The sequence below is a fragment of the Chenopodium quinoa genome, unplaced genomic scaffold (assembly GCF_001683475.1).
Source record: "Chenopodium quinoa cultivar QQ74 unplaced genomic scaffold, ASM168347v1, whole genome shotgun sequence".
Classification (NCBI taxonomy): Eukaryota; Viridiplantae; Streptophyta; class Magnoliopsida; order Caryophyllales; family Amaranthaceae; genus Chenopodium; species Chenopodium quinoa.
In genome coordinates this window covers 10089801-10161889 of record NW_018743292.1, presented here as the reverse complement: position 1 = coordinate 10161889, position 72089 = coordinate 10089801, and the positions used below count along the sequence as shown (strand labels likewise).

At 36.2% G+C, this 72089-nt stretch overlaps 5 protein-coding genes across 6 annotated transcripts; 2 read left to right on the top strand and 3 right to left on the bottom strand.

Moving 5' to 3' along the window:
• Positions 1–6317: 6317 nt before the first annotated feature.
• LOC110735932 (RING-H2 finger protein ATL11-like) lies at positions 6318–6869 on the top strand. Its single transcript, XM_021916106.1, has one exon. The coding sequence runs from the start codon at positions 6318–6320 to the stop codon at positions 6867–6869; it is 552 nt and encodes a 183-aa protein (XP_021771798.1).
• A 2715-nt stretch (positions 6870–9584) lies between these two features.
• On the top strand, positions 9585–12079 carry LOC110736061 (omega-amidase, chloroplastic-like). Of its 2 annotated transcripts, none has more exons than XM_021916210.1 (3): positions 9585–9659; positions 11596–11670; positions 11761–12079. In XM_021916210.1, exons 1-3 carry the CDS (start codon positions 9587–9589, stop codon positions 11853–11855), a joined length of 243 nt encoding a protein of 80 aa, XP_021771902.1. In that variant the 5' UTR covers positions 9585–9586; the 3' UTR covers positions 11856–12079. The 2 variants fall into 2 exon arrangements, 1 of the variants encoding a protein (XP_021771902.1); XR_002514193.1 differs by lacking the exon at positions 9585–9659 and adding an exon at positions 11120–11158.
• Positions 12080–46292: 34213 nt separating this feature from the next.
• LOC110736060 (E3 ubiquitin-protein ligase ATL6-like) lies at positions 46293–47705 on the bottom strand. The gene has a single exon (XM_021916209.1). It carries the CDS (start codon positions 47539–47541, stop codon positions 46468–46470), a length of 1074 nt encoding a protein of 357 aa, XP_021771901.1. The 5' UTR covers positions 47542–47705; the 3' UTR covers positions 46293–46467.
• A 19055-nt stretch (positions 47706–66760) lies between these two features.
• Positions 66761–67138, bottom strand: LOC110735931. The gene has a single exon (XM_021916104.1). The coding sequence runs from the start codon at positions 67136–67138 to the stop codon at positions 66761–66763; it is 378 nt and encodes a 125-aa protein (XP_021771796.1).
• A 3-nt stretch (positions 67139–67141) lies between these two features.
• Positions 67142–69911, bottom strand: LOC110735930. Its single transcript, XM_021916103.1, has 5 exons — positions 69288–69911; positions 68022–68721; positions 67774–67921; positions 67606–67688; positions 67142–67311 (listed from the first exon to the last, which is right to left on the bottom strand). Exons 1-5 carry the CDS (start codon positions 69909–69911, stop codon positions 67142–67144), a joined length of 1725 nt encoding a protein of 574 aa, XP_021771795.1.
• Between the last annotated feature and the right edge of the window lie 2178 nt (positions 69912–72089).

Genomic DNA, 72089 nt, shown 5'->3' with positions numbered 1-72089 from the left:
AATGGGCAGCATAGAAGTCACTTAGGCCATACTTGGTGCGTTTTTCATCAATATGGCTCACAAAACTTAATGTGTTGTTTTTTTGTTTTTTTTGTCATTTCAAGCCCTAGACACCTAAAACTATGTACATTTGACATGTTTGGATGAGAAATGAGAACATTAGCTAAGAAATAGAGAAAATGGGCAACATAGAAGTCACTTAGGCCATACTTGGTGCGTTTTGCATCAATATGGCTCCCAAAACTTAATGTGTTGTTTTTTTTTTTGTTTTTTTTGGCATTTCAAGCCCTAGAAACATAAAACTAAGTACATTTGACATGTGTGGATGAGAAATGAGAACATTAGCTAAGAAATAGAGAAAATGGGCAACATAGAAGTCACTTAGGCCATACTTAGTGCGTTTTTCATCAATATTATACGTAAAACTTTGTTATTTTGTTTTTTTTTTTTGGCATTTCAAGCACTTTAGACCTAACACTATGTTTAATTGATATGAAATGAGAAAAAAAGAGCTCATTTCCTAAGAAATGAAGTAACTGGGCTAAGTAGAAGTCACCTATGTCATGTTACTTGGTTTATTTTTTCATGAATATGGTACCCAAAGCTTATTTATATAACTTACTAACTCGTTTGTTCCTTTTCATATGTTTATCTTGTAGGAGGCCTACCGAAAGAGGGTTGAGGAGGCTAGCACTCAAAGGACTCAAAAGAGTCCGAATGAGCTGTACTGGGAGACAGTAGGTGGTCGAAACAAAAAAGGACGTGTGAAGGGACTTGGCGGAAGTGCTGACCTTTACTATGGAAGCCACATGGGTCGACTTTCCACATCTTCCATGCAATACACGCCCTCCCTTGTTTCTCAGATGCAAGATCAAATGGAAACCAGGGTGCAGGCTCTTCGGGAAGAAATGGAACTCGAGATACAAGCCCGAGTTCAAGCCTCAGTAAGAGCCCAAATGGAAGAAATGGAGAAGAGGTTGGAAGAGAGGATGATGAGTCGTTACCACAATGACCCTTGTTCCACCGTGCAACCTCCATTTCGAGATCCCAGGGACGATGACCCGGGTAGTGGTGGAGCAGGCCTGGGCACTCCCGCAGTTGCTTAGCTTTAATTAACGTAGTGTTTATTAGTACTAATTTTAGATTACATTACTTGGTTGTACAGATTGGAATTAGTATATATAAATAAATAAATATATATATATATATATGTATATATATATATAATTATTTTTGCACAAAAATCATTAATTTTATTCTGTCGTTAATATAAGAAGCAGGAAGTACAAGTATCAAAGGGTAGCAATGTGCCGTAGGAAAATAGTCAAACTCGAAATAGTTCCGTCGTTATTTCCGTCGCAAAGTTCCGACGGAATTAAAATCCATCGCAATGGGTATAAGTTTCCGACGGACTTTTCCGTCAGTAGTTTGCGACGGAAATATGTCCATAGGAAGGTTGCGACGGAAATTTTCGTAGGAAAGTTGCCTTCTTCCTACGGAAATATCCGTCGGAAAGAGCTTAGCTTCCGACGGAATATATTCCGTCGGAAGGTTGGACGGTTCTGACGGAATATTCCGTCGGAACTTGAGAAACTTTCTGACGGAATATGTTCCGTCGAAAGCTTACGACGGACTTCCAATTTTGGTCAAACATAGGCTCGACAATTTAAAATCCGTCGGAAATTCCGTCGGTATGGTAATTTTCGACGGAAAATCCCTCGGTATTAGCCAAAATTCCTACGAAGTGAATTCCGACAACGTGTTCCGACGGATTTAGAAGGTTTTCCGACGGATATTTTTTGTCGCAAATGGTGTTTTCTAGTAGTGTTAAAAGACAAGTGGTGCAATATTTAAAAAATGGAGGAAGTATACATATATGAGAAGGTATTGGGTGCGGACTGCCGCACGAAAATTTGCGTGCTGCAGGCTTGGCTGATATATTTCAGTTGTTGGCAGATATGTTTCATGTGTTGGCTGATATGTTTCATTAATTGGCTGATATGATTTTTGTGTTAGCTAATATTCACCTTTTATTGGCTGATATGTTTTGTTTTTTTTTTTTTTTAATTTTTCATTTGTTTCTTTTGTTGGCTGCTATTAGACATCAGTTGGCTGATATGTTTCTTTGGTTGGCTTATATCTTTATTTTGTTGGTTGATATGTATATTTTAATTGTTGGCCTATATATTTCATTTTGATGATACTTGTTGCTTTTGTTTGATGATTTCATCCTTTTGTTGGCTGATATGCTTCATTTGTTGGCTCATATGTTTTTTCTGTTGGCTTATTTGCACCTTTTGTTGGCTGATATATTCCTCTTGTTGGTTGATATGTATCTTTTGTTGGCTGATATATTCCTTTTGTTGGCTTATGCGTTTTTATTAATGTATGATATGTCCCTAATGTTGACTGATAGATACATCAATTGGCTAATATATTATTTTTATTGGCTGATATGCATCATTTATTGTCTTGTATGATTAACAACATACAAAGTATATAATAAATATTTCCTTCTCTCTCCTCTTTTTCTTTCTCTCTCCTTCAAATGAGAATGGGAACAAACAAATAAAATCCTCACCACAAATCCCACGCATCCTCACCACAAATCACGGTATAATATAAACAACTTCATTCATATGGATGGAGATAAAGTGCTTCAAGTAGCACCAGGATTATTCAGAATCTGTTAATGAATTCTTTAGTTCCTCACTTCCCCTCCTTTTAAGGGCGGAACCAAAATTTTTTTATTAGAAGGGCCAAACTAATATATGTCCTTGTATCTTGTACACAATTATAATGTTGAAATGTGGAAAAAATAATAAGATCAAGTATTATTAAAAAAAAAATGGAGAGATATGGGAAAGGAATTTAATGTCAAGAGTTGTGCACTTGTGCTATAACCTTATTATACAAAATACTAAAAAGTAAACTTAGTATATATACTTAACTTTTGCGAAAAAAAAAAAAAAAAAGCCTAAAAAAAATGCAAGGGACAAGCTTTGAACTTAGGACCTCTAAAACAAATTCAATACTTTAATACCAACCCAGCCATTGTGCATTTGATATAAGCTTGTACAACATATAATAAATAAACAAAACCAAGGGGGAGGCCATGGCCCACGCCAGCCCCCCTTGGTTCTGCCACTGCCTCCTTCGTTCCAAATCGCCACCACCGTTCCACCTTCAGCCCGCAATTGAGCCACCAAGCGACATAAAATCGCCACCAAAGCCGTGCAAAACTACCCATGTTAACCCACACACACCAAATTGCCACCAATCGCATCAAATCGCCACCATTATTCCAACTTCAACCCGCAATTGAGCCACGAATCGCCACCAAATCGCCACCACTTAATTGCCACCAATTCGCACCAAATTGCCACAAAGCCAACCAAATCGCCACCACCAAATCTAGACCACGAGGTGAGAGAAGATTGTTGCGATGATTGCTCCTGCCGTTGTTGATTTGATGAAGAAGATTAAGAAATTGAAGATTGAGGAATACATCTTGTGATGGTGTTGTTAGATAGGTTAGAGTCTAGAGGAATATTGGGCTTCTTTTTGGACTGCCGCACAAACTATTGGGTGTGGATTGCTGCACCCAATAATTTGTATATATACATATACATATATTTGGAACATGGATCTTTTAGTTGGTCATCATGACATATGTTGCATTCTAATTAACCTTTTAAACTTTAATTAATCACATTTTTACTCATCTGTTAATGTTATTAAACATATGGAGTATTATTATTTCATCAAAACAATGCAAGTAATACTCCATTCTTTTATGTTTTATCCATTTACTATAGACATGCAATTTAAGAAAATAACTAATTGCTCATTTGCTCTTGCCTTGGGATTCGAACCCGCTTTCTTAGTTCCAGTGGCGGTTCCAGGAATTTTCCCTTATGGGTTCAGATTCTCGGAGTTTATAAAATAATCTAGTTGATTGATGTATTTCGATAAATATAATACAATACTTGTACAAAATAAAAGTATGATTGTGTAAAATAAAATACTTCACATGCTTTGACTTTAATGAAAAGGAAAAAATATTAAGTAAAACAACGAAATAAAGCAAAACTAATTATTGAAATTTATAGGGCAGTATATAACATGTCATGTTAACAAAATAAAATAGATTAGATGATCAAAAAGTACGATTATGTAAATATAAACATAAATACTTTTTAATAAAAAGTAAAGACAATATAATGAAAATCAAATAAAGCAGCAAACCAATCATAGAAATTAATAGGCTACGGAGTAGTATATAAAATGTGCAGTTTTTTTTAACAAAAAATAAAAGCAAAATGGGTTTGGCATGGGGTTCGAACCCGCTTTCTTAGTTCCAGTGGCGGTTTCAGGAATTTTTCCTTATGGGTTCGGATTCTCGAAGTTTATAAAATAATCTAGTTGATCGATGTATGACAATAAATATAATACAATACTTGTACAAAATAAGAGTATGATTGTGTAAAATAAAATACTTCACATGCTTTGACTTTAATGAAAAGGAAAAAATATTTAGTAAAACGCGAAATGAAGCAAAAATAATTATTGAAATTTACAGGGCAGTACATAACATGTCAAGTTAACAAAATAAAATAGATCAGATAATCAAAAAGTACGATTGTGTAAAAATAAACATAAATATTTTTTAATTTTTAATAAAAAGTAAAAACAATATGATGAAAATCAAATAAAGCAACAAACCAATCATAGAAATTTATAGAAATTAATAGGCTATTTATCTTATAAAGCAACAAACCAAAACCACGGACAATGCATACTATCATATGATAGTTGTATTTCTATTTATCTTAAATTTGTTTTATTTCTAAATTATGTATTTTCCCCAAATTCAGTATGAGTTCAGTTGAACCCACTAAATCCATACTGGAACCGCCACTGCTTAGTTCATCATATATGAGAAATATCTATCTCTAATATATAACTGAAGTCTTTTGTTAGTATTAATAGAATCATTTACTTATTTATATTAAAATGATAACATTTAAATACAAATTAACACCAATGAGTATTATTAGAGTCATTAATAACTCAAGTTATTTAAGGTTAAGGATTAGTCGTCTAGTATATTGGATCCACAATGTTAACTTCAGGATTATTCATCTGGTATATTGGATCCACAACAATGTGGGCTAAGTGGCTGCTGTTGCCAATATTAAAGCGGTACAAAATTGATCATCATGCTTAACACCATTGGTGGGACATCGGCTGCGGTAGACACGTGCACTAATTGCGCTGCCATTGCATAGCTTAAGCGAATAAACAAAGCTCAAATAAATCTAACCATCAATTTAGACTGGTCAAAGCAAATAATTAATCATTCAAAGTTTAGTTAATTTTCTATTGCCAACAGTTGAATTTATTTAATAATATAGGCTATGTTAAATTCATTTGATCTAATCATTTCATTGATTGGATTTTGAAATTTAACTAACTTTTAAATTTATACGTATACATATTAGTAGACGTAATCACGACTCACGAGCCATGTCCAAACCTGTCATTTTGGATCAAAAATGGCGGGATTTTCGGGGCAAAATAATATTTTGCCTAATGTTAAACTATGAATGTTTGGGCTGTCTAAAACCAAAAATGAATTAAGAAAATTAGGGCGGAGGTCAAAATTCGGGCCCAAAAATCTTCCCCAGCTCTACATATTTCAAGTCGGGCCAACATTGATCAAGTCTACATACTACTATACAGCTATACAAGGATACCCCGTTATATAATATCACATGAGTTATTTATTTTTTTTTTTTTTGACAAGACCACATGAGAATATGAGATATTTTTTTGAAAGGCAGTTATTAGATAATAGATACACAATATTTTGTATTTTTCAAATATGAATTAAATCAAAGATATATAATAATTAGTAAGTGCAAATTAAAAGTACAAGTGCAATTATGAATTCTCTTCAAAATCTCCTGAATTTAATTCTATCAGCCATAATTATATTACAATCTTATACAAGTACAATTACGAATTCTCTTCGAAATCTCCTGGATTTGATTCTTATATTCCACTCATCAAGTTTATTATTACGTTCCCACTTGACATTATTAATTGTACTATACGTAAATTATTTTAATCAGTCAATGGTCAACATTTTTGTGTATATTTACGTGTTAAAACATAGCAAACTATATATAACCCTTCAATCTTCATTCATCTTGTGGATTACTTCAAACCCACTTCAACAGAAAATTAACGACCTTTATTTTAAGTAGCAACTTTTAATTTTCTTTAGCTTCCTCTAGCTTTATCCATTAAGCATGCAATTCTTAGCTTTGGTTCTTGTTGCTGTAGAAATCATTATCTGCTTCTTAATCTATTTTGGTTGTGTCTACATTCGCCAGAGTCGGGAACAATGTAAGCGACGAGCAAACACCGGTGATCCGAATAATGTCGGGTCCGACGGTCACACATGCGGCACCAAGAACATTTTGGTGTTTGTCCCTTACTCTGCCGTGAAAACCTTCCTAGGGAAATCGACCGTGATGAATTTGACATGTACAAATTGTCTTAGAGTAATCAAGGACGAAGATGAAACGCTGCGTTTGATTCCCACGTGCGGTCACGTGTACCACACCATGTGTTTGGTGGATCCTTGCTCACCTTCGTGCCCACACTGTCAGGCCCAACCCAAGTCGGATGGGCCTGACTCGAAACTCGAGGGTGGTGAAGGCGAGGAGGTGTTGGAAATAAAGGTGGTAGAGGAGAAAATGATAAGGTTGTCGGAAGAAGTAACCAAGAAAATGATACTTCATGCAAAGTTGGTATTACCAACAGGAAAACTTTGTTCACCGGCTCAATTCTTAAGCTAAAAACACAATTATTTGTACATATTCTGAGGTGTGCTTGCAAAATGCATGTAAATTATCACCCGAAAATTCATTAGTTAATGTTACTAATAATCCTTTTTCTTATTCTTCATAGAGTAGCTATGCATGCTTATGCTTATAATAATTAAAAATATTTATACACGCACCAGTGAACTAATTTTTACCATTTTGAAATTTAATTTCTGCCCCGTTATTTATTAATTACATTTAAATTGACTTATTAGATAATTATTATTTGGTACTCCATAAGTCACTAGTAATTTCATGCTATACGAAGTATATATGTGGGATAAATAATAATATTAGCATATCAATTAATTAATGATCAGCTTAATATAAGGATCATGTAAATTATACAATTAGTTATAGCTATTTCTCAGAAACTACATATCAAGCTCAACATGCTTTTATGATTGTTTTGCGCCATATAACTAGAAAAAAGTACACAACTATGGCACATGAAAGATCAGTTAGGAACTATATTGCGAATACAAGGAATGACTCACAATGACTTTATAATGGTAGTCTATTAAGTGATTGCACCTCTTCTTAAATTCATGAAATGCACAATGCGTTTTTAATTTTTTGATAGGAAAATGTTAGATACAATTATAGACCAGAGCGCGCAATTCTTCGCAAACAATATATATGTACCGTGCATTAGCGTTGAACTAATAGTTAGCACAAGTGCACTACTATGGCACAAGCTTCATGTAGCAACTACGTACACTACAAAGCAAAAAGATCGAATAACGCATTGTGGTTAATCTATCTAACCTCTTATTGAATTACTAAATTTTTTAGAACTAAAGTCCACATAATTAATAATGTTGAACATTTCCTACTAGGGTGCTAGATGACCATTTCAAGCCGTTTAATTCGAATTAGTTTGCTGCATTACATATACTTGAACTCTTCAAAACCATCAATATTTATTCTAAGCATCTACTTCAATACTTATTATTAATGTTGGTGTGCTATTTTGCATCACAACATATCAATATGGAGGCATTCCATATTTTTAATTGTAGTTCTGTATCTTTAATTTGGTATAGATTTGCAAAAGTCAAAGTGAACTATACTTCGTATAGTTTAAGTATAAGTATATATATATATATATATATATATATATATATATATATATATATATATATATATATATATATGAAATTTTTTGTCACGTACTAGCTTGTAACTAGCAATAAGGCAAACAAGTGTAATTAATATATATTAATTCACTTTGAAAAATCCCATTTTACGGCACGAAGTATCACATCACGAACAGGACCAAGAGAGTTTTCATTTCCATTAGACCATTAGTTATCATATTTCATTTGATCTGATGACTACCTTGCATATGTATGTTTATCACCTTCTTAGCTACTCATTTATTTTATTTTTTCATCTCCATTTTTTTTTTCTTTGACAATGAAAAGCAGCACGTACAACAGCTATAGCTTTGGTTTTTTTTTTTTTTTTTTTTTTTTTTTTTTTTTTTTTTTTTGGTAGGAAACAGAACATAGATTAATAATAATAAAGTTGCTGGCCTAGGCCATAATTACAAATGCACCTTCCATACTCAAGGTGGCTGATGGCTTAGTGGGCATCCAGCCCCTACCATTAACTATTGATTACCAGATACATTTCCATGAACTAAGTTTGTACCAAAATAGAAGTTAGAGCTATTCCAGACCAAAGTTTGAGCCACACTCGGCTTTAAAATAATTACAAAATGTTCCAAGATGGATCATTCACTATTCAGCTGACTAGAAGCATGATGTAGAACCACTAGTAGAAAAACTTAAATGAGCATCGCCAAATGCGCACCGGTTTTTAAAAACCGGTGTGAAAAAAACGGGAAAGATTTTCGCACCGGTTCTAACCAAACCAGTGCGAAAAATGAGTTAATCGCATCGGTTCGGTTCGAACCGGTGCGAAAGCTATTACTAAATAAAAAATAAAAAAAACTCGATCATACTTTTTTTTCTCTTTCATCCTCGATCTTTCCTCCTCTCTCATCTGCCTCTCTCTCCCCTCCATTGAAGCGTACTCGAAATTCTCCGTCAATTTTTCCTTCTTTTTATTTCCCCTCTTCGTTCTTTTTGTTTCCCCTCTTCCGTCTTATCTCTCTCTTCTCTCAAAAAAACCCTAATCTACTGAAGAAATCGGCCTTAAACAACCTTCTGCCCTCCTTCGAAAATCGGCGTCAATTCGAACCAAGGACAACCATCATCGCCGCCGCCGTCTATTTCTAGAATCTATGATATTGGAGGTTAGGGTTTTTGGGTGCATCTACTTTGAATCAATTCGATGTGCGTGCATCTTCAACAACAACAAATTCGAATCAATTTCGAACCAAGAATCAAAAATTCGAGGTTAGGGTTTCTGGGTTATTTAGCTTTGCGTTATATTTTGGTCTTTTGGTCCAATTATTCATGTTAAATGCTTTGAAATTTTGGGTTTAATTGATGTAACATTGTTTGAAATGCCGTCGCGCGATGTTGGTTGCTCGTAGCAGAATTCGTGGTGTCAAGATGTCTGAGGTTATTGAGATCTCTGATGATGAGTCCCATGTTGCACCTGATGTGGGGGGGTTAATCCTCCACAAGGTGCTAGTGTTGAGGCCCAGCTTGTGGGTGGAGGTATTGCCCTGCCTATGGTTGGTCTTGAGGCTTAAGGTGGAGACTTTGTAGACGTAGATGGAGGAGGCCTTGTTGAGGACTCAGAAGATGAGTTGGGAGTTGTTCTTTCCCCAACTAAATGAAAGCTTCAGTAATAATCTCTAACCCTACCTTTTTTTCATTTAATCTATGGGTTTTGTTTGAGTCCCTGTACAGGTGTTGCCTGATGTTGTTTATTGTTGAAAGTGTTGATTTTAATGAGTTTTGGTGATGGTGTTGCCTCTTGAGTTCCTTTGGTTTGTGATGGTTGTTTGAGTTCATTAATTATTTGTTGTTGATCTCATTGTTGATCTGATTGTTGGTGCATCTGTTGTTGATTGTTGCTGGTATTCTAGGGGTTGATTGTTGCTGGTGTTGTTGTTGTCATGGTTGTTCTGGTTCTGTGCTTGGTGACAGATGAGACCCTGCTGTTGTGTGGTAAGCTAGGAAATGTGATTAATGAATGATGAGAATTTGTATTGATTTTCTATGATTTGTTCTCAATGACATGTTTGCATGAGAGAACGTTTGGGTGAAAAAACAAAAATTTGATTTCAATCCCCTTGGCCCTGTATGATTTGAGTCCCCCTGTTGTGAAAATGAGTCCTTTTTTTTTTGGGTTTTCATGTGTGGTTTTGATTTCCATGTGATGAAGGGATTCATTTGATCCATTGTTGTTAAGTGTGTTTAGCTCAAACATATTCTTGTCAAAGATATGTTGTTGAGGAAATCACTTGAAAATTATGTGTTGATAAAAAATAAACCTTCTGAAAGAATGGTTTGAGTGATATGTTTAGCTTGGGTAAAGGAACAAATTAATGACACAATAACATGAGTGTCATTGCTTGATCGAAAGCATGAATTTCTACTTTAGTTCCATTACAAAAAGTGATTCCTTTCATTGTAGCAATAAATTTTGTCTTTAAACATGACTGTCCTAGACTACTTTCTCTTCCTAATAAGCAAAATACACATACCAACATTTTAAAAAAAAAACATAACTTACATCATATTATACTCAAACGTTTATGGTTATGTGTGGCAGTCCATGTGTTGCTCTTCAATTGTTCTTCCTGGTCAATCTAATCTGCATCTACCTCAATTTGTGTGTCTTCCTCTAATTGTTGGTCCACATGCCTGAATATTGTGTTGAGGTAGTCCACTGCATGATTAACAATATCCTTGCTGACCTCTAGTAGTTGTAGAAGCATTCCTCTATTTTGTTGTCACTTGTGAGCAGCTTTTGATGCAACTTTAGAATATATTTTTGAGTTCCCCATGCTGATTTAGGTGAGTATATTTGTAAAAACACTTGTATAGATTTCTGGAGCTCGTGTTTCTTTGCATCATATGGACTGTCTTCAGTGATTTCACGAGCACCTATTTGCTATTGAACTTTAAGTGATTGTGCCACTTAAACCTCTTTGCACAGTTCTTTATCCAAACCTGACAGAATTTTCTAGTCATACTCAGATTTTTGCATCATATAGACTATCTTCAGTGATTTCACGAGCACCTAGTTTCACTTGTTCGATTATTACGAACTTGGAGCTTCATTTATGGAGTTGGATTCATTCACTGCTGGAGACACACCTACAATTGTGGACACAGGTATTGTAGTGTTGATCAGCTACGTTACTTGAATGAAGGCTTAGATATAACTCCTGACATTGAACAGAATTTCCAGTATATATCCAAAATTTACAATAACATTGTAGTAGTATTATCTGTTCTGTATGTTAATTGTTTACCCTCTCAGATAACAAATGCTTATTCTTGTAGGATTCCATGTGTTGCTACTGATATATTCTGTATACATTTCACTTTGTTCTTTAGGGGGTGATTAATTTATGCTATTTGTCATCAATGTTGTCTGAGATAGCCCAGCAAGTAACTTATGTTTAATGATTGGTTGTATCCATGAAATTCCTTTAACACATACTGCTAAAAATTCAGACTGTGTCAAAGAAAAGCACATATACTTCTTCAAGACTCATGATTCTGGTGCATTTTAAGCTGAATAGCATGTATTGTATATATGTTTGCAGATGTAGGCCGCATTGGGATCGGTATCTATCATGACATACGCTTCCCAGAGCTTGCTATGTTGTACAGAGCAAAAGGTTCTTATATTATATCTCATTTTGAATGTGGCACTACTGAGCTTGAAATATACATAATCCCGAAATGAGCTACTATGTATGCAATGCCAGGTGCTGACTTGATTATTTATCCTGGTGCATTCAACATGAGCACTAGAAAAATGCTCTGGGAACTAGAAACAAAAGCCAGGCAAGTACTTAGCTAACAGATCAAAGTTCCGCCTTAGAAAATGTGTTTGATATTTGACCTTGAAAAAGCTTTTCTATATGGCATCAATTAAAAGGACGATAATGAGATTCAGCTGGATCTTACACAATTTGGGGTCATTCCATGATTTGTTATGCCTAAGTTTCATTGCATATGCAGTTGTTGTTAGTTTTTTATTTTATTTTTTTGGACGAAAATTGTAATATTACAGCCTTTTTTAATGAAAATATGTAACTTTATATATATGTTAGTGTTTCTATATCAATTTTAATGAAAAAAATGCAAAAAAAAAAAAAAAAAAAAAAAAAATTATTTTTTGGGACATTTTTGGCACCGGTTTTGTTTTTTTTTTTTTGTTTTTGGGCCATTTTTTGCACCGGTGCTAAAAGTTCAAAACCGATGCTAAATGAGGGTTTTGAACCGGTGCCCATTTGTATTTTTCGCCTAGTGAACCAACACAGCTTCCGCCCCTAGCCTGGCCGCCACATTTGCTTCCCTTACTGCTACCCTTGTGGCCTTGGACAACTTTACCCTTCCTACGGTTGAGATCAGGTCCCTGCATTAAGAGTAGTAATTCTCCATTTCATCAGAACCAATCACAGATTTGTTACTTCCAGGCACAACCCTTAAACAGTCAGAGTGGAAGTGAACATCATCCCATTTCTCCTTAATAGCCCAAGCTACAACTGCTAATATAGCCAAGGTTTCAGCCATGAGGGCTGAAGTTGAGCTTGTATGAACAACAATGCCTTTCATCCAGCTCCCCTGCTTTTTCTTACAAATACAAGAAATCCCAGCCTCCATAGTATGGGGTTGAAAAGAAGTATGCACAAAAATGTTAAAGTTGTGATCCAAAGGTTGGTTGTGGTGATTGGTAGGTCTCTGATGGTGGGAAATTGTTGGTCCAAGTAAACTGAATTCACTTGCCAAATGTTTCAAAGAAGTTGTCCATTTTTCAGGGGTGAGAGATTTTTTGTTGAACACCCATTCATTCCTTCTTAACCAAAGTCTCCATGTAATGATAGCAAAGGATTCATTCCAGGGTAGGTTTAGAAAAGGGTGCATAGAAGCATTGCTTAAGTTTTCATTCCACCACTCTTTGATGGTCAAGTTTGGGTTAACAATGGGGGGTTTGACAATGTTCCAAACTCCAGTAGCTCTATGGTAGTCCCTAAAGATGTGCAGGGTAGTTTCCTTCATGCCTGGACAGAAACAGCAGGAGCCTGAGGTTATAATGTGCCTGTAGTTGAGATGATTAATTCTAGGAAGCCTATCCCAAAGGCATAGCCATGGGAAAAATTTAGCGGAAGGCCGGGGGGATGTTGAGGTTCAAGAAGGAGGGATTGAAGCTGCTATCAGAAGCAGCAGGGTGAGTGGTATCCCAAAGGTGGTTATAAGTTGTTTAACCATCAAAATAGCCACCTTTCCCTAAAGCTGAGAAAATGAAATCATTTCCATGGCAAGGCAGGGTCATTTTGGAGAGAAATATAAAGATATTGGTGGGAAGAAAGTGGGAAATGGAATTTTGGGATAGATCCACTTTTCCATTCCTAAGAATGGATTGGACTAATCTCCCATCTTCACCCATGGGCAGGGGACCAGCGCAGCTATGTGAGATCTGAGACTACCTAACCCAGTCAATTATCATGCCCGAATGTGCATTGGTCTCCTTTTCTTATCCCCCATTGAGAGAAGTGAGTAAGAATTTCCCACCCTTTCCCAGCATCTTGTCATATATGTGAACCCCTATTGAAGGGAGTGACAGAGGCCTTAAGGCAGTACTTCTCTCTAATGATGGTTGCTTAAAAATTATCAGAATTTTGAAGCTTCCAGCAAATTAAAGCTTGGCCATTGAGACCCTATTTTGCAGATGAGAGACTCTAAAGTTTAGTCCTCCTTTGTCTTTGGGATAGCATAGCTTGTCCCAAACAATCAAGGGACTTTCTTAGAGTCCGAAGAAGCCCCCAAGAAAAACTGGGCACACATTTGATCAATTTGAGAAGCAATCTTTTTGGGAATACAAATTGCTTGCATGGTATAGGCAGGAATAGAGAAGAGGGTGGATTTGATCAGAACTGCTCTGCCTGCTTTGGACAGGTGTTTAGCTTTTTAGCTATTGAGGTTGTTTCCGATCTTCTGGATGATATGGTTTAGTTGGGATTTTGTTAGTCTTTTATCAGAGAGGGGAAAACCCAAATAAGTACCTAAGTCCTTACTTACAGGTACCCCTAGACTTGAGCTAAACAGATCAATAGAGAAGGGGGGCATTCTTAGAAAAATAAAGCTTGCTCTTAGATGGATTAATGCAATGTCCAGATATAGCCCAGAAAGCATCAAGAGTATCCTGAAGGCCAATAAGGGTTTCAGGGGTTGCCTCACCAAACAGAAGCAAGTCATCAGCAAACAGCTGGTGAGAAATGGTAGTGCTATTATTCCTGAATCTAAAAGGTTTCCAAGTTCCCTATTGACAGGCAGATTCAATAAGAAAGGAGAGGAAATTCATGCAGATTACAAAGATATACGGGGACAGAGGATCCCTGTCTGATGCCCCTAGAAGCGGGAAAAGGGTTTGAAGGTTTGCCATTGACTAGGATTTGGAAAGAAAGATTATAGATACAATTCATAATCAGAGAGATTGAGTTGTTATCAAACCCATATCTAGTTAGGTAAAACTTTATGAAAGGCCATTCCAACATATCATAAGCCTTTTCTAGATCAATCTTGAGGCAAAACCAAGCTTTGAGGCCTGATTTTTTCCTCATTGAATGAAGAATCTGGTAGGCGTGTCGCGTACCTATCAAAAATAACCTAACAGACCAATACTAATGTAGACTGGCAAGTAAGGGTCGGATCCAAAGAGACTAAGGTTCAAAAATAATTAAATAAACTCGAATTTCTACTAAGCAAGAATCAATTATAATCAATTATCTACGGAACTAAGTATGAGAAGAATTCGAAAATAAGCTAAATAAGATGATTAAATCAAGTACTTAAAACATCCAAGATCTAGTTTCACCACAATTATTATCGATGCAATTGTAATTCTACCCTTAACATATGATTTCAATCGAACGGGGAAAAGTAAACCCTAATAAATACCAAGGATCTCTCTCGAGTATCAATGGCTTCCCTAACATACAATCAATCATATTCTCATGGTATCATGCATATTAGAGACATTAAACACGTTACTCTCACTTCCCAATTATTAAACATAACTACTCTCGTGTTATGAATCAAACCCTAAATTAATTTACTCAAATCCGTTTATACCCAACTCTCACTGTGATAAAAACAATGGAATAATCGCAATACTATAGTTACGTCTAACCTAGCATTGGCATAATCACAATCAATTTAGCAATTCAATTGTTAAAGTTGTTAAAGAATTTAAAGATTTAATTCATGCATCAATAATATTTGGGCTACACTAGATCTTGAATTAAAGAATCTACTCACACATGATTATAGAAACAAAAACAATAATAAATAATGAAAACATAATTTAATAACAAAGGATGAAAAACAAATACCGAATTTTGAATAAAATTGAAGGTAAAAACCTTGAATCTTGAATCTTGAATTACAAAACTTAGAAAATAGATGGAGAACTAGTTCTTAAGGAGAAAATAAAAAATAAAATAAAACAATGCTTAATTAACTAATGAATGAATTAAAACAAAGCCTAAAAGAGTATATAAATAAACCTAAAAAGATAAGATTTCACTCCAAGCTTTGGCGCATTAGGATTCCAGGAGGCACAGACGTGCCTAGTGTGAGGCACGGACGTGCCTCTCTAAAAATAAAAACGCTGCTGAGTCTGTCTTCCAGGCACGGACGTGCCTGATGCTGGGCACGGACGTGCCTGATGCTGGGCACGGACGTGCCTGCTCTGCTGCGCGTATCACTCATCTTAAATCAGTCATAACTTCATATCCGAGCTTTGTTTGAGGCGTGTAATATATCGTTGGAAAGGTCTTCAAGTCTAATTTCCAATGAAATTTGAATCACTCCATTATCATTTGTATAACAAAAGTTATGAGCATAATAGTGAACAGATGTCATATTCGTCAAGTATTTCATCAACGTTTTGCTTCATTTTCACTCAATTAGCTCCGTTAATCCTGAAATACATCAAAAACAACGAAACTACCCATAAAAGCATCGAATCATCGAAACTAAACCAAATTACACCAAAATGGACTAAAACACTCGACTAACCTAATAAAACTAACCAAAAATAAGCTAATAAATACGCACAAAACACGACTTATCAAACTCCCCCAAGCTAGACTAATGCTTGTCCTCAAGCATTTAACCATGAATCACAAGGGAGGAGAATGAAAACTCCTCAAACAATCACAATGTGCCATCAAGTTCAAAACCACGATAAAAACGAAATCAAGAGTCAACTTGCACAAAAACCACCATTCATCTCATATACTTGGACTTGACAACCAATCTTACCACACATCTCCCCATACCTACTCACACAAACATGAATAGTTCTCACTTTAGTTGTGAAAAATAAAAACAATAACGTTCATGTGTTTTCGGGGTGAAAAATGAAGCCACTCAACCTAAGCATAGCATGCATATCAACTTCACACAACCGGCCTCTTTAGGCTAGCAATGCAACTTTCTCCACTCTTAGTGATTGATGCAAACACGAAAATCATGAAATCCATATTAGGTAAGCTCGATAAATAAGGGTTAGACGACGTATTTTGGGAATGTGGTGCTCAAAATAAACAAATCCTAATCCCACTACACATTCAAATGTCGGTTCAATCCAACCTTATTTCCTCCAATCTCCATACAATTATGAACATAGCCCTTTATTCTTTCTTTGCCTCATTTTTTCCTTCTTTTTTTTTTCTTCACACAAAGAGGAAGGGATTAAATAAAAATAAAATGGAAGACTTCTCTATTTTTTTCAAAGGCCTTTAAGACCATATTTCTTTTCTTCCTTTTTTTTTCTTCTTCCTTCCTTTTCTTTCTCATAATCTCCCTTCTTTTCTCTTTTTTTTCTTTCTTTTTTTTTTCAACATCATTCACACTCATAGGGCTTAACAAATGTAAAACGCCTTCAAAATAAACCTAGAAAAATAGCTCTAAAGCTTTAAATGTAGGGTATCAAGAAGGGGTTAATATGGCTCAAATTGGTTCAACCTACGGGTGAATGTAAAATAAAAATAAATAAAAACAAAAAGAAAAAAACATGAAGGCCTAAAATGTGGAGGCTCTAATTTCTACAAGGAAATTTCAATCATCTTTTCGCGACATGCATCATAAAGTCTCAAATAGTCAAAAAGCAAGACCAAGAATTCGATTATATGAAGGACAATCTAATCACACAAGAAGAAACATGACTGAGGTAGAGTGAAATCAGTCATATAAGGCTCAAGACTCTCACCGGGTACACAAACTATTCACATAAGTAGAGCGGGGAGACCACCCTGGCCACTACCTAGCTCAATTCCAAGCAAATCAGTGAATGGGTTTCCGAAAACTCTTTTCGCAAAGCACACATATATGATCATTATCATAGAAGCATAGTCATGTAATGGCATATCAATCAACACTAAAAAGAAATAAACTAACCAAAAACTAAAAAAACTAATATATACATGGTGAAAAGTGAATCCTCCCCCAAGCTAAACCATACATTGTCCTCAATGTATGCATATAACAGTGTAAATGGACAAGGGGAGAGGGAAACAAATCTACTGATCAGGAGGGGTAGGGGGAAAACCATACCTCGGGTCGGAGCTAGGTTGGAAGCACGGGCGTGCCTTATTTCGTAGACTCCATCTTCGTAGAATTTGCTATTTTCACCTATTTAGATAGAGAAAAAAATAAAAATTAGAACACTAATAACCACATCAAGAATAAAAAAAATAAAAATAAAAAAAAGGAATAAAAGAAAAGTAAAGGATCGAGAATGGGTTGCCTCTCATTTAGCGCTTGTTTATAAGGTCTTTAGCTTGACCTTTTCTTTTTCCATCGGAAGAATTTAACGCCTTGAGTAACTTATCATACGCTCCTGCAAACATTTCATTAAGCACTAGATAAGGCTTGATTGCAAGCACACTTATCTTTACATAGAAAAAATTAGGAGCACATACAGAAATCTCAAGGTAATAGGAAAAATCAAAAGAAAAAGATGAAAATATACCACAATCTTCTACTTCCTCCGCTAAAAATTTAGAATTAATAGAACGAACATGGAGGTAATCTTGTTCTTTATCATCACCCAATAACGACTCTATTATTTTACGCTCACGAATAAGTTCATTAGCAAAAGAAAAAGAATTTTCAACCATTGGTTCTACAACCAATGACTTTTCAACCAATGGCTCTACAACTAATGATTCTTCTTCTATTGGAACCAATGATACCTCAACCACTGATTCCATAACCAATGACCCTTTAACCATCGGTTTTTCAACAAATGATTCTTCCTCCGGCGTATTATACAAATTATGATAATATTCATTATGAATCTTCCAATATATTTCATTCGTAACCAACCGTTTTTCAGAATAATCATATATGAATGGAAAAAATCTAAAATCGTCCGGCGCTCGAACAAAATACTCACTATAAGGGCAATCACGATTTTCATGATAAAGATAATAACAAGAACAATTGCCAAATGTAAGACGTGAGAATAAATCATCCATCTCTAAGGCATGTATGTCTTCAACTCATAAGAGGAAAAAAAAAATACAAGGGACAATAGCCGAAGCAACAAATCAAAAGCTTAGTAAAAACGAATCACAAATAACTAGATGAAACCGTTAGTCCCCGGCAACGGCGCCAAAATTTGGTAGGCGTGTCGCGTACCTATCAAAAATAACCTAACAGACCAATACTAATGTAGACTGGCAAGTAAGGGTCGGATCCCAAGAGACTAAGGTTCAAAAATAATTAAATAGACTCGAATTTCTACTAAGCAAGAATCAATTATAATCAATTATCTACGAAACTAAGTATGAGGAGAATTCGAAAATAAGCTAAATAAGATGATTAAATCAAGTACTTAAAACATCCAAGATCTAGTTTCACCACAATTATTATCGATGCAATTGTAATTCTACCCTTAACATACGATTTCAATCGAACGGGGAAAAGTAAACCCTAATAAATACCAAGGATCTCTCTCGAGTATCAATGGATTCCCTAACATACAATCAATCCTATTCTCATGGTATCATGCATATTAGAGACATTAAACACGTTACTCTCACTTCCCAATTATCAAACATAACTACTCTCGTGTTATGAATCAAACCCTAAATTAATTTACTCAAATCCGTTTATACCCAACTCTCTCTGTGATAAAAACAATGGAATAATCGCAATACTATAGTTATGTCTAACCTAGCATTGGCATAATCACAATCAATTTAGCAATTCAATTGTTAAAGTTGTTAAAGAATTTAAAGATTTAATTCATGCATCAATAATATTTGGGCTACACTAGATCTTGAATTAAAGAATCTACTCACACATGATTAAAGAAACAAAAACAATAATAAATAATGAAAACATAATTTAATAACAAAGGATGAAAAACAAATACCGAATCTTGAATAAAATTGAAGGTAAAAACCTTGAATCTTGAATCTTGAATTACAAAACTTAGAAAAATAGATGGAGAACTAGTTCTTAAGGAGAGAATAAAAAATAAAATAAAACAATGCTTAATTAACTAATGAATGAATTAAAACAAAGCCTAAAAGAGTATATAAATAAACCTAAAAAGATAAGATTTCACTCCAAGCTTTAGCGCATTAGGATTCCAGGAGGCACAGACGTTCCTAGTGTGAGGCACGGACGTGCCTCTCTAAAAATAAAAACGCTGCTGAGTCTATCTTCCAGGAACGGACGTGCCTGATGCTGGGCACGGACGTGCCTGCTCTGCTGCGCGTATCACTCATCTTAAATCAGTCATAACTTCATATCCGGAGCTTTGTTTGAGGCGTGTAATATATCGTTGGAAAGGTCTTCAAGTCTACTTTCCAATGCAATTTTAATCACTCCATTATAATTTGTATACCAAAAGTTATGAGCATAATAGTGAACAGATGTCATATTCGTCAAGTATTTCATCAACGTTTTGCTTCATTTTCACTCAATTAGCTTCGTTAATCCTGAAATACATCAAAAATAACGAAACTACCCATAAAAGCATCGAATCATCAAAACTAAACCAAATTACACCAAAATGGACTAAAACACTCGACTAACCTAATAAAACCAACCAAAAATAAGCTAATAAATACGCACAAAACACGACTTATCAGAATCTCAGAAGCAACATTGTAGTTATTATCACATCCCCTTCCAGGTAAGAAAATACTTTGGTTAGGGGAGATAATAGAGTGAAGGAAAGGTCTAATTCTTTGCACAAGGATTTTGGAGATTAACTTGTAGGATGTATTGCAAAGGCTAATTGGCCTGAACTGCTTAATAGATTCAAGGTCCTTAACCTTTGGGATGAGGGAGATGATGGTTTTGTTTGCCTCCTCAGGGATTCTTTTAGAGGAAAAGCATTGCTGGCAGAATTTAAGAAGGTCAGGCCATATGGTAGACCAATGATTTTGGAAGAAATGAGGGTGGAAACCATCAGGGCCAGGGGCTTTGAGCTTCCCCATGGAGAAGGTGGCTTAGTGAACTTCATGAAGGGTAGGGGGATGGGAAACTGAGATATGGGATTGGATGGAAGGCAACTTAGGGATAACAGTTGGCTGGGAGGTGAAAAGGGAAGAGAAATAGGAAGAAATGTGGGAGCTAAGCATCTGATCAAGAATCTCTTCCCCCACAGAGGACTTAAGATTTTGAATCTTATTTCTTCTTCTTCTGATGAGGACAGATTTGTGAAAGAAAGCAGTGTTCCTATCACCCTCATTAAGCCAATTTATTCTTAATCTAATAGCCCAGAAAGCTTTCTCTTGCTTATAGACTTAGGTGAGCTCAGAACAGAGGGAATCCTCCAGGTTATGGAGGTGAAGGTTGTGAGGCTCATCCTCCAGGGTTTTCTGAATGCCATCTAGTCTTTTTAATAGGGTATTGATGACTCTTTTGGGTTTTAAGATATTATCATTCACCTAAGACTGAATTAGAGGAGTAATAAAACAAAGCTTTTGGATCAAATCTGAAGGGGTAGAAGTCCAAGCTTGGTCAATAAACTGGGAGAAGCCAGGTTGGGAATACCAGAAAGATTCCATTTTGAAACAGGGTTGATGGTTAGAGAAATGGTTAGGGGGCTCAGTGGAAAGGAGGATTGGGCTATGATTAGAGTTTTCTCTAGAGATGGAGGACAGAAGTTTGGGGAAAGGCTTGGAGCCAAGAAATATTGATCCAGGCTCTGTCTAATCTTTGAAGAATGGGCCTTCTTTTTCTTTTATTGGACCACGTAAATTTGTTACCATAAAAACCAACATCCACAAGCCCACAATAATTTATACAATCCAAGAATATATTAACTCTATGTGGCTTAATGGGATTACCACCCAATTTTTCAGATTGGCTAGTAACCTCATTAAAGTCACCAATAGCTAACTAAGGTAGATCAACATTATCACTAAAGCAAATTAAATTAGCCCAAGTGTCACATCTAGATCTAAACTTAGGACTAGCATAAATAGTAGAAAGAAAGAAAGAAATTTTTTTTACCTTCACCATCCCATGCACAACATGAATGTCCTGGCTCACAGAACGAAAATCCATGTTGTTCGAGTTCTAGAGAAGTAGAATTCCACCGGAGATACCCATGGGTTCAGCAAGAAAGTTGTTGTCAAAGGGTAAACCCTTGATGATGTGCTTGGTGTGAGCTCTGCTGGTTTTGGTTTCAGAGATAAAGAGGAGGTCAGGCTTGTGTTGTTCGATGAGATAGAGGACATGGGGGATAAACGTGCCCTGAGCTATTCCCCTAGCATTCCAAGCATTCCCCTATCTTGGGTTCAAGGATGTTGCCATCCTGAAGGAACTCCTTCCAAATGCGTTGGCTGGTTTGGGAGCCTAGGAAGAGAAAATTACCATGAATTCTGCTGTGGAGGTAATTGTTACTCAGCTTGAATTAAGCTACCATCAGAAGATTTTTGATGTCCACATCCTTGGTGCAGTGAGCTTTGATGTGCAGCTGTTTGAATTCCATCTGGGTTTGAAGTATTAAGACTACATTCATTGCGCTTTCGAGGGTAACCTTGCTCAGTTTTGAGGTCAATGTATAGATTTTATTTTCTTGATTGAGGGAGGATTAGCATAGGATCTGGTAAGAAGGCCAGTTGAGGGTGCAAGACCCAGGGTAGGTTATAAAGTTGAGCTAGCTGGAGCCACCAGCGCATAAAAGCCTCCAAAATAGATGGATCTGTCTTAGATCTTCCAAGTCTAGGACGTGAGCATGATACATGAAGCCTTCCAGACGTATTGCCATCATTATCTCTTGGTAGGGGGCATCCACAAATTGTGGTTCGAGAATGAACTGGCGGATGGTTTTCCGAGGGATGGAGATCCACTTGTACTGTAATGGATGGAGTTTTGAGAAAGAAGTTCATCCTGTTCACCTCCTATTCTAGGTAGTGAGGAATCGGAGAGTCAATGCAGATGATCTTGTCCGGCGCAGCACCTCTCGCTTCCATCAGCACTGGTAGCGGGAGATCCAACAAAAGTTGCTGAAAAGGTAAAATGTAGCGAGGGTTCGGAGTTGTCTATCTCATGAGGTGGAGTCTCTGTTGAAGAGGCATTGACCCCACCTCCTCTGACGACGACTTGCTCTCGAACTGGAATGGGCATTCGCCCTCGGAGAACTGGTCTGAACCGTTCGATGCACTAATAAAAAAAAGGTTTTTAACGACGAGATATTTCTTCGTTAAAAGCCCAATATATCGTCGTTAAATCTTTTAACGACGGAAAATTTTCCGTCGTTTGTTCGATGTAATAGGCTCCCTCGTTATTGTTTTTAATGACGATGTTTGTCGTTAGATAATGACGACAAATTATCAATCCGTCGTTAACCATTAACAATGACTAAAGAACTCGTCATTATTAGATATTCTATTAACAATGAATCATTAGGCGATGAATCATTAGGCAATGACGACCAAATAATCCCTCGTAAAATATGAATCTGATGGTAGAAAATAGTTTTAAAAGGACATTAATGACCAAATATTTTGTTGTTAATTGTAAATGTTTTGATAGTAAGGAGCTATTGTAACAATCTTTCTCGTAAAATTTAAAACAAATTTCAAGACAACTAATAACGAATTTAATAACATTATTCACGATGAATAAAATTAAACAAAAATGATAATAAAATTTTAAATTAATAATTACATTCCAAAAATGCAATATCCAAAGTATATAATTGAGTTGATCATGTAGAACTTTATATACTATAAGCGGAAGTGCATGAATCGTATTCATAAGCATCTAATCACAAATTCTATGCATAAAACACAAAAAAACACATAATTATACCTTTGAAGCATGATTCCACGAGTGATCGAGCAAGAACAATAAGGAGAACAAGAACCCCAAACGTGATTCCTCTACTTGGTCCACGGGCAAGGATCGAACCTCTACTAATAATGCTAGTTAGTTGTGATTGAACCCTTCAATCAACCTTCTACGAAGAGGAGAGGAATGACCGAGCCACGAACCAACACCACCACCACTGAGCAACCACCTTGGCCGGTCGTCCGTACTGTACGGACAGGGAGGAGGGGAGAGAGAGAGGCGTGCGTGAGAGAGAGATAGGGGGGAGTTTTGGTTGCTTGCTTCACAATTCACTGCTTAGGCTAATTGTGACTTGTGCATAACCTAGGCAAGAACTTTATTTATATATCACATATATAATCAAAGTCCATGTAAAGCTCAAACTCCTAACCCAATCCAAACTACTCTAGCCTTACAACTTACCACTACTGGAAAACAGACAAATTCCGACGGACTTGTTCCAACGGACACGAAATTCCGTCGGAAAAAACATAATTTTTGACGGATTTTTGTTCCGTAGAATATTTCCGGCGAATTCAAAAAATCCGTCGGAAATTTACGACGGAAATAAATTCTGTCGGAATATATGTACTTTCCGACGACATTTTCTGTTGGAAATTACAAATTCCGACGGATTTATAGTCCGTCAGAATATAATTAAAAAAAATAAAAATTTACCAAACCCTACCCAATAAAACCGGTTTCCTTTCTTCTCCTACCCAAGGCACCCCTCTTTCTTCTCCTTCTCTTTCTCTCTCCTTCTGCTTTCCTCTTCTCCTTCGTTTCAATTCGTTGCTCTTCTACTCCTTCTTTCTCTCTTCTCCTTCTCTTTCTCTCTTCTCCTTCTCTTTCTCTCTTCTCCTTCTCTTTCTCTCTTCTCTTTCCTCTTTCCCTTCCCTTTCTCTGTTCTCTTTTCTTTGCCGCCGGCGTCACGAAACCGGCGTCAATTTTATGGTTCTTTTGGTCAAATTCGACCATAAAACCTCTAGATCTAGAGGTTTCATGGTCGAATTTGGCCATATTAAACCAAATTCGAGGTGACATTCAAAGCAAAACTCGAATTTAAAGGTATTTTTTTTTAGAAAAAAAAAATTTACACATTGTTTCGTTGCTTAGGTTGTGGTTGTGGTTTTGGGTGGTTGTGGGTGGTGTTTGGGCGGTTGTGGGTGGTTTTTGGTGGGTATGGTGGGTGGGTTCGGGTTAGGGGTACAAGGTTTGGTGGGTCTGGGTTAGGTGGGTCTGGGTAAGGGTGCGGTGGTGGTGGTGGTGGTTAGGGGATATGGGTTTTCGGTGTTTATGGTGGTGGTTGGTGGATCTGGGTATTTGGTGGCGGTGGTTGGTGGAGCTGGGTATTCGGTGTTTGTGGTGGTGGTTGGTGGATCTGGGTATTTGGTGGTGGTGGTTGGTGGAGCTGGGTATTCAGTGTTTGGTGGTGGTTTTGGTTAGGTAGGTCTAGGTATTCGGTGTTTGTGGTGGTGGTTGGTGGATCTGGGTATTCGATGTTTGGTGGTGGTTGTGGTTAGGTAGGTTTGGGTTAGGTGTTTGTGGTGGGTGGGTCTGGGTAGTGGAGGTTAGTGGCTAGGGGTGGAGGTGGTGGTGTAGCGGTGGGAGTTGGTGGTGGTATGGGGTGGTGTGGGATTTTTTTTTTTGTTTTTTTTTTACAAGGATTTCCGACGGAATACGGTCCGTCTGAATGTTCCGATGGATTTTTCGGTGCCAGAAAACCTCTTCCGACGAAAAAATTCCGTCGGAAAAACTGTTTCGACGAAAATTCCGTTGGAAAAGGTCGTTTCCCTACAAAAGGGCTTCCGATAATCGGTTCCGACGGAAATTCCGTCGAAAACTGGTTTTCCGACAGAATTCAGGGTGATTCCGACGGAATGGCCTGTTTTCTAATAATGTACATGGCTTCTCATTACCTAATGAGGCTCTTTAATGGGTTTCATGCTTGTTCAATCCAAAACCATTGTGTGTGACCTTATAGGATCCATTTTATGGGACTTTGAATTTTTGACTATTTGACTAGCCCATATATCATTTATCATATCTAGCAACAGGCAATTACGGCCCAAAAGAATGAACTAATTATCTCCATAATAATAATTCTTGATATATCTAGTAATTGTATTTGACGAAGACATAAATCCTTCAAATCAATACAATAAAAACTAAAATGGCTTTATCATACTACTAAATGGAACCTTATATATACAATGTATCATCAACGACCTCTCTTCTTATTAACAGAAAAACTAAGGATTTTGATAAAAATATAAATCCACAGTTTCTTCTTTTGCTTCAAAGACACTTCTAACTCAAGAAAATTTTTTTGTTAAAGCAAGCCTTTTCCTTTTCTTGTACCATTGCACGCTCCTCTTTCTTCCTTGCTGGACAAAAAAATGAAGGGTGTCTTATGTCTTGTTACTCATTATTTGTATTGTCGTAGAGCCTTACCTTCACTTTATACAAGGAAATGGTATCTAATAAGAACAAAACTTCTAAAAACATTAGTTAAGGTTTTTCATTCTGAACATCAAAAATCAAGAAATAAAATGACTAACTAGTAACAACTGTGTAGCAACCAAGGATCTGCAAGTTGCAAAGGTTTGTTTAATCGTGTTTGCAAGCAGATGTTTTGAACAAAAAATTCTACCGAGTAAATAAAACTTCCTATACTTGCATCATCTCTAAAGTTATGATGAACATACTAATTAAGTCACGCTTTCATTTTATCGATTACCAAATATGAGTAAAGATATGGTTTAATTTGGCCATACGACACTAAAAATTCACCTAGTAAAATCAAAATTGACACAATTCCATTGAAAAGACATCAGTTATTACCATACAGGTCTGCGGTAGAAGCCGGCTAAGTATAGAGGGTTGAGTATGGGCGGCGATGGTTTACGGCTGTTGGGCTAGTGTAGAAGAGATAGAAGGAATGAGGGTTTCTCTGATTCGTGCTGTGCAGCAGCGATATGGCTTTCGTGGGCCTTGGCTGGAGTTGACGGCAATGGTGGTTGCGGTGGCGGTACTACAATGGCAATTAGGTGGAGGCGTAGAAGTAGGGAAAATTTTGGGGGGAACTTAAATGGGTTTCCTTAGTATCAGGGTAATTTTTTTTTCTGCAGAGTAGTTTCTAAGGAGGTTAGGTAAAATTTTATAAAGTCCATTTATCATTAACGACAACTCAAATTTTTTTACAAAATCCCCGTTATATTTTTTAATTTAAATTTTGAAGATAAAGCGCCCTTTTAATTTAGATTTTGGTTTTAACTTTATTAACGTCAATCAATTTAGGTTTGTCATTGTTTAATAGTCGTTAAAAGTGGCTTTTCTAGTAGTGATGACACTATTTTTAGGAAGTTGTGAGAGTTTGGAAGCTTTTGTGGAAGACGAAAGTGGATGGTTCTTTTGGTTGGGGGGGGGGGCAATGGTTTGTTAGATTGGGTATTAGATTGTGTTTGGATCTTCGAAAGCGAAAGTTCAGGGGTGAATGTCAACGATTTGGATTTATGAGACAAGATCTAACAGCTGCAATGTGATGGATTTATTCTTTAATTCAACGGATGCGGTTTAAAGGGTTTCAGAAGATGGCTGGGAGGAGTTTTTTAATTTTGGTAGGGTCGAGTTTGATCCAACGGCTTGGATATGCCTTAATTGGATAGAAGGCTGAGATTTATTTTTATTGTTGGTTTCGGAAAGCAGGGTTGGGCTTACGGATGTTAAGCTGGGCCTTATCACCAATTGGGCTATCCTTAACATTTGAAAATGGACTTGTTTATTTCCAGATTTGGAATTTTCGCGCTTTTTTGCTTTTTTCCTTAAAACAGGTATCCATTCTCCATCCTCATGAATGGTATCAATTCCTACGGTAGATATCTCCGACGCCGAAGCTGAAGGTAGTTTTGGGCATCCCTTTTTTTTGTGATCAGAGGCACCACAATAAGTGCATAGAGGCGGGATATCCATATAGATTATTTCCTGGTAAAAATTCCCAATCCACAAGCCATCTCGTTTTGGAGCATCCACATCAAGTAAAATCAAAATTATAGCTTCTTGCATTTGATTTGATTTAAGCAAGGCTAAATCAACCTTGATAAAGGTTCCAAAGAGTTTCCCAATTCTTTCAATTCCAAGATCGCGATGTTATGAAATTCCATTGGTAACTCTGGCAAGGCAATCTAAACAAGGAGGGTGTTGATTTTCTCTTCCGAAGCCTTAAATCCAGGCTTCCAAGGTTGAACATGGATGAGAGATTTTCCAATAAACCATGGCCCTCTAGCTAGAATGGCATTTTGTTCTTCCTTAGAAGACAATTGGAGATTGTAGAAACCTTTCCCTAAGGTGATGAACCTCTGTTCTGAGCTGAGATTCCAAGCCTTAGATTGCGATTAGAAAAGGAATTGGAAAGAGAAGGACTTTCCAACTGCTTTGAAGATGATGGAGTTAATCCAAGGTGATAGAATAGGGTTCAGATCAGAGTCTGAAAGCGGAATATGGAGCTGGGAAGTTGGATGGAAGAGGGATGGTGGAGTGGCGGAACTTAGGGTGGAGAGGAGGTGGGTGGGATAAGGGTTTGATTCGAATTGGGACGGGTTAGGGATTAGAGAAAGGATTTCCGAAGAGGTTCGAGGGTATCTGCGATGGCATTCTGTTTCGTCGTGGCTTCATGCGGAGGACGGTCTGGAGGTTCAGGGGGGTAAGCACTCTGGGTTTTACCTAACTCTTTCTCCCTCTCGCTCTCTGTAATCAACCGTATTTTTTAAATATTTTATAAATGAAATGTTATTTTATTTAATATTTATTTGTATTTTTCCAGAATTTAATTTAAAAAGTTTCAAATTATTAATTTGGTAAAAAAAAAGGTTTTAGGCTAAATTATTTAATGAACCTACATCCTACAACTCATTATCATAAAAACAAAGCCTAACGCATTGGTTTATTTAATTAGCCCATTATTTTCATGAGGCCTAATTTTACCCTACAATTCTCTCCTACAAATGTCCCATGAATTCCCAAATTTTTCCCACACAAAAGGTTAGTCTTTATTTATTTTCCTTTATTTTATTTTACCTTCATTTTTTTTCCTTTTCTTCTTCTTTTTCTTTCTTCCTTCCTTCTTATTTTTGCCCTAATCCTTCATTGTTTTGATAATTATTTTTATGATATTGTTAATTGATTTTAATGGTTTAATCATGTGATAATTTATCTTAAATTATGAGTTTTATGAATCTTATTATACACTTTAAAATTACAGAAATTTTGTTCATAAAATTAGGGCTTAAAAATGTTAGTTTTCATGTTTTGGGGTTTTAAACTGTGTTCTACAAGTTATTTAATTAAAGCATGATAATTGATGATGTTAAATTCAAAAACAAATTATCAGTTTTCCGTAATCAACTTTGATCTCCGTTCTTAATTATTTTTTTATCACGTTTTAATCACGTTTAGATTCTAACTCGTCCGATTTTTACAAAAAACAAATAGTGTTTTTCGTGTGTAAGCGACATTTTAATTAAAACTCACCATCCTCTCGTGGCCAAATTGAGCCTCTAAATATGGTTTTCGGACAGTTTTTGATTTTTAACGAAGGTTTAATGTTTAAAATAAATTTTCAGATTTTTATAAAGCTCTAAACTTGCTGTAAATTCATGAATAAGTATGTATTTTAAGGTTTTTATGTAGGAAATTTTAAGAATAATATATAAGCTTTTAATTCTAGCAAAAATGAAGGTTTTAAAGTGTTGTTTAATTGAATTTTGAAGGTTTGATTGAGTTTTTATAAAACTAATTGAATTCTAATTATATATTTCAAGTTTAGATTGTTGTATTATTCTACTATTAAATTAAATTTTCAGATTATTAATCTTGATTTTAAAGGTTTTATGATGGATTTTTAGGTTTTTAACATACTAACCTACTATATAATGATTATTTCAAGTAGAGATGTTTATGAGGTTGTTTTAGAATTTTAAACTAAATTTCCAGATTATAATCCTTACTTTAAAGTTGCTGGAATTTTATGTTATAAGCTATTTTCATGATTTTAACATATAAACTTATAGTTGAACTATTGAATTATCAACTTTGACTATTGTGAGTAATTTTAAAAGCATTATTTCAATGGTTTAAGGGGTTTTAAAGTAAGTTAGTATTGCTGTAAATTATATTGCTTAGAAATTGATTGAATTATTATTGTTTGGTTTAGGAGAAGACTTTGTAGAAGGTGATTTCTAGTTCCTAAAGTGGCCAACCAACTCGTTTACTCAAGCTACGTACGAGGATACAAAAACCTTGACTTTAGGAGCATGTTTAAGGACGGGGAAAACTTAGAATCATGTTAGGGAAACTTGTAGATTGGTTGGTAGTGAGTTTGATTGATGATTAATGTGATGATTGATTTGATTCATGTATGAGAAATGCGTATTGATTTTTCTTGTAAGTATTATTTATGGAATAACTTGCAAGATGAGCTAAGAGGCTAAGGTAAATAAATATGTGGAATGAATTATCTTATTACTCGTTTTATGTTTATGAATTGGAATGAGTAAAGGGAGAATTAAAGTCTTATGAGACGAGGTTAATGATTTGAGGTGCCTTATGCACTTAAGGTGTTTATACACCGAGGTAGTTAAAGGATTTAATGATAAATGTTGTTTGTCACTAACAACAAATCAAGAATTGAATTGGAAATTTGAATTGTTTGAATGATTGACATATGATTGGTTGTATTGTTTCGCATTTGAGTCATCACCAAGTTTAAACTTGTAAATTACGTAAAGTGTAAGATGGATGAGCAATAAAACTCTGGATTTGTGCACATCTAGAGTATTGACAATCAGGGGTTGGGATTCACGGGGTATTAGCCGTGTACTTTTTAGAGGTCGTCTGATATACGAGTCTCTTGTTTACAAATGCTTTTTAAAACTATAAGGAATTAGATGAGATCTCATACTAGCTATGGCCACGGAGTCGCGCCCGTCTGCCATTGGATGTTTATTGATGTTTTCGAAAGGAGGCATAGGGTTTTTCTTTTATTGATGTTCCGGAATGGAGCATGGGGAGACAACCTTGTCTATTGCTTAATCAAATCAATAAATGGAATGAAATGAATTATTGTTAGTAATAAGTGAAGTCTTAGTAATGTTAACATTTGAGGCGTGTGTTTGAGTCAATAATTAGATTGTGTGTGCTGATTGATTTTTAGAAACATGTTAGGGATTCTTTGTTATAATTCATAGCTTGTATGTACTCAGCGTTGCTGATTGCGTGCTTTTGTGTGTCTTTTTCTTGGTCATGGCCTTCGCCTTTTCAATGACCTTGTAATGATCCAATTTTTACACTTGTAATATTGGGGAGCAAATTAATCACAGGTTTATACATAATCAGAACTTGCATCAAGGTGGTGGGATTTTGAGTGGAGTGTTGGATATTTCCACAGTATATTTCATTTCATAAGTATGGATTTATTTTAACTCTGGTTTAATTTATTTACTACTTTTATTGGGTTTTGAATAAGGGCCTTAATGGTTCCAACTTGTAAGACTAAATTTGGTTTTGATTTTTGGTTTGAAACTTATTTAGAACTGAGTTAGTTTTTCTGCTGCTAAGTTCTAAACTATCCTTAACGTATGAACACATGGCGGTAGCACGTCGGTAATCTCTTGCAAATTGTTAAAGGTATTTATAGGTTTTTAAGAGAGAATTATTGGGGTGTTACACTCTCTCTCTTTCTCTACCATTTTTTTCTATAGTTTTGGTTGTTGTTATCTTAGAATTCATAATTTGTGTCCTAATCTTGCTTGTTCCTGCATTTGCATTGCCGAGGGCGACAACACCTTACCACAACCACAACAACCACCAACAACAACAGCATCAGTGCAGTCATCAGCAGGATTTTGTCTGATGACTCCAATATCTCCAAGCCTGCCCCGGAAATAATCTTATAATGTTTTTCGCCAAAAGCTAGCTTGGAAAAAAAACAGTGAAGTACTTAAGTTGCACAACTTGTCTTGATGAATTCAAGGACGATGATGGAATACTGCCTTTGATCCCCAAGTGCTGTCACGTGTTCCAACCTATGTGCTTGGTGGACCCGTGCTCGGCTAATTGCCCATATTAATTGTTGGCCCTAGCTTGAGTTGTTCGGGTTGAATCAATCCCGAGGGGGAAGTCAAGGCCGAGGCCACAACCAAGGCCAAGGTTGAGTTTAAATAAGATTGTGGATAAGGAGGTTAAATATAATACTTATTGATAGTTAAATACTTAAATAATTTTTAAGTTAATACTTTTCATTTATAATATCACGCTTGCCAACATAACTATGTCTAATTGCCAACATTGTAAAATTATAAAAAGTAGACATTAATAAAAATTTACATTGAGATAATCCAAATTACCCATATAACTATGTTTTATCGTAGCTATAAATCACAAAAGCTAGTCAATATATAGCTGTTTGTGAATTGTGCAAAAATCAAAGTACGTGTGTCAACTAAATAAAAACGGATGAAGTATATCATTGTCAAAGTTTTATACAGGCATATGCGTCCAGTTTGACTAGGGCATTATTTCAAACAGAGGGGGTTAGAGGATAAAAGAGTCACAATTACTTAAAGATTATCTAAAAGTTCAATGATTAAAATACATTATAACATCAAAGTTAATACATTTTCTACTAATCAAATGAAAATAATAAATTTGGCCACCTACCCCTAAATAAAAAAAAATTCAAACACCTAATAAAAATAACATTTATATAATAAAAATAAACTTCTATGGCCTAAAACAAGGAAAACCCTTTTTAGTGAAAGGTAAAAAATTTGTAGGCAAAATCTAAAATAAGCAATAAGAAATCGATCATCAAATGTATCAAAGTAATAGGTAAATCATTACAGTATATATTAAAAACAATCTTTTAAAATCATCATTATATATATAAAAAAATTAAATTAAAGATTTGCAACATATTTTTTAAAAGGGAAGATACTTAAAGAAGTCATGTTTATCTTCTTTCAATACTTGCCAAATTAATCAAATAAAAGAAGATAAGTATTTGTTATCCAAAAAAGGCTTTATAACTTGATGGGTGTCTAACTGTCAACCTGGTGGCTTATAAATGCGATGTAGTCAATAACTTTTTTTGTCTTTTAAAGATATGATGAGACGAAAAGTATTTAAAATGAAAGAGTGATTTCTAAATGTCATCCATACAAAGGTGGATCTTCTAGGAACGTTGAACTAAATCCTGCAAAATGTTAATAATCGTTAGGTTACCTACATATGAACTTGAATGACCTGTCTGAGTACTTTGAGTAGTATTAAAGGTAGAAACGACTTGAAATGTAAAGAATCAATACTTGTTTGTGATCTCCATTCTTGAGAAGTCTTGAAGGCTCAAATATAAACGGTGGTGGCAGAGAAAAATTGCAACATAAAAGTATTTTTATGCTAAAACTATATGCTTGAATTGTGCAGTAGTTGTACTCCGTACAACAAAAGGAACATTAACAAGAAGCATAGTTACCAAATTGCCAATGATTAAAGTATAAATAATTTATTTATATAATCTACGATTGACTCTAATAAATAATTTTAAAAAATGGAATGATTACTTTTTTACGTACAAAAATTTTTGGCCACCACAGTTGTAAAATAATAATCGTAGAGTACTAAAAATTGACACCAAAAAAAAAAAAAAAAAAATTTAAGTTGAGAAACACGTCAAAAAAAAATAATTTAAAAACAAGTTAAAAATCAGGTGTTAGTTACACGATGACTTAGGCTGTTTCAAACAGACCTTTCTTTCATCACCACAATTACGACACGAAAACTACAATTATTTGATTTATATCACCCCAAAAATAACCCAATAATTAATCAATCAAATCAAAAAACAAAAAAACCCCAAAAATCTGGTATAACTCACCCCTAAATCTCAACTTCATTTTCCCAAAATTAATACACCTCCACCTAAACCCACTATCATCAATAATTCAAATCTCAAATCAAAAATCATAAATTAAATCCCATCAAAGAATTATGCAATCTTCACCATTTTTATACTGGATCACTTTCTCTCTCCTCCTTGCAATGGCAACCTCAATTCTCGCTCTCCTCTTTTTCTTCATTCTCACACGGTGTTGTTTCAAGCGCCGTGTCGGTGTCGACACGGCCGTGCAAGAGGACCCGTTTTCCGGCGGTCCACGTGGCGTTGATCCGTCGGTAATCGAGAGTTTTCCGACGTTTACTTACTCGACTCCGGCGGAAGGGAAGAAAGTTTGCCGAGGAATGAATGTTTGCGTGATTTGTTTAGCGGTGTTTAAGGGAGGTGAAACGCTGCGTTTTATGCCTAGGTGTCGACACGTGTTTCATTCTGGTTGTGTTGATTCTTGGCTTAAGACTCATTCCACGTGTCCTTGTTGTCGGGCTTGTCTTGTTAATGGGCCTAATGGGTCGGGTTGGTTTTTCTCCAGGCTTTTCTGGCCCAATTCTTAAGGTTTGTGTAAATACTAGTATATTATTTGATCAATAATAATGGAAGTTAGGGAATGTATATTATTATGGTCCAAAATAAATGTTTTTGATTTTTTGTCCCTTGTTATTGATGGGATAATTGGAATTTTTTTTTATTGTTGATTAGAATTAAGTTAAGTTTATAATATTTTTTTAGAATAATATGGCTGGTTAAGGTTTAATTGTCTTTTTTTCTAGAGGGGCGAATTTATTTTTATTTATTTATGGAGTATTTAGAAAGAAAATTCAATAAGAAGAAAAGTAATACTCCAATTCATTTTAACAATGTGGGTTGTGTAATGTTCATTTATTCAAAAGTAATTATTTTATTATAGTATATAACTTATGATTGATTTAAGTGTAACTCGAAAAGAAGTAACTATTTTGCAAAAAACAAAAAAAAAAAAAAGAAAAAAAGAAGTAACTATCATTATACGGAATACATCCAAGTGCATAGTTTTTACAAAATTTGTGGTTATTTTTTCATTTAGAACAGTTCTAAATAAGCAAATAAAAATTGAGTGGATATGTAAAGTGTGCAAGATACATGCTAATGAATAGTCGGCATCAAATTATTTATGAACGTACCAATTTTGATAGAAGGTGTAACTACATAGGAATCTTATACGTCAGAAAAATGAAAATAGAGAAATAAAGACGTTTATTGCATGTCAAATATAGTGATGTTTTGTTTTCAACTTGCAAAGACATTGTTATTTTCAACTAAAACTTATTTTTATTGGTTGAGTATAAGCTAGATGGGACTTGGAACCCTTTAATAAGGTGGTATCATTTCTAGATTTATTCAAATCAAACTAAAAAGCAATTGAGTTATTGTTTTATTTGAGTCTAGCTAGTTAATTTTCAATCATACCATTATTTGGTGTACGAGTATAGACACTGTTACTATTAGTATTACCTTTTTTTTCTAAACATTTCTAAGTTATTTTCTAGTTACTATTTTAATGCTTGTTAGAGTTTGACTGACATACATGTCAATGTATAAGTTTGACCTTTAATTAACTAATTAGTCAAATTTAATACATAAAAAAAGGCATTAAATTAAAGTCTATCGCGAGTATTCAAGATCGTTAATTAACACAATTCTTACATTCTTTGTCTGCTTAACTTTTTACTCAACGTAATCCCTCAAAGATGGCTGAAGAATAAGCCCACCAAGTCGATTTTCAATAGGGAGTTTACAATGCAATGATGAGGAGGTTAACATTGACAGCATTGGAAGTCAAATACAATATCAATTCAAATCACTCGTTTTCTAAGTATTCTGTCATTTGCTGTGTTACCCATGTCATGTACTCGTATATTTTATTGGGTGTTTGGTAACAGGTTATCATCACCTCATCAACATCAGATCTTCTTTTTATACTCTTTGATGTTAACTCAAGGCATTGAATTATTGTTGTTTTACTAAAGAATATCCCAGCTTCATTTCTTATTCTTTGTTCACAATTATTTTATTATAATTAATCTTGTGTTTTCTTACATACTCCGTATTTCGTATATATTACTTTGTATACTTCATCCGTTCTTATAATATTATAACATCGTTTAAAAAATAATCTTATACTACAATTATAATAAAAATTTGAAAAATACCACCAACTATTGTACTCATTTTATTAATTACTACTAAGAGTTTTAAATTTTTTCTTAAAAATTACCACCAACATTTCATCAAAACAAAAAAAAAACTCCCACCACTTTTCGCAAATGACGTCACTGTGGGCCCCACAAACTTCCCCCCTCAATTTCGCTCCTTTTCCCCCTCTTCTCACGATACTCTCCCCTGTTCTTCCCTCTACTTCCCTCTCTCTTCCTTTATGTCAAATTCTCCTATGTCAATTTAGGGTTTAATTCACCAATTTCTTGTTTAACCCAAGTGACAATGCAACATCGTGGGCAAAATCAATATGGGGGGTTTTTGAATTAAAATTAAGGTTTATGAAATCAATTTGGGGGTATTTAAATTAAAGTTAGGGTTTACAAAATCAATTTGGCGGTTTTTGAAATTTAGGGTTTATATATGAAATCAATTTGGGGATTTGATTGTGGTGATAGTTTGTTGCAAAAATTGATTTTTATCTTGTGATTTGCTGCTAATTAGGAACAAAATTAAGGTTGCAATTTGTGTTTTTTTACCATTTACCTAATTTTTTTTGTGAAACAAGGAAGAATCTATCTGTTTAGGGGAATAATTTTGGTGGGTGAGCATAGTAATGAGGATTTAAGAAGAGAAGAAGAAGAGAAGACTGAGAATCGAGAGAAGAGGGGGAGAATTGGAGGGAAATTGAATAGGGTGACGTCATATAAGAGGGTTTGGGAAAAGAGGTGGGAGTTTTTTTTGTAATGTAGGTGGTAATTTAAAAAAATAAAAACTCTTAGTAGTAATTACTAATATGAGTACAATAGTTGGTGGTATTTTTCACATTTTCTCAATTACAATATAGCTATTAAAATTATTAAAATATATAATGAGAATAATATAGTAGGATCTCACATGAACAATTTATTCATTTATTTTTTGATTTATTTATTGATTTATTTGTATTATATTTTACTAACCATAATATTTGGTTAATCAGTAATTTTAGATGAAGAGGACAGATATTCTTTTTTGGGTTTGGAACTATTGGATTGGGCTACCAATGTAATAGGAAGTTAATAGGCCCATAAAATGTGTGGGCTTGTAAGAGAGCAACACGCATTTGTGACTTGTGAGTTTTTGGACATTGATAACCCTTTTACTAAGGGTTTGGTTATTTGTTTAGAATGCTTAATGAATACTACCTCAGTATTTTATTACTTGCTCCATTTCTCCAAGCGCGAAATTTTAGAAAAATAGTAGAAAGTAGGAATAAAATATGATGGAAGTGGGGTTGATAAAAGAATAAAGTATGATATTTGGGAGGAGAGAAAATCTGGAAATATTAAAGTATGATAGTTAGGGGGTCCACTAAGAGAGAAGAAATTAGTAAAATATTGTGAAAGGTTTCCAAAACAGGAAAATGGAGCAAGTAATAAAATACGGCTGTAAAAACGTAACAAAGTGGAGTAAGTAATAAAATACGGAGGGAGTACATTACCAAAAGTATATTACTCCCTCCATCTCATAATATTTGGGACATTGGAGTGGACACGTAGTTTAAGAAAACTAAGTGAATCCATTTAAAATATTTGTTTATTGTATAAATGATTCTCTTTTGTATTTTTATATTGTAAGAAAACAAAAAGTGGGGGAGGTGGGGGTAGTGAGGAGAGAGAATATATAAGATTTAATTGGGTTTTAGGGTTTGTGGTCCCAAATAGAGTATAGAAAAATATTTTTATATTAGCGGTCTCATTTCATATTTAGTAACGTGTCAAGTGTTTTGGGATGGACAAAAATGGAAATTGTGTCAAGTATTATGGGACGGAGGGAATAATAGATTCATATAAATGCTGTAAAAATCAAACCAGTTCAAGAAAAATCCAACAAATCTAAAGTGATTGAAAAACCCAAATTTGAATAGAATCCACATGGAATCTAACCTAACATCATCTAAATTCTACTTCGTATTGGATTTAACCCGATTATAATTGACCTAAATCCAAATTGTATACTCGATTTGACAGATATAGAAATAATCAACTTTATAAATAAAGTTATGTGTTGACAAAAATGTTAAAAAAAAAAAGGAAGAACTATTCCGGAAAATGAGAGTAAATAATAAGTAGACTTTGCACCCAAATAATTAAAAATAATGAATGAAAGAAACAGCAAACAACCAGGTACATGTACTCTATAAATTTATATATCTATATTAAAAAAAACGGTCAATAAATAAAATAATCGAAGATTTGTTAAGAGAGGCAAAAGAAAAATCTAGTGCAATCACCTAATGACCGTCACTTATCATAACAATATATCAAATAGTAAGAAGGATATTGTAAAGAAATCAGAAAAGTGAGGCCAAAGAAAACTTTCAAAAAATGATGAATACACCGATCATAACTTATGTTATGAACATAGTCTTCTACATTGTATTGATTGTCCTAATAATTCTCTGGATGTTGTCTATTGTTTGCCGCCGCTATAGAGCGTCGGCTCGCAATAGACAAGTCGTCGGTCCAACAATTGTCCTGCCACCAACAACAACGTATGAGCTGCCTCGTGGTCTAGAGATCACGGTCATCGACACCTTCCCCAAATTCTCCTACTCGGCGAGATCGGGTGATCACGGTCTAGGAGTAAAGAGAGAGTTGAAGGTGATGAGTGAATGTGCGGTTTGTTTAGGTGTGTTTGAGGAGGAGGAGATGCTACGTTTGTTGCCTAAGTGTGAACATGTTTTCCATGCTGATTGTGTCGATACTTGGTTACGGATGCACGCTACGTGTCCGTCTTGCCGGGCTATTCTCTCGCCGGAAAACCCTCAGGCTGGCATGGAGCCTACGCAGGTAGAAGTTGTGATCAATGTCAACGATGGTAGAGGACGATAATGGGTTGACTTTTAGTAAGAAGATCAATTATAAGGAGGTTATTTTTGTAAATTGTTATAGGAAGATCAAAGTTGATTTTATGACGAAATGATTTCTATTTTGAGCTAACTTTGATGTAGGAACTTTCAGAAAAGTTGTTTGTAAATATAATTGTAAAATACTTATATTTTTACATAATTTGTCAATTTTACCATCTTTACTTTGACTACATTTTATATAAGTAGTATAAAAAATTAATATTATGTAAATGTTTTTAGATTAATCTCAATATTTATTTTAATTATATTAAGTTTGTATAATTTTTAGGCCAAATTTGAAAAAACACCTGCAAAAACACCCAATTTTGATTATAACACCAAAAATTTCGAAATTTGTATTATAACACCACTTAAAATCCCAAAATTTTGGTTTCACCACCCACTAACGGATTTTTGGATGGAAACCGTTAGTGGGACCCACTAGGGACACATGTCAGTTGTTTATTGGCTTAAAAATAAAAAAAAAATTAAAAAAAAACCCCTAACCCAGCCAGCCCCACCATCGGCACCACTTGCCCCAGCCGCCGCTGCCGCCGGCATCCCCTGCCCTCACATAATCGGCGAAACCAGACCACGCCAAACACCAGCCTAGCCACCCCCACCTCCTCCACCTCCATCGAAATCCTAACCCCACCACACCACCTCAGCCGAAACTTAAACCTAGCCAGCATCCCTACCACCGCCCCGTTTTCAGCCCCTATCTCTTTCTCCCGTCTAGTTTCCGCCCCTCCCACCATTAGCTGAACCGAAACCCTAACCCCCATGCACCTGAATCGAAATCACTTTCTGATTCGGAGATTCAGAGGAGATAGAAAAGGAGGGTCGTGGGTCGTGGGTAGGAGGAGGAGTGGTGGTTCGCGTCGGGTCTCGGGGTTTGTTTGTGGGTCTGAAGGAGGCGAAGGGGCTAGGTGGTTTTCGCGGAGGGTTGTGGTGGGTGGGGGTGATTTTTTGGGGAGAAGGAAAGGGGAAGGGGATTTACAGGGGGGCTGATGTTGGTGGGGGTGACGGCCGGTGGTTTCGCTGGTGAAGGAAGGGAATCCGACGGCAGTGGGGGTCTCCGGCGGTGTAGTGACGGTCGGCGGTGGTGGGGCTGGTGGCTGGGATAGAGTTTAGGGTTTTTTTTTTTTTTTTTTTAAATTTAATTTTAATTTTTAATAATTTTTATTTTTAAGCCAATAAACAACTGACATGTGTCCCTAGTGGGTTCCACTAACGGTTTCCATCCAAAAATCCGTTAGTGGGTGGTGAAACCAAAATTTTGGGATTTTAAGTGGTGTTATAATAAAATTTCGAAATGTTTTGGTGTTATAATCAAAATTGGGTGTTTTTACAGGTGTTATTTTTAAATTTGGCCTAATTCTTAATCGTATATAATTGCAAATATTAACAGTCAATTATACCAATCAAACTGTTACAATTAATTACTCATAGAAAAGAAGGGAGTACTTTGATTTTTTGTTTTTTTTTTTTTAATTTTTTCCTTAATACTACGTATTCTATTAATGTTGTTAATGATACATAACTAACCATATTCATAACTTGCAAGTGCAACTAGCCATATACAGAAAAGAAGGGAGTAGATTGAGCCTGCTGATAAATAAGCCCATCAAGGCTCACCTAATCGAAAGGAGATTTGGCCTATTTAAATCTTAGATCCATACCTTGTAACAATGTTTAAACGTACTCTATACATAAGATCAAAATATATATAATCGTCTAAATGTATAGTTGTCACTTGTCGAATAATAATATTTTATAATTTATACTTACTAATATTTTGAGTTAGAGTTTTGAGTTGACAAATGTGCTCGTCAAGGACACTTAAAAATAACAAAGGGAATATAAACTAATTAAGGTTTGGAAAAAAAATTAAACTATGCTTTGGGTTGGGACTTGGGAGTGTACAAGTGGGTAAATGGTTTAGTCGTGATGACATATTACAATATAAAGAAATAGGACAATTTGTAAGAGACAACCAAAAAATTCAAAATGTATTATGGGGCAAATAAATAAGAGCTTTGACAAATGGGGTTGGAGCCCAAATTATGCTCATCTAATATGATAGTTGTGCACTCAAGACTAGAAAAATCTAGTCTTTTTCCTTCATTAACCTAGTTTAATTAGGCATCAGAAGTGTTCTCGAATCGACCCCAAGGCTAAATTACATGCTATCTTATGCTGCTTGTTTAATCCAAAACTCGAACTAATAACCAAAGTCTTCCTTACAACATACAAGTCAATATCATTTTCGTATTTATATATTTCAAACCCTTATAACGATCAAATTGATAATTATATATGCTTCGTTTACTCTTTCTCTGAATTTCCACTAGAATTATTTTTATCATTGAATGGATCCAATCTTAATAAAGTACTACATAGACTTGTGCACGAAACAAGAAAGAAAAAGGCAACCAGAAAAAGTACTCAATATACGCACATAATAAACTATATTATGAGACCGTCAAAATTTCCAACTGGACTATAATATATGTTCAATTAACAAGTTACAAGGGTATTGAAGAAATAATTAAGGGAATACAACGAAACATTCTAAGATGATCAACTAATCACCATTTATAGCAATAAATTTAAGTGATCAACTATAACCAATGTTGTTGAGAAAAGTAAGGCTAAAGATAAAGTTGCAAAATGGACAGACCACCAATCGTAAGTTTTATTATGAGTGTTATCTTCTACATCATATTGTGTTCATTAATAATTGTTTGGGCATTCTCCGTTATATGCCGGCGTTATAGAGAAACGAATTACCTTAGACAAGTCGTACGACAATCCATTGTTGTGTCTCCAACAACCAGTCATGAGCTACCTCGAGGCCTCGAGAACTCAATCATCGAAACCTTCCCTAAGTTCTCCTACTCGGCGAGGTTTGATCAAGATGATGGATTAAAGTCGCAGATGAAGACAACGGGTGAATGTGCGGTGTGTTTAGGTGCGTTCGAGGAGAAGGAAATGGTACGTTTGTTGCCTAAGTGTGGACATGTTTTTCATGCTGATTGTGTTGATACTTGGCTACGAATGCACGTCACGTGTCCTGTTTGTCGGGCTATTCTCTTGCCGGACCACCCTCTTACCGGTGTTGGGAACACGCAGGTGTAAGTTGGTGGTAGAGAACGTGCGATAATTGGTTGTGCCATTACTAAAAAATGCTATAACCAATGAGGTTTTAGCCGAGGGCTAAAACTGCGTGCATGGTATATGACTATATGTGCAAAGTAGTTAGATTTGAGGTCGAATTTGTGATTTACCATTTGTAGATATTTTGTATTTAAATTAGGGATGGTAATCGGTAGGATTTGGGAAGAGTTTAGCAATACCCGGATTCGAAGCGGAATTTTTTTATCCATACTCATACTCTATTCAAAGTCTTATTAGGGTCTAAAATTTTAAAACCCTTACCCAGACCTTGTAGGTCTGAGTAAGGTCCAGCTCCAACCTGGCTCTTTTACCTTATTTTTTTTCCTAAATGTTAATCGTCTAATTTTTGGTTTACAATTGTATCTAGTATGAAAATAAAAAAACTAATATATGAGAATATGACTGATTAATTTGATATAATGTAAAACAATTTATATTAAAAATAAAAAAAAAAGAAAAAATCTAGTAATAGGTTCTAGGTTTTTTTTTTTTACTTATTTGATTTTAAAGCTTTAATAACTGTTAGGTGGTTTATAACTTGCTCTATGAATGATGATTACTTTATTAATGATAGTTCTTTCTTAATCATAGTCTATGCTAATTGGTTGTTTTTATTTTTTATTTAAATGTGTTTATATTGGATTATTTTGTTGTCGATTAATATGTGGTCGGTGATGTCCTATCAACGTTACTTTTAGTAGTTTTATTAGTAATTAGTAGAATGATTAACATCAAGTAAATATCGTAGATATCCTTATTAGACAAATATATTTAAATCAAATACAAAAAAATATATATAATTATTTATTATTGTGCTAATTTTACATTTAATGGGTGTTAAGCAGGTAATGCTTGTAGTATTTTTTAGACACTACTCCATACATTCCTTATTTTTGCTGCACTTTCTTTTTAGGGGTATCACTTTTATTTTGCTCCATCATACACCTTTACAAGTAAATAGCTTAGGGATCATTATTTTCCTCTCACATATAATATTTTAGACCCATCATCATTCTTTCTTAAGAACTTTATACAATCAAAAATTAATAAAATGAACATACACTTATGGGGCAAAAAAAAAGGAGATGAAAGGAGTACAAGGACGTAATTATGACTTTAAGGTTGAGCATTGTACATGTATCAATATTATTCTATTACATTTAGAATTTTAAACTTTCATATATTAGTATCTTATTATTGTTAAGATTTAAAATTATTACAAAGTATGTATCTGATTAAAAAAATAAATGTATCTTAGAAATTTAGAATTATACTTGTAATCTTTTTTTATTTTATTATTTTTTTCATATTTGTTAAATTGAAATAAAATGCTCATAAATGGTAAAACATATCAGATCTTAATTTAAAGCATTTTTGAATACAAATTTTATGATGCAAAAATTACAATTTTGTGAGCTAACGTCTAACATGACATGTTTACGCATTATTACTGTTTGTATGGCGCGCTTGGCAAATTCATGAAATGCCAAGTGTCGATGTTTTTTGACCTGACAGCAGGACTTTATTAGCTAGTGATATATATAATATGATGACATCAATGTGATACTGATATACTATTATAATATCCTTCCTGCCATGATATACCATGATATTTTTCCATAAATGAATCACTTCATATATGAAAATAATCATATAAACCATATATATTTTGACCTGATGTCAAAATTATTTTGCATCAATTGAACAACAACCAAATATCACCATTAAAAGAAAATATATATTAGAACAGGGGCGAGCCTATAGAAGATTATTCATTTTTATTCATATACCAAGAAAATGAATGGATCATCCGCCATGTTTTTTTTCCTACTTTATCACCTTATACGTTTTCTTGTGTATGCTCTCAGCCCTACTAATTTACGCCATTATGCATCGTTATTATCGAATTTGCTTTGGTCATCCTAACCTTTCTACGAGGCCCACAATCTCCCATCAACCACGACAAGGCCTTGAGGCTTCTGTCATTGATGATCACTTCCCAAAGTTCACCTATCTGAATAAGTCTATGGATACAGATATAAATATAGATATAGATATAGATATAAATACGAAAGTGAAAATGACAGGGGAGTGTGTAGTATGTTTGGAGGTGTTTGAGGAAAATGAAATGTTGCGTTTGTTGCCTAAGTGTGGCCATGTATTCCAAGTAGATTGCATTGATACTTGGTTGCGTTCCCATGGCACTTGTCCCTTTTGTCGAGCTAATTTAGTCGTGGTTGGCGATGGTCCTCCCCGAGATATGCCTACTAGGGCTGAAGTTTCAATTGATGGCAATCACCAAAGATTGGGTATGGTGCCAATAACACCATGGTTCTAAATTGTGTGTTTCTTCAACGAATCGGGTATAAGCCTTAGCTTGCTTTAGGGAATGAGTATGCTTGTTAAGACCCAATTCGATCATTAGCAATTTATTGAAGGCTTGATGAATACATTGAAAGTTATCATCAAGAGCAAATTGATTGATAAGATCATATCTCTATGGTAGTGTAGCTAGCAAGGTTAATCTTTTTTTATTTTATTTTATTTTATTTATTTATTTATTTTTTTTTTTTTTGGACACCAAAGCTAAGCTAGCAAGGTTAATCTTAATTACCATATGTGTGGATACTACATCTAAGCACAAATAAAGTAAGATAGATTAATATTCTATGTGACGCATAAAGTTCTTTTTCTTAATTCTTCCTTCGTTCTTATATTATTATTCGCATCTGGTTAAATTTTTTTTGAGGGCAAAACGTATCTGGTTAAATTTGAATAGACATATAACAATAAATATTAAATAAAATGGCAGATTGTTTGAATTAAGAAAAAAAATTGAGTATCTATTATTCCGTAAGAGAGAAGGCTCCATTTGGTTTGATGTAAAATGATTTTTCCAATTTTTTTCATTTTTTTGTGAAGAGGCGGAAAACAATTTTCCCAATTAATAGTGGAAATTTGCATTTTTAATGATGGAATACATTTTCCTTTACAAAACAAGCTAAGGGAAGCCACATTTTCCTTCCTCTTTGTTCCTTACCTCCTTTTACTTTCCTCTCATCCATCCTTACATTTATACTCCTATTGTTAATTTCTCCATAACTTTTCTTGTAAGGAACCAAACAAAGGAAAATTTATTTGCAAAATGTGAATTTCCTTAAAATATGTTTTCTATAAAAACTAACTTTTCACTGAAAATGTTTTACATCAAACAAAACAAAGCTTATAATCCCAATCAATTAACATTAGGGGTGAGCAAAACGGGTACCCGGTCAAAATTTTAGGATCCGGACTCGGAATTGGTTGGGACCGGGTCCTAAAATTCGGAACCAGAATGGAAACTGGTACAACCGGGCCCTAAAATTTAGGAATTGGAATTGGTTCCACCGGGTATCAGTTCCGGTTTCGGGTACCAACTTATATACATACTTGTTAAAATATAATACAAATCATAATATTTTTTGGTTTATTTTCATTTTTAGCGTTTAATACTTATATTTTTATATGCATTGAGCTATTTTATTTATGTAAGACATTAATATTTTTTATTATTTTATTAACTAGATACATTCAACATATTTTTTTTTAGTTAAATATATGTTGGGTAACCGGGTATCCAACCGGTTTCGGTTACAAAAAATTGAGAATTGGAATTGGAACCGATTGCAACCGGGTCCTTAATTTATTACCCGGAATTGAAACCACTGGGTCTAATTCCGATTCCGGACCCGCCGGTTCCGGTTCGAATTCTGGGTACCCGAAATTTTTGCTCACCCCTAATTAATATAGATTCATAGGTATATATGATATGAGAGAGTAAATTGATTTCAAAAAACATATATATATATATATATATATATATATATATATATATATATATATATATATATATATATATATATATATATATATATTAGAGTAAATTTAAATTTGTCCATCAAGAATTTTTCTAGCCTAAATGTATGCTTGTCATAATCTCATATCCTTCCAAGGTTGGAATGGATCATCACCCATAGAGAACGACATTGATAATAACCTCCAATCCTCATCAATCTTGGCCACCCAAAAAACGATGGATCCTCATTCTGCGACTGCTTCTCATTGTCTTCTCCAACTTCTAAACGGCGTCGTTTGTGACTTGTGATCCCTCATGCTGGAGTTGTGACTTTATTTTAGTTACAAAAAGCACTGTGATCTGCCTTACTAGCTAGTATATACTACCCATGTATCAACGTAATCAGCATAAAAAACGCGGTCGCAATTAGATGTATGTAGTACAAGTATATCAAATTGCTAGATTTAATTTCCTAATTTTGGTCCTTCGTTATATAAAACACGAAGAATTATCGGTATTCTTATACAATGAAATAACGAAAGACTTTGATGAGACATAACATGGACATACATATCAAACATGTAATTAACGTCTATTTGTTGAAGAACTTAGAAACTTGTATATTCTCTAAATTCTTTGGTCATGTTAGTTCTACATCCAAACAAAGACAAAATATTTTGAATATGAAGATTTTCTTTTTGTTTTTCTTTTTCAAAATATCAAAATAGTTTTTCGTGATATTTTTCAAATAGATTGTCATGATATCTTTATGAATCATTTGACCACCAGACTAACAAAAATAACATATATACTTCGGATACATATATACATTTTTGAAATATACTCCGTATACATATATAAAAAAAGAAATATATTGCTTTTCTTTTTCATTTTTTTTTTCTTTTTTTCTTTTTTTCTTTCTTTTTTTTTTTTTAACTTTTTGGTAAGCAAAAATTAGAATTTACATGGCATTAATTACCAACAATGTATTTGGAGTACCCTTTGAGCCAAGACAAACCAAGATCCCTCAGCTCCAGCTCAAATCATTTGTAAGCTTAGACAGGCAATTGATTCAACTCGGCTTGTATATCATTACACAAAGAAATTTCACGACTTGTACTTACATTCTCTAGGCTAGAACAACCACCCATAGAGCTACCTCGGCTGCGAGTTGGTCTAGTGGCCTCACCATCAAGAGACTTCAAAGACCGGGCTGGAGTTAAAAAAGGCGGTGTCAACGAAAACCCCCACTGACCGGACCGGCGAGCTCGACCTCTAAGACTACCAAACAACCCTCTTGTACCATTTCTCTTTTGCAACTTTCCGCTCATTATTTGCTTCCTTACATCATCCGGTAATCTTAGGGTAAATCTTTCCGTATTCTCCAACTGTTTTACCTCCACGTGTCCAGTCGATAACGATCTAACCAATTTACCAAACCATCTTGGCCGTCCAAATGATAGGCTCCTCATCATCGTACGGCTCCTCCTTATTCGTCCATGTAAATGCGGTCGCTCCATCGAATTATTTTCTTCATTATTCTGATGGTCGTTACTCTCTCTTACTTCATCCACCCTTATAACGACGTCGTTTACTAGAGTTTGTTCTAAAACGACGTCGTTATCAACTTTTTCAGCAAGGTTACAACGACAAACGGGACAAGTAGTGTGACCTACAAGCCATGCATCAATACATTCAGGATGAAACACATGGTCACACCTAGGTATCAAACGTAAAGTGTCATCGTCCTCGAACTCCATAAGACATACGGCGCATTCCAGCGCGCCTTTCCCAATCTTCGCGGCCTTAACAGCCGCGTAGTCCAAAATCGGGAAGCCCTCGATGACTTCCACGTCTAGCCCACGCGATCGCCTCAATGAATTAGACCGTGTGACCACATTGTTGTCCGTGGACGTGTCGGTGGTACAAAACCGGATTAAAAACCCGAAAATTGCAATAAAAAAGAAAACAGCCACAAGGTTTAAAATAATCGATAAAATGGATGGATGGGAATCATGTCCGTCATAGGGCGAGTCCGAGTTAGACTCGGGCTTGCCCGTCTGAGCTCGAGTAGGTTGGCTCAGGAGGAATAACAAAAGGATGGAGGAAAGAGTAGTAATGATAGTCATTCCGAAGTAGAGAACTTCAGAAATTTAGGAGAATTTACATCTGAGCACAGAAAATGAAGACAAAGAGGACGAAATAGAGATAGGAATTTAGCAAGGGGTAAGCTAATACGGGTAATTTTGATGTTATAATAATTAAAGATAGTGAAACAAGATTACTTAGTCAAGAGAAAGGTACCATAATATGGATTAATTAATATCGTGATGCCAACATAGAATTTTAGTAATCCTGTCATTTTAGTATGGTCGGCCCAAGTATAATTGAGAATTAGTAAATAATTTGATTATTTTTTTCCAAATGAATTGACACCATCAAGAATTGACTACATGAATGTTACTAGTGTCTGTTTACATAATATAGAAAATATCCTATTCTATGTAGCCGTTGCATATATGCTAGATGGTGCAACTAAGAAATTAACCATAAATAATCAATTAAACAATTTTCTAAAACAAGTTGTTTAATAATTTCCAAAATTCCCCTTTTTCCGAGACTATGATAAAATGGTTCCATAGTTACATGATGTAATCGTTGTATATGCATGAGAAATCTTATTGTGCATAGAATTACATATATTACTCAATAACATTACAAGCTAGATTTTCTCTAAAACAAAATAATAATATTAATAACAATACAAGCTAGGTTTTTTTAAAAATGTTAAATGTACTTAAAATGTTCAATATTTTATGAAGTTTAATGTAATGTAGTTTTGTACGGAATAATATTTCCCTCAAAACTGTACAATTTGGTGTTTGGTTAAGAGTATTTTTTTGGATCAAAAAGAATTGTTTGACCATGACAAAAGGCTCTTTGGGATGTTCGGTTAAGAGTTTTTTGGTTGTTGTATATATACTCTAAAATAACTAATAACTAGTCAAAACAGTTAATACAAACCGCTAATTACCAATTTATCAAAGCAGCTACCATTTACCAACTAATATTGGTGACACTAAGTGTGCTGTTGTTGCAGCATCACACCAAGTCTGTGCTCCAGATCCTACATGCCAACATGAAGCAACAAGTGAGATAGCACGAGCTCTATCTTCTCTCCTTATTACAGCAATTCTAGAAGCTCCTAGATGATTCTAGATCAACCTAGAAGTTTCTCCTCAACCTGCTGGATTTGCCAGCTCAACATTACTCTAACAAAATTATGATACAACAGAATTCTGTTACACTTTGTAACTAACTTTATTCTTTTGTAAATTCTGTTAGAGTTGTATTATAAATAAAGGTTTAGTGCTGTAATATTAATTCATTCAATATAAAAAAAAAATTCTCCTTGATTAATCAAATTCTCTTCTTCTATTTTTTCTTTCTCTAAAACTAGAAATTAGTTCATCAAAACTTAGAAGAAATCTACTAAATTCCAGATTTTAACATGGTATCAGAGCTCAAGTAGCTCAATTCTGATTGTTTATTGCTGTTTTTCTAAGCTTCTGCAATCTTTCTTAGCTTGATCTTCAGGAATTTTTCGCCAGACTGCATTTGATTTTGAGGTATCAAATTTTTCTGCAAATTTTGATTCAGTTTTTCTCCTGCAATTCTACCAGAAGTAGTTTGATTACAGTTTATAGCTGATTGATTAGTGTACAATTTGTTCCTTTCTTAGAAGAATCATCATTATTCTTCTTAGAACTTGTTTGTTGATTGTTGAAATTCAAACAAATTTAGTAACCAGTGCACATGCAATCTAACTTAGAAGATTTTCAAGCTGCAGCAAGACTAGAGATTGTTGCAATTTTTTATGAAGCTGAATGAACACTATGGTGTAGTCAGAGGCAACATCTTGATGATGAGTCCTCTGCCGAACTTGAGTCAAGCTTATAGGTTATTGATTCAAGAGGAAAGGTACAAAGAACTTAGCACTATGCATATTGCTAATCAAGGCTCGAGTGATTCCATGGTTTTTGCTTCAACCATGAAGTTCAATGACAGATTACAGAACAAAGGTTTCAAACCTCAAGAATATAGATCTAGCTGTCAAGCTGAAAACAATCTTACAGTCATGACAGGAGACAGGAAACCTGTACCAACTTATTGCAATAATTGTAACCGACCTGGTCATTCTATTGACAATTGCTGGAAATTGCATGGATATCCTAAAGATTTTAAGAGAAATGTATGGCATAAAGGGAGAGGAGTAGCAGCTGTTGCACAAAAAACTGAGCCTACCTTTAATGGAGCTGCAGAAGGTCAGACTAATCAAGTCAAAGGACTTGTCATCACAATGGATCAGTATAATCACCTTCTGGAGTTACTAGGCAAGCAGAATACAGATACTGCAGCTAACCAGGCATCAAACGCTAATGTTGATGCTCAGGCTAATCTGGCAAGTAAATTCCGTTTTTCATCTTGACTAAATGTTGGTTGGTTGATTGACAGTGGTGCTACAGACCATATGTGCACCAATTTAAGCATGTTCACTTCCTATAGAAAGTTAACAGGCTAAAATAATACCATAACTATCCCATATGGAAGTATGGTTGAAGTTCTACCTATAGGCGCATTTGTTGTCAATAATGCTATACATCTGACTGATGTATTACATGTTCCTGCTTTCAATTTTAATCTGCTTTATGTTCCCAAACTTTGCAAGGATATGAATTGTGTAGTTTTATTCACATATATTGCATGTTTTGATCAGGGCCTTTCACAGAGTTCAATGCTTCTTGGTAATCAACATGCTGGTTTATATTACATTGAAGATCAGAAGTTGCCTACAAGTAGTGTTTTGTCTAGTCAAGTTTCTAAGTCTTGTAATAATAATAGTTGGAATCAAGCAAGTAATGCCACTAAGATAGCAAAATTATGGCATCTTAGGTTAGGCTATTCACCTTTTCATAATTTCAAGCATATTTTGCCTTGGCATATCAAAGATTCTACTGATAGTTTCTTGTGCAAAATTTTTCCTGCTGCCAGGCAGCCTAGAAAGTCTTTCTTTAAGAGTTCAATAAAGTCATGTAAGCCTTTTGAGCTCAATCATATTGATGTTTGGGGTCCTGTTACGGATCAAACTTATAATGGATACAATCTATTCTTGACTATTGTTGATGATTACACCAGATATACTTGGATTCATTTGCTCAAATTTAAGAATGAAGCAGTTAACGTCAGGATCAATTTTGCACAATATGTTCACACTCAATTTAACTCTAAAATTTTATGTGTGAGGTCTGATAAGGCCTTGGAGCTGAATAAAGGCCCAATGAAGCAATTCTACATCAAACATGGCATTGTACATCATACTAGATGTTCTGACACACCACAACAGAATTGAGTTATGGAACGCAAGCATAGACTTTTACTAGAGACTAGAAGAGCTCTCAGTTTTCAGTCTAAGCTTCCAAAAAGATTTTGGGGTGAGATAGTTCTGTGTGTAGCATTTTTGGTGAATAGAATGCCATTGAAAAGCATCAACTACTGCACACCTTTTAGAAACTTCATAACACTCAAGCATCCTTTGATAGCCTGAAGTTGTTTAGGGTAAAAAAAAACCCCAATATGTGGTCCAATCCTAAGGCGACACGTGGCCCAATAAAAAGGGTGTCATGTGTCCTAATAGGAAGGAGACACGTGGCAGAACACAAGAGCACCTGAAAGAGAGAAGGCCTCCTTACATCAGGAGGCCCAAATCCCGAGATAAGTCGTCTGGACATATTCACGACCTGTATCTCAAGGGATTCCAAAAAACCCTGAAATATTTGGCGCCGTCTGTAGGGATACACGTCTGAAATGGCTAAAGATGGTCAGACACCCGAACCTGGTCAGGACGCACATGTAAAGAATATTGAGGTTATTATCAACAACAACGATCCTCTGATCGCCTCGTTCCATGAAGCCGAGGATCCTCCTGTGACGACCGGCTCTTTGCAGGTTGCTTTTGCCAAGCTCCGAAAGGAGTTTGAGGGCAAGATACCCTCTTCTTCTAGGAATCCGCCCAGAAAGGAATGAGAGGGCTCCAAAAAGAATCCCCGGGAAAGGCGACTAATATTGTGGATGCGGAAGCTACCCCATTCAGGAGGCAACTGAAGTCCCTTAGGGTGCCTCGGGCGAACTGGTCAAAGCTGCTTGAGAAATCGAAGTCGGCTGGGGGGGCATACCAGGCAGCCAAATGAGCCATCCCAGCGTTGGAAGGATGCTAGGGATTATCTCAGGCAAAAATAGCAGGAGGGGGTCGACCAGTCATACTACTTGGACACGGCTTCCACTCCCACCATGTTGGATGGATTATCACACCATACCCTCTCCAAGCATACCAACTCGGGCAGGACCAGTAGAAGTCAAGCCCATCACACTCAACCTCCTGTTCCTCTACATCGTTCAGCTCAATTTCAAGTTCCCCATAATTATGGTGCGAATATGTCGCCTATTACCCCAGTGTACGGGCAGTATGGTCGGTCGTACGACCAGATGGAATACCTGGACGGATCGGCCGCTCAACCTCAGCCTATTGGTTGGCAAATGCGTTTGTTGACCCGAGGTGACAAGCCGCCTCCGTTTTCTCACGAATTCTCAACTCTTCATATCCAGCGAAAGTGAAAAATGTACTTGTGGGTGCTTATGATGGTACGGGCAGCCCTGAAGAGCATTTCTCCTCGTACAGGAATTTGATGTACTTGTAAAATGTGGATGATGCCACTTGGTGCAAATGCTTCTCGTCCACTCTCAAGGGTGTGGCCCAAGACTGGTTTAACAGTCTCCCGACCGGGTGCATAAATTGTTTCATAACTTTAAGTTTGTTGTTCGTTGGAAACTTCTCCTATAACATACCACCCCGAAAGACTAGTTTTAACTTGGCAACTATTGTCCAAGGAAAGAAAGAGGCGCTGCGTTCGTACGTCCAAAGGTTTAACATTGAGAAAGCGCAATTCCAAAATTTGCCAGATGAAATGGCCTACTTAATTAGAGTTCCTTCGAGGACTAAGGCACATGGTTCAAGTTTGATCTAATCAGGAAAAAGATTCGGACATACGCAAGTGTTCTCCGGGAGGCCGAATCATACATCGAAGCAGCTGATTTTTGTTCGCTTACAAAAGCTGAAGAGCCGGCCAAGGGCGCCGAGAAGAAACCTTCTTCTCAGGAAGACTCGACCGGCAAAAAGAAAGAAGGAAAAGAAAAAAGATGATGATGGAAATAGTACAGATTCAGGGTTTGTGGCCGTCATTTCAAGAGGCTTTGCTGCAGGTGACCCAACCATGAAGGGAATTAAGGAGGATGCTAGGAAAATTGGGAAAGTGATGCACGCTTAGAATTTTAAGGTAGAGCCATTCCTAGAACTGATCGTAGAGGCAAAATTAAATCCCCCCACGATGATCCCATGGTGTTCATCCTTATAGTTTCCAACCTAAAGGTCAGACGAGTGTTGATAGACATGGGCAACTCGTGTGACATAATCAGCGTAGCTTGCTTGAAAAACTAGAAGTTTCCAGAAGATGCTTTGAAAGACATCTCCCATCCGTTGGTTTTGGAGGGAGTATTATCCATCCGGTTGGCCAGATAGACTTGCCTGTCCAATGTAGTCCAAGAAATGAGGGAAGGGACATGGTCGTCTGACCCTAAATTCAACAAAGGCTGTAATCATCTCTCACTTGATGTTAATGAAGTTCGGACGGTCGGACGGGAAAATAGGCTCCATTCAGGGAGACCAAGTAATGGCAAAAGAATGTAATCAGCTGACCGTGAAGCCTACCTCGTTCGGACACAGTAGGGCGTCCGAGCAAAACTCAGAAAAAGGGCCACTCTAAGTTCAGCTGGTCGCCAAAAAGCGCAAATAAGTCAAGAAGGAGCTGGCATAGCAGCTAATAACCGTCGGCCGACCAGAAGAGTTAAGGCCGCAACTAGCCGGTGATCATACGGACATAGTGCTGAACCGGACCAGCCTAATCGGACGGTCAAGGTTGGCACTATGGCCATAAACTTGCTTGGAGATGACTTGGTAAATTTGCTAAGAGAGTTCAAGGATATGTTTGCTTTGAAGTTCATGAGATGCTGGGTATAAGCCCAGACCTGTCCATACATAAGCTGGCAGTTGACCCAGCCGTTAAGCCTATCCGACAGAAAAAAAGAAACCATGGTGAAGAGAGGAACCAGGCGACCGCGACCGAGGTGAAAAAGTTGATGGACGCCAATTTCATTCAGCAATGCTATTACCCAGATTAGGTGGCCAATGTAGTTTTGGTCAAGAAGCCAAATGGAACCTGGTAGATGTGTGTGGATTACACTGATCTCAACTAGGCATGTCCAAAAGATAGCTTTCCTTTGCCTAAAATTGACCGCCTAGTCAGTTCAACGACCACGCATGCCTTAATGAGCTTCATGGACGCCTAATCTGGATTTCACCAAATCCCTTTGTGGGAGGAAGATCAAGAGAAAACGGCTTTTGTGACTGATAAGGGTTGTATTGCTACAATGTCATGTCGTTCTGCTCAAAGAATGCCCTAGCCACATTTCAAAGACTTGTGAATACAATCTTCAGAGACCACATCGGCCGAAATATGGAGGCTTACATTGATGATATGATTGTTAAATCAAAGAAGTTAGCTGACCATTTGAGTGATCTTCGAGAAACATTTACCGAACTCAGGCGGCATAAATGATGTTAAATCCAAATAAGTGCGTCTTTGGTGTTTAGTAGTCAGGCAAATTTCTTGCATTTTTTATTGATCAACGCAGCATTGAAGCTAACCTTGAGAAGATCCAGGTGGTCTTCGGTATGAAATTGCCAAGAACCATAAAAAAAGTAAAGAGGCTGACCGGTTGTTTAGCCGCACTCAGACAGTTTCTGTCACGTTTAGGGGATAAGTGTCGCTATTTTTTCCAAACCATTAAGTAAAATGCTATGTTCGAGTGGACTGAATAGGCCGAGGAAGCCTTTATTTAGTTGAAGAATCACTTGCATACCCTCCCTCGGCTTGTTAGTCCGCTCAAAGATGAAAAGCTATACATGTAGCTTGCAATTTCTGATCACTTTATAAGTGTCGTGCTACTTGCTGAAAGGGACGACCACCAGATACCTGTGTATTTCATCAGCCATGTGTTGCACAATGTTGAACTTAGGTAGCCACCCATCGAGAAGTTCGGCTTGGCACTATTCATGGCGTCAAAAAAGCTAAGGTCATACTTTCTTGCTCATTCAGTTGTGGTCTACACGGACCAACAGTTGAAGAAGCTGTTCACAACACTTGAGGCCAGTGGTCGAATGGTTAAATGGGCTCTATTGATGAGAGGGTTTGATATTTCATTCAAACCTAGAAAAGCAACAAGGGTCAAGCCTTTACGGTTTTTAAGTTGAAATGATGCAGCCGGACAAGCAGTCGGCAGGGGATCAGATATGTAAAGTGTTTGTTGATGGGAGTGTAACAGTGACCTGCATCGGTGCTGGTATTATTTGTCTATCTCCGGAAGGAGGTAAGTTTATGTATGCTTTGAGATTCCAGTTCTAAGCTTCTAACAATAAGGCTAAGTACGAAGCCATTTTAGCTGACCTTAGAATGTGTAAGGCGGCAGGGGCAACAAAAATTGATGCTTGTTCGGACTCTCAGTTGATAGTCAGCCAGGTGAACGGTGACTACCAGGCTAGGGAGCCGACAATGATGAAGTACCTTAAGATGGTTAAAGAAGAGGCCAAGGGCCTAGAGCATTTCACGCTGCAACAAGTCCCTTGGTCCGAGAATAATTAGGCTGACGCCTTGTTAAAACTAGCCTCCTCGACATCATATGATACTCCGAGATCTGTGTTTTGGGGATTAAAAAAAACGAAGCATTGATGCCGAATATGTTCAAACCATTGACTGAAGCTCAACATGGATGGACGGAATTATCTCCTATCTCAAAGATAAAGTTCTTCCGGATGACCAGAAGAAGAGTTGGAAGACGAAGAAAAAGGCGACATGGTTTGAACTCGAGGGGGAAGAATTGTTCAAAAACTCATTTATTAAACCATATTTGAAGTGTATTACGCCCGAGCAGGCGTATGAAGTGCTGGACGACCTCCATCAGGGGCATTGCGGATAACATATAGGCGGACGAGCCTTATCTGAAAAGGTGGCCCATCTTGGGTATTTCTAGCCGAGCATGATTCGAAAGCCATGGAAATGGTGCAAAAATGTGATAAGTGGCGGAGATTCGCAACCCTCATACACCATCCGACAAATAGTTTGTTGGCCATAAGTAGTCCACTTCCTTTTTCCAAATGGGGCATGGAAATCTTAGGGCCTTACACCCCAGCATCAGGGCAGCGACGGTATGTCTTGGTGGCAGTTGATTACTTTACCAACTGGGTGGAGGCTGAGGATGTCTGAGGCATTAAATGGAAAGATGTGTCCACCTTCATCTAGAAGAATGTAATCACACATTTTGGTGTTCCGCAATCTATGGTGTTCGACAATGGGCCACAGTTCGAGACTGACCATCTCAGAGAATAGCTTAGCAACTAGGGCATAGCACATTGCTTTGCTTCGGTCGGTCGACCATAAGCTAACGGCCAGGTTGAGGCTTATAACAAGTTAATTTCCAATGGCATCAAGTGGAAGCTTGAAAGCAGGGCGCTTATGGGCTGATAAGTTGGTTAATGTGTTATGGTCCATCGGAACAACAGTAAAAGGTTCTACAGGAGAAACCCCATTCTTTCTTATCTATGGTGCTGAGGCCGTGCTCCCAATTGAAATGTATGAGCCCACTCTTCGGGTGATGCTATATGATGAATCGGCCAATTGGGAGGCCATGAAGACTGCCCTAGATTTTCTCCCAAAATCTAGGGGCAATGCGGCGCTAAGATAAAAAATATATCGTCTAAGGATGACAAGGGCATATAATCGAAAAGTGTCAAAGCGACCACTTAAGATGGGGGACCTGGTATTGAGAAAAATGGAAGCGGTAGGCCGAGCAAAGAAAGACGACAAGTTAACCCCTAATTGGGAAGGGCCTTACCAAATCAGGGAAGAAGTACGAGATGGTACTTACTGTAATACCTCGTAATTTTCAAACCAATTTATTTATTATTAATTATAATTATTAAGCTTAAGTATGTCTTATTTTGGGTCTTATAAAACCGTTTATGAAAAATGGCCGAATAATTTTCCCATATACTATAAAATATTTTCTTAAGATATTTGGATTATTAAACTATAAATTTTCCTATAAATATATTACAACTTTCAAGTGGATTTTAATAAGAAAATTATAATTTCCTAAACTCTAGTTATAAAGTTACTATCTTTTAATATGAGCCTTATTTCATGAACATAGTTTTTAGGTGAGAAAGCTCTTTATCCTAACCCATATGAGTACTTGCAAGCCCAATTGACATTTACAACCTAACTCATACTTTTAGCCAAAAAAAAAAGGAAAAAGAAATAAAATTTCATCCCCAATCACCACAAACTACGTTCATCTTCTCTACTCCTCCATGAAAGCTTCTTCAAGTTAACCTTCCCAGCTAACACGTCCCCCAACTTGCAAACTACAGACTACATTCACCCTCACCATCCACATGTAACTCATCTACTCCATCACCATCATCAAACTTGCTCCCAACCATTAGATTTCACCTCTAAAACAACCAATTGCAATTCAAAGTTTCAATTCTTAATCTGATTTTGATCCCCAAATTTCCCTATAAACAGAGCAAGGATTCTGAACAATTTCATCACAACTCATTTGCAAATTACCTACAAATTCAGCAAATTAAAATACCCCTAAAACCCATTTTCTTTCCCCTTTCTCGCTCTCTCCTTCGTGCCACCATCGGCCGCACCACCACCACCTGGCCGTGCGCCACCAGCCGCACCACCTCCACCTGACTGACAAGTCGCCGCCGCCTGCTGCCCAGCTAACCACACCACCCAGCCCTCATTGCACCCCTCCTTCGTACTTTCTGTACAAAAAAAAAAAAAAAAAAAAAAAAAAAAAGAGAAAACCAACTTTGGTCTTTTGCTCATGGATGAAATTACCAGTGTTATGCACCATATCATCACCGGTGTAATCTTGTCTTTTTTTACTCTCTCCCTTTTGCTTCTATAAAGCTCATTTAGCTCAGACTTCCAACCTAGTAGAACCATTTTCTCATCTTGAAGCTTCTTAGGATCCTAATTGGGTTCAAGCTATAAGTAATGAAATAACAACTCTTGAGAAGAATTGCACTTGGGAAGTTGTTACTCTACCTCCTTATAAAAAGGCAATTGGATGCAAATGGGTGTACAAGATAAAGTTAAAAGCTGATGGAACACTAGAAAGGTACAAGGCTAGACTAGTTGCCAAAGGTTTCACTCAAAAATATGGGGTTGATTTCGAGAAAACTTTCTCACCAGTTGTCAAAATGTCCACAATTAGGTGCATTCTTTCAATTGTTGCTGCTAACAAATGGTCTCTGCATCAGATGGACATCAACAATGCCTTTCTTCATGGTGATTTATGAAGAGGTCTACATGAAAATGCCATAAGGGATTCCCGACTAACCCAAGCAATCAAGTTTGCAGACTTAGAAAATCACTCTATGGTCTTAAACAAGCTTCCAGACAGTGGTTCTCTAAGCTGCATAGTGAGTTGGTTAAACAAGGCTATTCTCAATAAAAAATGACTACTCTTTGTTCTAAAAGAGACTCAATGGTCATTTAACTATAGTGGTTGTCTATGTTGATGATATTATCATCACTGGAAGCAATGACCTGAAAATTTCTAACTTGGATACTAGCTATCTTTATGTTACTTTTAGCATCAAGGATCTAGGACAGCTAAATTATTCCTTGGCATTAAAGTGACTCATCTCTCTAATGGTATTGTGCATACACAGAAGAAATTTACTAAGGAACTAGTATCCTTTGTGGCATGGATGTTTCCAGGACTGCTTTAACTCCTTTGCCAATTAATCTGAACCTTTTGTCTGATTCTGGAGATTTATTTCCAGATCCAGCTCTGTATAGGTCTCTGGTTGGTAAGATGAATTTTTTTACTCATACTAAACCAGACCTAGCCTTTGTAGTACATACATTAAGTTAATTCATGCATTAGCCAAGATCATCCCATATGAGTGCTTTGCATCATGTTATCAGATATGTTGCCTGCACCATAGGTCAAGGTATTATGCTTGAAGCTACTGACACTCTTACTCTAAGAGCATACTCATATTCTGATTGGGCTGGATGTCACAATACAAGACATTCTATAACTAGCTATGTTGTCCTACTTGGTGATTCTCCAATTTAATGGAAATATAAGAAATAAGTGTAACACCCCAATAATTCTCTCTTTAAAAACCTGTAAATACCTTTAACAATCTGCAAGAGAATTACTGACGTGCTACCACCATGTGTTCAAACGTTAAGGCTAGTTCAGAATTTAGCAGCGGAAAAACTAACTTAGTTTCAAATAAGTTTCCAAAACCAATAATCAAAACCAAATTTAGTCTTACAAGCTGGAACCATTATGGCCCTTATTCAAAACTCGTTAAAAATAGTAAGTAAATCAAATCAGAGTCAAAATAAATCCAACTTATGAAATAAAATGAAATGAAATAAAGTGTGAGATTAACCAACACTCCACTCAAAATCCCATCACCTTGATGCAAGTTCTGATTAGGTAAGACCTGTGATTAATCTGCTCCCCAATATTACAAGTATAAAAATTAGATCACTACAGGGTCATTGAAAGGCGAAGGCCATGACCAAGAAAAGACACACAAAAGCACGCAATCATCAATGCTGAGTACATACAAGCTATGAAACATGACAAAGAATTCCTAGCATACTACTAATAAGAAGTTAACACACACAATTTAATTACTTACTCAGATACATGACTCAACTGTTAAAATCACTAAGACTTTACTAATTAATAATAAATAATTCATTTCATTCATTGTTTGGATTAAGCAATAGACCGGATTGTCCCCCTATGCTCCATTTTGGAACATTAATAAAAGAAAACCCTATGCCTCCTTTCAGAGACATTAATAAACATCCAATGGCAGACGGGCGCGACTTTGTGGCCATAGCTAGTATGAGATCTCATCTAACTCCTTATAATTTTAAAAGCATTTGTAAACAAGGGACTCGTAGATCAGACGGCCTCTAGAAAGTACATGGCTAATACCCCGTGAACCCCAACCCCTGATTGTCAATACTCTAGATGTGCACAAATCCAGAGTTTTATTGCTCATCCATCTTTCACTTTACGTGATTTACCAGTTTAAACTTGGTGATGACTCAAATGCAACACAAAACAACACAACCAATCATACATCAATCATTCAAACCATTCAAGTTTCCAATTCAATTCTTAATTTATTAGTGACAAACAATATTTATTATTGAATCCTTTAACTACCTCGGTGTATAAACACCTTAAGTGCATAAGGCACCTCAAATCCTCAACCTCGTCTTTTAAGACTTTAATACTCCCTTTACTCATTCCATTCCAATAATAATGAACGAATAATAAAATAGTGCATTCCACATATTCATGTACCTTTGCCTCTAAGCCTGTCTTGCAAGTTATGGCATATATAATACTTACAAGAAAAATCAATACGCTTTTCTCATACATGAATTAAACCAAACATCACAATCAATCAAACTCACTACCAAACAATTTCGACCAATCCACAAGTTTCCTAACATGATTCTAAGTTTCCAAGGCCTTATACATGCTCCTAGAGTGGAGGTTTTCGTATCCTTGTATGTACCTTGAGTACACGAGTTGGTTGGCCACTTTAAAACTAGAAATCACCTTCTACGAAGTCCTCTCCTAAACAAAACGATAATAGTTCAATCAATACTCAAGCAATATGATTTACAGCAACACTAACTTACTTTAAAACCTCCAAAATTTAATTAAATAACACTTTAAAACCTTTCCTTTTACTAGAATTAAAAGCTTCTGCAGAGTTATTTATGTTTCCTTCATAAAAACTTATAATACATCTTTATATATGAAATTATAGCATGTTTTAGCTACTAACAAAATCTGAAAATTTAGTTTATACGCATCCTTTGCAAATTTAACAACCCATACTTGTAATAATGGAATAATAGCTTAAATATACATGTAGAAACATTAAAACCTATTATTTTTTATACCAAAACAACAAAATTCAGATTACAAAAATCTGGAAATTTAATTTAAACTTCAAACTTGATACTAAAAAGAAAAAAAAAACTATTAACATACATTAATCATAATGGTCATGAAGTGTATTGAAAACTCTAAGAAACATGATTTAGAATGCTTTAAATCCCCAAATCTTTATTTTTAATAATCTGAAAATTTATTTATAACATTAATCCTTCGTTAAAAAATCTAAAACTGCCCAAAAATCATATTTAAAGGCTGATTTTGGCCACGAGAAGGTGGTGCTCACTACCAAAGGTGAGTTTTGATCAGAGCGTCGTTTACACACGAAAAACACTATTTTTTTTTTGCAAAATTCATACGAGTCAGAGTCAAAACGTGATTAAAACGTGATTAAGAGAAATTAAGAACGGAAATCATAAATTAATTACGAAAAATTAAAAACTTGCTTTTGAATTAAACATCATCATAATCATAGTAGAATTACAATATAATCATGTTTAGATTGAATAACTTTAGTAACACGTTTTTAAGCCCTAAAACCATGAAAACAAGTTTTAAACCCTAATTTTCTTAACTAAATAAATCTGAAATTTTGATGCATAATTTAAACATGATAAAACTTATAAATTTATAATCTTTTGAGATAATTAAACATCATTAACCCATTAAAAATAACAATTCAAAACAACACTTAATAAAGATTATAACTTGGAATAATTTAACAAAGAGGAAAGAAAGAAGGAAGGAGAGAGAAGAGGGTGAACTGGTGTCGAGGAGGGGGCCGCAGTGGACGTCGGAGCAGCAATGGTGGCTGGTTTCGCAGGGCAGCAAGCAGAATACAGATCTTTCCAAAAATATTTATATAAGTATAAAATTATTATAAAATATTCGTATACATAAAAAAAATACATAATTATAATTTACTTAAAAATATGGGGGATTACAATAAGAGACAGTCTCTAAGTCATCTTCAGAGGCAGAATACATGACTTTATCTTTAGCAGCCTCTGAGATTACTTGGCTGGTTAGGTTGCTTGAGGAACTTGGTGTAACAAATCTCAAGCTTGTTTTTTTACACTGTGATAATCAGTTTGCTATTCACATAGCTAAGAATCCTATACATCTTGAGCGAACCAAGCACATTGAGATTGATGTACATTTTACAAGAGATAAAGTCTTGGATGGGTTGCTTGAACTCCATTACATTCTTACTCATCAGCAGCTTGCTGATATTTTAACCAAGGCCATATCAGGTGTAACACTCCCAAATCTCCCTATACGGAAATACTAGTATAAAACTTATAATTTATACCGTAGAGATAGACTTAGGCGTATTACCGCCGCGTGGTTACGCAAGGCTACTCAAACTACTAATTAAAACCACGACTTCGCAACAGAAACTCAAACTCTTTCTTTATCAATACTTTATAGTAACCAATGTTATGAGTACTCGAAAATAGAAACAAAGACCAACATTCCTAAACTAGGTGAAGAATATCCCGAGACTCCCAAAATGCTCATTTATTGACTTCACCTGAAAAATAGTTAACACTGCTTACCATTAAGGTAAACAGGGTGAACCAAAAAAAAATAGGAAATACGGATTAGCAAAATATGCTAAGTACGATAAGTGCAAGATAAGTAAATTCAATTTATTAGCAAACATGGTTTTAAAACCAATTCCAATAATCAATTCAATAATTCCAAACTCATGATTCAAAACCAATTCTCAATATTCTCAAAATAATTTCAATAACTCAATAATTCAATTATAGTGATTATTAAAATAAATTCTTTTCAAAAACCCAATTCCTCTCTAAGTGTGCACATCCCCCAAGCTAGTATCTTTATATTAAAAGGCTATCCTTGAGGAAAGACTAGGTCATACAAAGTCCATAGTCTTCAATGAATCCGCATAGTGGGATTAATATAGTAATCATGCTTGTAACGCTTTTATAAATAATTCAATAAATCCTCCTTAAATCAATAATTCCAATCTTTATAATAAAACCATTCAAAACTCCTTTTTATTTAATTCAACACGCTTTCAAAATCAAACCTTTTAAAATATGACAAATAATTTAATCATTCAAAACATGATTTAAAAATCATTCCTTCAAATTTATTTATTAAAACCAATTATTTAAACATACTTTATTTCATAAATCATAATTCAATCATCATAAAAATCATATAAAACATGCTTATTCAATCCGATCGATTTCGAAGGTATCTAGTCCCCTAAACGTACCTTGATCCTTGCTTAGCAACACACTAAAAGAACTTCAAGAACTCTTGTCAAACACACCTCACAAATAAATATAACCTTAATCAATATAAGGTTAACAAATAATATATCACAACAATTAAAATAAAACCCCTAACTATATGTACATGATCCTTATAAAATTATTTTTCACAAACTTGAATAATAAACTGATTTTATTTAATCAAAAAATACTCATTAAATTTTTTATAAAACTCCCATAATAATATAATTATTCAAGAGAAGAGAAGAAGAAGAGGTAGAAAAATAAAGAAGAGGAGGAGAAGAGGTGGTGACAAGGAGGGCGACAGCCGTCCAGAAGGTGGCTACTGGTGGCTGGCGGCTGGCCGGGGAAGATGGCAGCCGGCGGTGGAGGTGGTGTTTGGTGGTGGTGGCCGTGAAAAACAAGAGAAAGGGAGGAGAGAATTAGAGAATTTTAGTGTGAATGTTTAGCTATGATTCAAGGGGTATTTATAGGCTAGCTCATGCTAGAATTATGATAGGAAAATATAGGAAGAATTATGGTAATTTTGGTTTAAGGAATTACTGGGAAAGTTGAGGCTAAAGAATTAAGGAAAGTTTAGTTTTATGGTGATTAAGGAATAATTAATTATGGAAAGTATGTTGTCATGAAAAATGATATGGTAAATGGCTTTGCTTGGGGAATAATCAAGAATGATTTAAGGTAGGAAAATAAGATGATCAAATATTTAGGAGATGGAAAATAAGAGTTAATGAAAAATGATAGAAATAAGGAAGATAATCAAAAAATACAAACTACCAAAATTTGGCTCCACCCCATGCATTTCACATCCGGCTACATAGCCAAGGATGTTGAACCAGGAATTCGGGGCTAACTGCCATAGCCCCACCTCGTATCCATCGAGGATTTGTTGAACGACCGGATGCAAGGGAAATGGAAGCCCAGCCTTAATGGCCGCCTCGTAGCAGCCAAAACAGGCGTCCCCGTACCTAGTCCCCGCGGGCCAGACAACTGTATCCTCAACATCCGGCACAAATACTTGAAAATCATAACCCATCACATGGTCCGATAGAAAAGAGTCTATTCGTTCTTTCATGGCCTTGATTCGGCCCTTTGGGACATGACAGTAGTAAGGAGTATTCAACTCCCTATGAGAGGCGGATGGTTCCGACCAGCCGTCCCCCTTTTCAGCCGCATGAGAAAGTCTAGCCTCATGCAAACGAGAATGCCTTTCCTCTGAGTTTATAGAGAGGCGGCTTGAAGAGCTAGAGTCAGACTCAATATCAGAAGAGTCCGACTCCCCCTCTCCCTGAGGGGGCCGACCCCTCTTCTTCTTCTGGGGCCGTCTGCTAACTGGCCAGGTCAACAGTGAAGTGGGAAGGGGCTACTTTAGCTCCCTCCTCAGAGCTCTCGGCGGAAGGGCCACCTTGGGTCCCTGCGGTATCAGGCGGCTGGTCCGACAGCTTGCTAATTTGAACCCGGAAAGAGGAGCCATCAGAGTTTTCAATTCTCTTGGTCTTTTTTGTTCTTGCCATACTGTTATGAATAGATACAGAGACAGTTGGATTACGGGACTTGCGCAAAGTTTGAAGTACCGCAGGGCAGTCGGCACCCCTAGTCCTAGACTCAGCCGTCGGTCCCCGGTGGCCGGCTGATTGCTAACCTAGGTCGTGCCGGATGCTTTTGAGGTCTCATTTTCAAAAAAGAAAGAAAAAGTGCAAAAGCAAAAAGAATAAAGGAACAGACGGTTACCTGAAACTTAAGTTCTGAAGAAGAGCTTGATCGAACAGGCGCCTAACAAAAGCAGTCGGCTTGTCAGAAATAATCGGCAGATCAAAAGTTGCAAAGTGTAAGAGCTTAAGTTCAGGGGTCCGAGAGTTCTCTTGAAAAGTTCGAAAATGTGAACAAAAGACTTGGTCAACATGTCCTTATATAGGGCAAAAGGAGAATGCGAAGGGTCGCCTCCAAATTCAAAAAAACGAGCGGGAAAAATGCTCGGCCCGTCATAAGGCGACACCTGTCGCAGGTCGTCGCCTGTTACAGGCCGACACCTGTCACAGGTGACATGTGAACAGTCACGTGCCACCTGTGAGGGGCAAATTATTAGGGGATTTTTCCCTACTAATTATCACCTGACAAGTGGACCATTCAGGTTCTACCAAGTGTTCGCCACTTGGACCAATAGGAGCCTGCCACGTGTCAGGCGTTGATCCGTCCACCATGGACCAGTTGTGTCACGCCACGTGGCCTCCCTCATGCCAAATGGGAAAATCGGCCACCTAGGCCCAAAGTCTTGTGGAAAGCCCAATCAGCCCTAGGTTGACCTAAACCTAGGACTGGCACGCATCCCAAGGCATATAAATACCTTCATTAATTCTCATTAATGGGGAGTTAAGCAAATTAATTACACTCACCGAGAGAGTAAAAACACTTAGATCACTCCTCACCTAGAGGAACCAGATTTCCCAACCTTTACTTTTCTGCACTATTCACTCCTCATACACGTTCTAACTTGATCGTCGGAGGCGGAACTCCCACCACAAGGAGTCTCCGTTGTTTTGCAGGTACAGGCGCAAGGATACCAGTCTCGGAATTGTAACTCTCCCGCAGGACATCAAAAAACCCCGAAACATATATATATATATATATATATATATATATATATATATATATATATATATATATATATATATATATATAATTTGGCTTTTAAATAAAATAAATGGGTAATAAATCTTATCCAAAATCCAAAAATAATAATTAAGTTCTAAAATGCTTAGTCAAACAATTCTGGGTGACGTTTCCTCATATCAACCTCAGCTTCCCATGTAGCCTCCTCAGTTTTATGGTTCGACCATAACACTTTCACAATTCTCAAATCCCTGTTCCATGTGCTTCTCACTTTAGTATCCAGAATCTTCATCGGTTTTTCCTCATAGGTCAAATTCTCATCCATCTCAATGGTTTCAGGTTGTAGCACATGTGTCACATCAGGTACATACTTTCGTATTTGACTCACATGGAACACGTTGTGAACCCTTTTCCAACTCGTTGGGAAAATCCAAGTTATATGCTACTTTTCCCACTATCTGAATGATCTCATATGGCCTTATGTACGTTGGGCTTAGCTTTCCCTTCTTCCCGTACCTCATTACTCCTTTCATGGGTAAAATCTTCAACAAAACTTTCTCTCCCACTTCATATTCCTCATCTCTTCTTTTCAAATCAGCATAACTTTTCTGTCGATCTTGGGCTGCCTTTATCTTCTCTTGGATCAACTTCACTTGTTTCACCATATCTCAATCATCTCTGGCCCAAGTACCATTGTCTCACTTATATCGTTCCAACAAATTGGGCTTCTACACTTCCGACCATACAGAGATTCAAACGGTGTCGTTCCAATGCTTGTATGATAACTGTTGTTGTAGGAAAACTCGATCAGATCCAAGTGATCTTCCCAAGACCCTTGATATTCCATCACGCATGCTCTCAACATATCTTCCAATGTCTGAATTGTTCTCTCAGTCTGACCATCTGTCGCAGGATGAAATGATGTGCTCATTAACAACTTTGTTCCCATCGCCTTTTGCAAACTTTGCCAAATGTTAGACATAAATCTTGAATCCCTATTTGAAATGATATTCGTGGGTACCCCATGGTATTTCACCACAAATTTCACATAAGATTTTCCCAACTGATCCATATTCCAAGTACTTCTCATGGGTATAAATGTTGCTGACTTCGTCAACCTGTCCATTATTACTCAAATAGTGTCATTTCCAGCCTTAGTCTTAGGCAATGCTCCAATAAAATCCATAGAAATTGAATCCTACTTCCATTTAGGCACTTCCAAGGATTGGACCTTTCCTTGAGGCCTACGACGCTCAATCTTTACTTTCTAACATGTCAAACACTTGGCCACAAATTCAGCTACATCTTTCTTCATATTAGGCCACCAAAAAGTCTTCTTCATATCTTTATACAACTTATCCTCTCCAGGATACATTGAATAAGGAGAATTATGGGCTTCCTCCATCAATCTTTGCTTCAAATCTCCACGACTTTGTGGCACACACCATCTTCCTTTGAAACGAATACTTCCTTCATCACTAATGGTGAAACCCAACACCTGACCTTCATCGATCTTTTTCTTTATTACTTTCAAATTCTTGTCTTCCAGTTGGCTTTCCCTTATCTCATCATAAATGGGTGGTTGAATCACCAATGCATTTAACATCTTAGTCACTTCTCCATGTTCCATGACCTCCAAATTCATTTTCTAGATTTCCACACACAACTGATCTGACACTGCCATTACATTCATCGAGTGTTCTGACTTCCTACTCAAAGCATCTGCTACAACATTAGCTTTTCCTTCATGATATTGAATGTCCAATTCATAATCACTGAGAAATTCCAACCATCTCCTTTGCCTTCCATTCAAATACCCTTAGGTGAAAATATACTTCATGAAAACTTTCAAGGTCTAAAACGCCTGTTCACACTCTTGAGTCCATGAAAACTTATGCTCCTTTTTCATCAAACTTTTCATGGGCTTCGCAATCCTTGAAAAATCCTTCACAAACCTTCTCTAATAGCCTGCTAAACCCAAGAAATTTCTCACATCTGACACATTCTTTGGGGTTGTTCACTGACAGCTCGAATCTTGCTTGGATCAACTGAAACTCCTTCCTTGGAAATCACATGGCCCAAAAAATGCCACTTTTTCCAACCAAAACTCACACTTTGACAACTTAGCATACAACTGGTGCTCTCTTAGACATGACAGAACTTGTCTCAAATGCTCCTCATGCTCCTCTTTATCCCTTGAATAAATCAAGATATCATCAAATCACTACTACAGACTTATCCAAATATGGCCTGAAAATCCTATGCATCAAATCCATGAACACTGATGGTGCATTGATCAAACCAAACGGCATAGCTGTGAACTCATAGTGACCATAACGGATCATGAAAACACTCTTTGGAATATCTTGCTCCGCAATCTCAACTAGTGATAACCTGACCTCAAATCTATCTTCAAAAACACTCCAGCCTATTTCAGGTTGTCAAACAAATCATCGATCCTTGGTAATGGATACTTATCTTCACTGTAACCTTATTCAACTCTCGATAATCAATACACAACCTCATACTTCCATCCTTTTTCTTTACAAACAACACTGGAGCTCCCCAGGGTGAGGAACTAGGTCGAATGTAGCCTTTCTCCAACAAATCCTCCAACTGAGTCTTCAACTCTTTCATCTCAGCTGAAGACATCCTATATGGAGCCTTAGAAATAGGTCCAGTAACAGGCACTAGGTTGATAGTGAACTCAACATCCCTCACTGGTGGCATACCAAGAATCTCATCTGGAAATACATCAGGAAACTCTTCTATAACCGGAATACTTCCCTTACTCTTCTCTTCCTCACTTCCAACTTCTTGAACACTGCACATAAAAAGAGGATAACCCTTCTTAACAAACTTCTGTAGTTGCATTGCAGAAATAAGTCTTAACCATGAGTTCTTCCCTTCCTTTTTGTAAGTCACTCTAGTTTTACTTGGGCTATTCAACGTAACCTTTTCACCTGCATAGTCAATCTTGGCTTCATACTTTCCCAACCAATCCATACCCAGAATCACATCAAGATCCTTCAAATAAAACTCGATGAAATCCGACAGAAACACTACCCCATAAATGGAGAGAGGTAGACTCCTAAACAACTTGGAACAATTCCTCACTTTCCCTGGCGGAATAGACACATCTAGAGAAACTGATTCAGGACTCCCCAACCGAAGACTTCCAACCACTCTCTTAGAAATAAAAGAATGGGATGCACGAATCAAACAAAACTTTCACAGGCAAAGAACTTATAAGGAAAACACCAATTACCACATCATTAAAAGTTTTAGCCTCACGATTGTTCATCACGAACACACGACCCTTTAGGGCACCTCCCGCAACGCTACTGGTTCCAACCTTGGGGTGCAGATCCACTAGGCTGAGATGGTTTGCTAAGAGTACTAGAATCTTTCACCTTTCCTGACTTAACGTCAGCCTCTTTCTTGAAACACTCACACTCACGCTGTCCCAACTTTTGACAGTAACGACAAGTTATCGGTTTGCCCTCATAGTCCCTCCCTGGGCGGTCTTTCTCACACCGCTTGCAGAAATACTTTCCCTAGGGTTTATCACCCTTTTGGTTTCCATTTTCTCTAGCATTGGTCGTCTGGCCTCCATTCCCTTTTCCATAGTTCCCTTTGTTGTCCCTCCTATCTCTAGAATTCCCTTGGTGGTTACCATTAGGCTTATGCCGCTTTTCACCCTCGTGAAAAGAGTCCTGGTTCTTTCTTTTCTCTCCAGAATGCTCCATCTCTCTCCCCTTGATCCCTTATAGGTGGGCTGCTCGGCCATAGACTTCATCTAGGGTCTCAAAAGTAACTCCCCCTAGCTTCCCTTGGAGGGTCAAGGTTAGGCCTTGCTCAAATCTCTGAGCTTTAATGGTTTCAGTGGGAACTACTTCCGGGGCAAACCTCATCAACTCAATGAACTTGTTATAGTACTCATTGATAAACATGTTCCCCATTCTCAAGTTAGTAAACTCCATAGACTTCTGCTTTCTCAGGTAAGAAGGGTAAAACTTCTCCCTCAAGGCTTCCTTAAACTCATCCCACCCAAAGTTTGGTTTCTTTAACAACTCATCCTTTCTTTGGACCCACCATAAGTCAGCTTCCTTCCTCAGATAGTAATAACCATTATTCACCCTCAGCTCACTTGGGTAATTAATAGCATCAAACAACTTGTCAAACTCCCTAATCCAGCTTTCAAGACTGGCTGGATCCTCTTTCCCTAGGTAAACAAGTGGTTTGGCTGTAGTAACTCTCTTAAAAACTTCGCTATAAGAGTCAAGGTCAGAATTACGGTTTCCTTGGTTCACCACTTTCATGATGTTTTCAGTGATATGGGTTAAGTTTCTAAGGACCTTCCTTACTTTGGAACCAGCGTGCCTACTTCCCATTTGGTTTCTCATCCTTGCAGACATACTTCCTAGGTATAATTACCATACTTTGAAAATTAAAACAAGTTCTACTCATATAGGCATTTAATTCACTCAATAACATAAGAAAAATGCAATAAAAATAACTTCATTTCATTAATAATCCAATCGAAGGTACAACTTTTCCATCTAAGGCAATTATTAAAAGCAATAAACATAGCATAGTTCAATCATTCAAGCAACACTCTCAGAATAGTCATCCTCATTGGGATCATAGTCAGGATCATCTTGCTTAGCCTTTCCCTTATCACTTGGGTCAGTCGTGAAAGTTGGGTTATATCCACTGTAACTTGGAGTATGGCCTGAACTTGAATTTGGCCAGAAAGTTGTGGTTGTGCTTAGCCCATTGAACTTGAATTTGGAGTATGGCTTTTGTGTGGACTAGCACAACCACAAGTTGGCTTTGAAGAAACATTGGGCTTTTGTTGAACTTTTGGTGAAGATGGATGGTATTTTGGACTTGGTGGCTTTTGATTAACTTCTTGGGTACGAGTTCTGGGCCTTTTTGCAATATGAAAATGGACTTTTGGACTTGGAAGCCTTGGAGGTTCATAGTTTGGAGTATGTGAAGGAGAAGGGTAATTCTTGCTCCTCCCAAGAGGTTATATGGACTCATATATCATCACTAGAGGACTCAAATTCATGACAATGCTTTCGGTATGAAAAAGGTAGTTGAGCATTTAAGTAGTACATTTGTCATCTTCTCTCAAGGTAGCATTGTTTGAAAGTTTTGGAAATTTCACAACTTTCCTCTTAGGCTCATAGTCACGTTCTACATAATGCAAGTCTCTTTTGAAGCTAGACATGGTTGCTAACCATCTCCCTTCATGATGGTGTACTTCGTTCCACATTCCATTATCCTTGATTTCATCCTTATACTTGTCAAAGAGAGGTTTGTATTTGAGAACTCTAGGCAAATGGGCTAAGGCCAAGAAAATCATCCAAGGTGATTGGGTTAACACTTCCAATTCCATATCATTCATAGAGGGTTAAGGCCAAAGTAACTATGCCAGTCACAAACTGACTAACATTGACTCCATCATCTTTCAAATAATGCAAGTTAAAGTATTTCTTTCTCAATTCATCATTCTTTTCCATTTGTTTCACATACACATGCAAAACAATCAATTCAATGCCAATTCACATAAGCAATTCAATTCAAAAATCCATTTGCATAAGCAATTCATAACTCAATTAACAAGTATAGCTCAAGACATGGGGAATGACTCAAAACTTCGGACCTCTTGACCATAGATTAAGGTGTTTTAACACCAACTTTAATGCACACATAATCACACAACTCAAGCTTTCAAATAGTTTCAATTCTTTTTATTTTCGAAAATGATAATAATGTACTTGAATCATGATATTAGACGGTTGAGCACGCGTCTCCCAAGTAAGTTACCTATAGCGTCGAGGAGAGCCTTGCCTAGACAGAGAGTCGCACTTGAGAATCCTTTTCTCAATCATCTTTCTAAACAAGAAAATAGTTTTTATTTTTTAAAAAAATAATGCTTTTAACTTTCACACACAAATGCGAAACTCTATCCTATATTCCCTCTTAAGTCTACCCACAATTTTTATTTATTCCCATTTTAATCTTTTTAAGACCATAAAACATATACCACTTTGTAACACCCCCAAATCTCCCTCTACGGAAATACTAGTATAATATGTATAAATATACAGTAGGGATAGACTTAGACCTATTACCGCCGCGTGATTACACAAGGCTACTCAAACTACTAATTAAAACCACAACTTCGCAGCGAAAACTCAAACTCTTTCTTTATCAATACTTAATAAAAATAGTAACCAATGTTATGAGTACTCAAAAGAGAAACAAGGACCAACATTCCTAAACTAGGTGAAGAATATCCCGAGAATCCCAAAATGTTCATTTATAAACTCCACTTGAAAAATAGTTAACACTGCTTACCATTAAGGTAAACGGAGTGAACCAAAACAAATAAGAAATACGGATTAGCAAAATATGCTAAGTACGATAAGTGCAAGATAAGTAAATTCAATTTATTAGCAAACATGCTTTTAAAACCAATTCCATAAATTAATTCAATAATTCCAAACTCATGATTCAAAACCAAATCTCAAGATTCACAAAATAATACCAATAACTCAATAATTCAATAATAGTGATTATTA

What these genes read in the sequence shown, in the direction of transcription:
- LOC110735932 (XM_021916106.1), top strand. Translation starts at nt 6,318, where the DNA reads ATGCAATTCTTAGCTTTGGTTCTTGTTGCTGTAGAAATCATTATCTGC.
- LOC110736061 (XM_021916210.1), top strand. Translation starts at nt 9,587, where the DNA reads ATGGAGGAGGCCTTGTTGAGGACTCAGAAGATGAGTTGGGAGTTGTTC. An exon ending in CCAACTAAATGAAAGCTTCA is followed by an intron (nt 9,660 to 11,595) that starts GTAATAATCTCT and finishes ATATGTTTGCAG; the next exon opens with ATGTAGGCCGCATTGGGATC. An exon ending in TATGTTGTACAGAGCAAAAG is followed by an intron (nt 11,671 to 11,760) that starts GTTCTTATATTA and finishes ATGCAATGCCAG; the next exon opens with GTGCTGACTTGATTATTTAT.
- LOC110736060 (XM_021916209.1), bottom strand. Translation starts at nt 47,541, where the DNA reads ATGACTATCATTACTACTCTTTCCTCCATCCTTTTGTTATTCCTCCTG.
- LOC110735931 (XM_021916104.1), bottom strand. Translation starts at nt 67,138, where the DNA reads ATGAATTTGGAGGTCATGGAACATGGAGAAGTGACTAAGATGTTAAAT.
- LOC110735930 (XM_021916103.1), bottom strand. Translation starts at nt 69,911, where the DNA reads ATGTCTGCAAGGATGAGAAACCAAATGGGAAGTAGGCACGCTGGTTCC. An exon ending in CTTTTGAGACCCTAGATGAA is followed by an intron (nt 68,722 to 69,287) that starts GTCTATGGCCGA and finishes TGCCTGTGAAAG; the next exon opens with TTTTGTTTGATTCGTGCATC. An exon ending in GTATGCTAAGTTGTCAAAGT is followed by an intron (nt 67,312 to 67,605) that starts GTGAGTTTTGGT and finishes TTTTCACCTAAG; the next exon opens with GGTATTTGAATGGAAGGCAA.